The 60948-nt window shown below is 44.9% G+C and overlaps 2 protein-coding genes across 2 annotated transcripts; both read right to left on the bottom strand.

Annotated features, from left to right (window-relative positions):
- Positions 1–3688: 3688 nt before the first annotated feature.
- LOC127218830 (60S ribosomal protein L31-like) lies at positions 3689–4066 on the bottom strand. The gene has a single exon (XM_051179848.1). The coding sequence runs from the start codon at positions 4064–4066 to the stop codon at positions 3689–3691; it is 378 nt and encodes a 125-aa protein (XP_051035805.1).
- An 8246-nt stretch (positions 4067–12312) lies between these two features.
- Ccnq (cyclin Q) lies at positions 12313–13506 on the bottom strand. The gene has a single exon (XM_051179847.1). It carries the CDS (start codon positions 13448–13450, stop codon positions 12698–12700), a length of 753 nt encoding a protein of 250 aa, XP_051035804.1. The 5' UTR covers positions 13451–13506; the 3' UTR covers positions 12313–12697.
- Positions 13507–60948: the final 47442 nt, after the last annotated feature.

Genomic DNA, 60948 nt, shown 5'->3' with positions numbered 1-60948 from the left:
TCTCCAAAGACTCAGGATTTGGCTGTTGCTGGCAGAGCATCTTAATGTGGCTCAGTGTTTTCATTTCTGTCATTTTGTTGTACCTGCCCCCCGAGGCAGCTGAAGCAGAAAGATCTTCTTGAAAATGAAAATAAGCTGTGAGGAAGCCCCCTTGTTTTTCTCCGTGCTCAGGCTGGTTTTCAGGGTGTCTTTTAAGCAGGGAAGCCTTGGAATCCAGGGGATCAGAGCACAGGTGTGACCTCTGGAGGTGACAGGTTGGGTGGGTTGGGGTCAGTAGGTGAAGAGGACAGCCAGCGGCCAGAACAACAGTGCCTTGAGCAAGCAGTAGTTTTTTAAAATCACACAACAGCAAGAAGATTGCCCATCAATTAGAGCCACAGATATTCAGAAGCTAACTTAGCAAACGCTAAAGATTATTTTTAACTGTGCATACCAGACAGCCGGGCTGACTCCTCTGGCAGCTCTGTCAATCTCAGCAAATCTGAACTAGAGTCATGGAAGGTGACAGCAGGGGAAACCGCACATCAGGACAACTCTTTCCTGGGTGTGCAGACAACTAAGGAAAAACTTTCCAATGAAGCTGACCACTCAGGAGGGACCCATCACCGTGGCAGGAAGTGCCGTTCTGCTTGAGGCACTTGTCCAGGCATCCTTCCGGACCGCCCTTCACTGAGGGAACAGTCCTTGGCCTTTCTCATTTGTGGATATTGTCACTTGCTCTCAGTTCTGCTTTGGGGAATTAAGGCAACCTTCAGCATCTCTCCTTTGACCTTTGCTGGTTTCAAAGCTAATCTTAAGATAACGACGTCCCCTTTCCCTACTCTTGGCATTTAGGGATAATATTCATCTTCTTAGGGTTGGGTATGGAAGGAGATGCTTAGACTCTGGTATCTCTTTTAGACAGGGATAGGGGATGGTTGGGAAAGGTATGGTTTAGATGGGATATGGGTAGATTAGCCTATCTTCTTGTGAATTATTTTAGTAATAGTAGATATTAGTATTATACAGCTTATAGATTCTTATATGTGGTAACCTATGTAAAATTAAGTTTTTATTCCCTTCCCAAAATTGTACATAAATTGTATATTTTGTCATATTGTGAAAATCTCTCCAGTTATGATGGTTTTTGCACAAAATCCTTACCATATTCTATGTATGTATATTTTTACTTATGTTCAAGACATTTTTGTATATTGATACAATTCAGGATATTTTTACCATGCTGCACTTCATAGTTCTACCTCTGGTCTAGACATTTCTACTCTACCTCTGTTTTAGGGATTTATATGTATACATACACATACATAGTTATATTGCTTAGGTATCTGTCCCTGCTTTACTCAGGGAAGTTTCAGTTAGTGTTATAGCTAGGTTCCTGAATATTACAGATTATCTTCACCCATGTTTCCTATACCTATGAGATTAGTCAGACATAGATGCTTAATCTTCAAACACTTCATAAACCTGCAGAACATGGAATTTAAACATTTTAATATCAATACTCCGTTGACATGAGACACTATTGCTCCTGACAGCACCATGCACTTTCCCGAAAATACGTTGGACACTGTTGTCGCTCCTTTTAGAGTCTATCCTTGCTTCAGCTATGGCCCCCACCTTGACCACTGATTTGGATGTGTGGTTCTATGTGCTTGCAGGAGACAAACATAGAAGACTTAAGCTTTCCAGCTTAGGACAATTCTATTGTAAACCCCGTTTCAACTTCACTCTAGGGTTAGATAGTTAGGTCTTAAGTTAGTATGTTCTCGATTTTCCTTTTCTTAGAGCACACTTGTTAGTCACTGTTTTGTATATAGCCTTGTATCAAACCTAAATCTTTCCTTTAGACTAAAAGGGAAATTGTAGTGAGATATTCACTATGTCCGCATCTGTGGCACAGACCATGCCCATTGGGGGTGGAGTCAGGGCCAGACTGGGTGAACTAAGTTTGAGGAGGGGGCTCTGAGAGCTCTCTGGCTTGCAGCACGGGTACAGGAGAACATCCTGAGGCATCCTTGGGACCAGGAACCTGATGGTGTTCATCTGTCTATGTTGTAAGTTATTTCTCCCTGAATAAACATCTATTCAGCCTATTTGTTTCTCCTGGTCCTTATTAAACATCAATAGGCCTGTGTCTCACAGTCTGTGTGCTCTGGTTAACACCCTATTTGGCTAGAGGGTCATCACACATAGGTCTTGCATCATCTGTCTTCCCAGCGAGGCACACTGGTCAGCTTCCTTGGTCTCCTTCCTCTTTCTTTCTGAGTCTAACTGAGAAAGACTGGAGTGAAGCCTGAGCATCTAAATTTGCGAAGGTGGGACAGGTGCTCCCATACATGTAATCCAGCTTCTTAAGCCATAGGGCTAGGCTGCATATGAGGTCACATGACTAAATATGGGGTTAAAATTTGGTAACAGTAAAAGTGAATGCACAACCACCAAAATGTAATTCAAAATTGAACCAGTGATGAAGCTGAGGTGTTTCTGGCAGTACTTACCTGTGTTTCACTGTTTGCCTTCCCTGAAGCCTTGCTTCTGGATGCACAGCATCTGTACTTCGCACTGTGCATGCCTCACCCCACATTACACCAGAGAGACTGGCTCAAACACCTCAGCTCAGATCTGACACTTGTGGATGCAAGGAACCGTAGTATTTTTACTGTATATGTGAGGATTTCTGCTTTTACAGAAATATGAAGGTTTAATTAAAGAGTTTTCCTTCCATCATTCTTTGGCATATAAGCATCAAGTTAGTGTAACTTTAGATTGAATTGTGTCAGAATATATAGTTTTAAAAATGGTTGCCCAGCAATGATGGTTTGTCCAAACTTTTAAACCCAGCACTTGGGAGACAGAGGCAGGCAGATCTCAGTGAGTTTGAGGTCAGCCTGGTCTACAAGCAAGTTCCAGGACAGCCAGGGCTGTTACACAGAGAAATCCTGTATTGAAAAAAACAAAACAAAACATCAGCAACAAAAAGTTGTTGCTTGTAGGCTGATGAGATGGTTTAGCTGGTAACCATGCTCCTGCCAAGTCTGACAAAGTTCACCCAGTGAAAGGCAAAAACCAACTCCTGCAAGTTGTCCTCTGACCTCTACATGCACACACACACACACACACACAAAATGTAATAAGACCTTTTAGATTGCTCCTTGAATTGCTGACTTCACATTCATTTAAAGAATTGTTAAAAGGGTTTGGAATTGCAATTAAGGACAGAATTCTCAACAATTTCTGAAATGGCCCTAAGCAAAGTTTTTGATATTTTGTGCCATGTGTTTTTGAAGAGCAGTGTTCTCAGCATTGACAATGATAAAATCAAAGCATCTGTCAACTCTGAAATACATTGAAGATGCTCTGTGTCCTGCAGCATCAAGTACTCAGCCAAGATTCAATTCTGATGTAAAAATAAACAAGCATATTCATCTCATTAGTACGTGTTCATCTTTAATAAGTGCTTAAATTATGTGAATACCAAATAATTGTTTTAAAATAGATTTCTTTATGATTAATTTCAGCAAATGTTTTGTCTATATATTGTTGGTATGTGTGAGCCCACATGCTCATATGGGGAAGGGAAGGTCAGAAGTCAATGTCAGGTAGCTTCTTCAGTCACTCCATACCTTATTTATTAATTTACTTACTTACTTTGAAGGCAATTCTGCAGTTTTATTTGACATTCAGCAAGTTAGTTCTCATCTATGTTGACTGTCTGTAGATTTTTGAATGTGGTAACAGGGATGTATGTTACCAATGTGTAGAGCTTGTTAGATGAGCCCTCATCCTCATTACGTTTTTCTGGACAAACATAGTGGATATGATAAGGAGCATTCCTTATTCCTTTGATGCAGATGTCCTTATTGAGCCTAATATTGATGCCCACACATCTGGAGGCCCCATCTCCTTCATGACAAATCCGTGTTTCTTTGAATTCCTGAGGAGCACGCTTCTTGAAGCCCATTCTGTGGATGCACTTGTGAATGTTGATGGTATATTTTCGGATCATCATATAATTGCTGGCAGAACAGCTCTTTTTCTTCTCACCACCCTGCTTTGTGGGAACCATTCTGCCAGGCCCCTTTTGGAATTGTGGGAAAAGAAAGCTGCAAGTATTACCTGACTTATTCCTTAACAGAATCTATCCCTGAAGTGGGAGATTAATGATTCAGCTAGACTGTCCGGCCAGTAAGCTCCAGAGATCCTCCAATTTCCCCTTCCCTAGTCCTGAGGTCGCAGGTAGCAAGGTCATGCCTGGCATTTTAAGTCAATGCCGAGGTTGGAAATCAGGGTCTTTTGCTTGAATAGCAAGCATTTTGTCAATGGGACAGTTTCCTTACTCAGCCTCTGTAAACGTAGATACCAATATACCCAAGGTGATGTTTCCTGGGTTAAAAAAAAAAAGAGGACTGAAAGTTTAAGAAGCCCTGGTCTCAGGCCATGATCTACCAATCGTGCTGCAGATGCCATTTCACTGGTTCTACAAAAGTCCCCTTCGGTATTTCTATTACTTCTCCAAGGGCACTTTCTTCTTTTGTCGTGGCATTTAAGGTCATGCAGAAGATAAATATAGTTTTCAGAGATTAATGAAATGTGTTGTCCTTGTGAAGCTCAGAGGCCACACAAGAAGAAATCTGATATCTCAAGTTCATTTATGAAGATACTTATTTAGTATTACTATTTGTATTATTATATTAGTGTGTGTGTCTGTGTGTATGCGTGTGTGCATGTCACAAGGTCACGTGCAGCAATCAGAGGACAAACTTATGATATCAGATCTCTCCTTCCACCTTTATCTGAGAACCAGGGATCAAACCTAGGTCCTCAGGCTTGCACAGCAAACTCCTTTTCCAAATGAGCCATCTAATCCGCCCCTTTTCTGTTTTAAACAGCTGAACTTCAGGATAATTTCTTAGACAATAATAGCTAATACAGCATCCTTGCTGTGTGGATTTTTGGTATCCTTTGCTTCCTTGGCCTACTCCAAGGGCCCAATCAGCCTTGGTGATGAATAAAACTGGGAAGCTGGGGCCATTAAGGGTATAATGGAGTTGGAGGAGAGTGCCTGGGGTAGCAGGAAGTACCTCTGTGATGACCTCATTGCTCAGAGAACAGCAGTAGTGGAACACAGGGCTGGAGAATAAAGCCTCTCTGTCACACAAGGCCAGCTGGCCTGAGCAAATTCTCAATGATACACATGGGCTGAAAGGCTGTGGACCTCCCTTTGCCAGAGACGGGAGCTTCTAGCATGTTATAAGGGACAGGATGAGAGTCAAGATGGAATCAGGGCAGCCACCCTAATACAAGAAGCTGCTATTAGAATCCAGGGACCTGTAATCTTGAACAACTTGTTTTACTTTCTAGATAGTATCCACTTTGTAGTCATATCTCCTTTGATGGTGTTATTTTGGTTTTTGTTCTTAGTTTTTGTTTGTTTGTTTTGTTTTGTTTTTGAGACAGGGTTTCTCTGTGGCTTTGGAAGTCCTGGAACTAGCTCTCTTATACCAGGCTGGTCTCAAACTCACAGAGAGCCAACTGCCTCTGCCTCCTGAGTGCTGGGACTAAAGGTATGTACCACCACGCCGGGCCAATGGTGTTATTTTGAAGATGCATTCAATAATGTAGGTCAAGCTCTTTACAGAATGCACATGGAAGATTAATTTTGCCATTACTCCTGGAAGAGGGCCAAGTTGAGGGTCTGTCTGGATGCTTGCACCAGGATCTGGGTGCGCTGGGATCTGGGTGAGCAGAAAAGGAAAGTCCTCCAAAGCAGGGTGGTGAAGACCAATGTGACAGGCCTCTCTCCAAAATAAAAGACCAATGAATATTCCAGAAACCACCTCCAAATGGAATTGGAACCACAGAGAAATTGTCTGCAAAAGCCCCATTTTCTATTGAACATGAAGTAAGCCTTCAGAGAGCGCTTATTCCATTTTGATATATGAGCTGCTGAGATGAGACTATACAGCTCAAGCCTCATTTGACACAAAGGCCCTCTTACAGATGGCTTATTCCAAGAAGTCAGTGAACGAAAATAGACCAGTGTTTCTCATCTAGAAGTCATGACTCATTGTTCTCCAGAGAAATCACACAGGAGCAAAACTCAGGAGGGTGGAGCCACACCCCATGGATGTCAGCAATTTCACACTGAGGAAAATGCATCAGTCTAATGAGTTGGAAAATCAGATGATATCAGATGAGAAGTGACACTTTAGATATGATACATAAGTTTCGTAGAAATCATAGAAAATCCTTGATTTTAAAGGGAAAGTATAAAGGGTCACAGATAAGCAGAAAGATTTTAAAATCTGGGTGTGGGTGTGGACACCACTCAGGAGGCAGAGGCAGTCAGATCTCTGAATTTGAAGTCAGCCTAATCTACAGAGTGAGTTCAAACACATCCAGGGGAAAAAAAAAAAAAAAAAAAAAAAAAAAAAAAAGCACTTTCGACACTTCTTGAAGCTGGAGTTTGGAGCTGGAGAGATGGCTCAGTGGTTAACAGCACTCATTGCTCTTGCAAGGGACCCAGGTTCCTAGTGTCCACATGGTGATTCACAATCATCCCTAACTCCAATTCCAGGGGTTCTACACCCTCTTCTGAACTCTGTGGGCCTCTGTGGGCACTAGGCACAAACATGGTGCACTGATTTACATATATGCAAAAGACTCATACACATAAATTTTAAAAGTTTTTTTTAAAGTTCTAAAATCTCGCTGGGCAGTGGTGGCACACACTTTAATCCCAGCACTCCGGAGGTAGAGCAGGCAGATCTCTGTGAGTTTCGAGGCCAGCCTGATCTACAGAGTGAGATACAGGACAGCCTCCAAAGCTACTGAGAAACCCTGTCTCCAAATAAAAACAAAATAAATAAAAACAAAAACAGCTTTAAAATCTCAAAATATTCTTTTTATTATCCAAATGTAAAACACCGTACTTATTGTTCTTAAAGGAAATGGTGACATCTTTACTAAAATAATCACAGATTTTGATACTGTAAATTGTGACTCTGCAAAGTAGCTTTTACTGAACACATACCAACAGATTATAAAAACTACTTGGGATGTCCATTAAACATATAGATTCTAGTCTAGCACAATGGCACACACCTGTAATCCTAGTATTTAGGAGACAGAGGCAGAAGGATTGGCATAAATTTTAGGGCAGCCTGGGTTACACAGTGAGTTCCAGGTTAGCCAGACCTGGAATTTCAAGAATTAACAAAAACAAATGAATAAACAAACAGTACTGTTCCTAGGCCCTTTCCTGGGAATTGTTTCCACTGGGCCTAGGGTAGAGCCCTGGAACCTGTACATAGAGCAGCCTCCTGTCCCCTTACAGTCACTGGTTTCTTTGATGAACAATTTTGTGAAATGGTGCTTTATATGTGGTTTATGTTAAATAACCTTTACAATAGCCCTCCAAAGCATCTAGGGAGGTGGCACCTGAGTTTGATCCCTGGACCTACATGGTGGAAGGAGAGAATTGACTTCTGCAAGCTCTCTCTCTCATACACACACACACACACACACACACACACACACACACACACAAATAAGTGAATGCATTGAAAGGAAATAAAATAGAAAAGAAAATCCTCTAAAGCAGGAGCCATTATCTTCTGTATTTTCCACGTGAGGAAACCAGTTGACAAACACAGGAGTCGCTGGCACTAGCCAGAGCTGTCTGTCCCAAGTGAGGTGCACAATCACCATACTGAACTAAGGGTGGGGGGTATGGTTGGAACTCAGCTCTTCATGGCAAGGTGGCCACCTTCACACTGGGTGAGAGGTTGACTGGGAGGTGAGCCAGGAAGAGGAAGCATAAGGCCTGAAGATCACTTTGATGACTCTGGGATCTCTGGATTTGAGGAGTCATTCTTTGGGCCCTGGGAGACAAAAATGTGACACAGAGTATGTGATCTAAGCTCTGGATGGTAGAGGCATTCAGAGTTCTGGAAGCCAGGGCTTTCAGATCACCATAGATCATCAAGGAGCACCCAAAGATTTCCCTCCGGTGCTTTCAGGGCCAGATAGGGTCCCTGGAACTGATGACAAGAACATGAGCAATGTTGTGTGGTGGTCATTTTTTATAGGCATATAAGACATTACAATGACCATTGCTTCAAGTAATGAGGGGATGCCTTCAGAAGAGACAATGAGGTCAGCTGGGGATCCAAGCCATTGTCACAGACTGGCTAGGACCTTGACACATAGGTGACATAATTAGGTTTTCAATGTGTCTAATCCTCCTTAAATTCCCTGAGAAAGGATGCTGAAGTGCATTGTTCATCCCAGGGGGTGTGAACCAGTAAAGGTCATTGTTTTCAACAGAGAAGTTTTGAACACCACTCCCCACCACACCCCCTTTCACTCACTGTTCCTCAGTTTCCCCATCCTTTCCCCTTTTTAGCTCAGTTTTATTTCTGACAAGGTGAAGATCTGTAAGTCCTCACTTCTCTTCTTACCTCACTCATCTCATTTATTGCTCAGGAAGTAGGTGGGGTGGCTGGGATGATAACTCATAGAGCGATTTGTAGGTGTTGCAGTGCCTAAGTACTCTGCATGAACACATGTGTGTGGACACATGTACCCTTGCACGTACATACACTTGTCATACTCTTGTTTTATTTCACCCTTGCCTTGACTTTGTGAAGATAAGGAAAAGAACACTTCATTCTTGAGAGTCTAATTCTTTAGAACTTACATATACTGGACATTAGCCATTTACAGCAAAATGAAAACCAACTAAGAAGATGGAACTAAAATTTTGAGAACTCCTCGCCTACCTGCAGCGTCACTGAAAGTGACCAAGGAGCATCACTGGCAAGATTGTAATTATAAAGCAAAAACCAAGTACACATACACACACACACACACACACACACACACACAGAGAGAGAGAGAGAGAGAGAGAGAGAGAGAGAGAGAGAGAGAGATTAGCTGCTATCCTCAATTTCTAGATTTTCCTGCTTCTGCCCCCAGAATCTGGGATTACAGGCATGTATCACCTTTCCTCAAACAACTGTTTTCTTTCTATTCTTTGGCAGGGAGATGGAGAGGAAAGAAGGCATGTGGTTGGTCTACTAGTATGGCAAAATAATCACAAAGAACTTGGCAGTACCAAAACATTGAAGAGAATGGAGGAGATTAACAAAGATGTTTGCTTTCCCATGGCAAGGATGGTGAGGGCTGAAAGACACCTTAGACAGATCATGGCTGAGATCAACCAAGCAGGTCACAGGCTCTCTTTGCAGCCTTAAGAATCAAGGCTTTTCGGCTAATTGGTGGTGACACATACTTCTAATCCTAGCACATGGAAGGCAAACCCAGGTGGCTCTCTATCTTCAAGGCCAGCCTGGTCTACAGAGAGAGTTCCAGGACACCCAGGGCTACACAGAGAAACAAACAAACAAACAAAAAAGGTAAGGCTTTCTTTCAGAGAGTGGGAAGAGTCAGGCCACAGGATAGAAACACATTTCTGGAGCCAACATTACAATGTGGTCTGCCTTTGGCCTCCTGAATTTTATTTTCTGATTCCTCTGCTCTGGGAAATGGATCATCAGTGTGCCAAAAGCCAGGTTCTTGGATTTCCCAGGCCATGAGTAGACTTGGGACTATGGTGACATGACAAAGAGAGATCTCTCAGGGAAGACACTTGGGTCTTCCCTACAGATGGCCTGCTAATCTCTGGGGCCAGATCATACTTTCATGTCAGAGAGTGTGGTTCCTTGTGGGTTTTTTTGTTTGTTTGTTTGTTTGTTTTTGCTGTGAAACTAACTCAGAGATTAATAACACATAGTGAAAATCACTCCAGCAAAATCCTCTATTTCTCCTGTCCCCAAACCCCATGTGTTATCTACTACTCCCTGATCTTCCTCTTAACTCCATCCTAGTTGGTCCTAGCAATGACAGGTGGGCAGTTTACCCCAGGGAAATCCTATTCTGGGCCAGAGATGTCAATGACATTTTGGGAGTCATTGAGCTTTGACTTTTGTCACCTTCAGTGGCTTATCTCACCCTAAGGCCCAGGACCTGTAGCTATCTGTCTCTGGGGTCCCAGCTGCATCCCCAAGAGTGGAGTAGAGATCCCTCTACTATTCCGGTGTTTTACAAGGTATGTCTTGTTGCATTAGAAGGAGGTAAGTGTGAGAAGCTAAATTTCCACTGTCACACAGGCTCACTCTCATTCAGGGGAGAGCACTATTTGAACAGCCTGAGTCAGGACTCTGAAGGCCCATTGGAAACAGTGGTCTGGTTCCAGGAACATAGGCTCCAAAGTCAGGCTGAGCTTTTCTGAGCAATGCTGTGACGTGAGGCTTTTCTATCTCTATCCCATTTCCTCCTCCAAGTCCCTATATGCCAGGAAAAGAGAGTAACCTGGAGATCATCTTGTAAGTGGTGGGGTATGGGCAAAACCCACATTTACCTGATGCTTTCTGTACTCTGGAATGGAAGTCCCTGGAGAGTGGGTCAGGGTGTTTTAAGTTGCATGCTGCTTCTACACAATGCAAGCTTGCCAACCACCTGATGGGCCTGGGAACAAATCTGGAAAACAAGCCCTTCATGTTACTGTCCCTTTCATTTCACCATGGGCTTCAAGCACTGCTGAAGGATCTTTACAGGGGTTGCCACCCCAGACCAACCAGGACAATTCCTGTTCCCCAGCTCTCCCTTTCCTCTCTTTCGAGATGCTGGATGACTTGATTTCTAGACCATTTTCTAGCCCATAACACATTGCCTCAATTATGCGTTTCTTTCTTTCTTTTTTTTTTTTTAACCTCAGCTTCCTTCCTTCCTTTCTCTCTCTCCCTCTCTCTCTCTCTCTCTCTTTGTCTCTCTTTCTTTCTTTCAAGACAGTCTCCTGTCCACCTGACTGCTGGGATTACAGGCATGCATGTACCACCATGCCTGTTTGGGGCTTTTTTGTTATTTTGTTTTTTTAAAATTTACTTAACTTTATTTTATATGTTGGTGTAAAGGTATCAGATGCCCTGGAACTGAAGTTACAGACAGTTGTGAGGTGCCATGTGGGTGCTAGGAATTGAACCCAGGTCCTCTGGAAGAACACCCAGTGCTCTAACTGCTGAGCCATCTCTCCAGCCCCCCATGCCTGGTTTATGTAATGCAGGGGATCAAACCCAGGATCTTGTGCATGCTAGGCAAACATTCTACTACTTGAGCTATATATCTAACCTCTTCCTATCTTTCATGTGATCAGCAGGCACTTCTAGGGTGACTAAGCTTTTGGTGTGATTTTATTCATGTAGTTCCCCAGCCCAGAGTTGTGCCTGACACATGGTAAGGATATGGAGAAGTCTGTTGTGAGGATGGATAAATGGCTCTTCAAGAGACTCATGGGGCCCTGGTTCTGTTCCCTTACTTTTGTTAAGTTTTTGTTTTTTGTTTTGCTTTTTGTTATTTTGAGACAGGGTTTTATGTGTAGCCCTGGCTGTCCTGGAACTCTGTAAACCAGGCCAGCCCTAAAATGTGCTTGCCTCTGCCTTCAGAGTGCTTAAGTTAAAGGCATGAACCACCACCACCTGGCCTGTTTGCTAACTTTTTTTTTTTTTTTTTTTTGAGATAGGGTCTCACTCTGCAGCTTAGGTTGGCCAGGAACTCAGGATCCTCCTGCCTTCAGGATGCTCATCAGCCAGGACAAACAAGGCAGCTCTAACACATTTGTCTTATGATTAAGGGAAGTCCATTGTATGGAAACTCATAGGGATAATAAACTATGATTGTGGTTCTTTTTTTTTTTTTGAGGCAGGGTTTCTCTGTATTGCTTTGGAGCCTGTCCTGAAACTAGCTCTGTAAGACCAGGCTGGCCTGGAACTCAGGAACTCAGAGAGATCTACCTGCCTCTGCCTCTCTGAGTGCAGGGATTAAAGGTGTGCGCCACCAATGCCCAGCTGGTGGTTCTTTTAAATAGACATCTGTGAAGAAAGATAAGCAAGACCTCACCATAAAGGCAGGGCCCAGGGAAAACTGTTGAGAATACAAACAAAACTGTTGAGAATGATTTAACAAGACAGAAATTCTTAGTCATTATTATGCATTTAAAACCGAGCTAATACTTTGTGCATCTTTGTATATTTCTTTTTTGTAGAGATTATGGTTCATCTATGTTTTTGAATCCTGCTTTTATTCTAATGTGGACATTTCCCCATACTATCATAAACCCTTTATAGGTTGTAATGGTTGAATAATACTCCATTTTATGGATATACCATGCACCATCAACCACTTCCCCAATACTGATTAGTTTCCCATATCTCCCCTATTGTAAAGTAATACCACAAGACAGCCTTTTGTGCATTAATCTTTTCCCATATTTTATTTGCATAATTTTATTAAACAAAATAAGATTTTATATTATTCATACTTCCCCAAATCCAGTTTTTAAAAAAAACACCTAAGGGTGCAGTCCTATCTATTTCTTTAATTTTCCTGTTGGTGACCTCACACCTCAAATGCAATGGTCCATGCCTCAAATGAAGCATCTTCTCACATGGCAAAAGCTGATAATGCTGCCACTTCTAGGAAGCTGAGTATTTCCTGCTCACATGGAAGCTCTTGGTATTATTTGGACAAGGGCTGCTGGCAACAAAACGACAGCTGAGACCTGCCATCACAGCAACTTGGTGGCACCATACCCAGGCTGCCAATCATCCTGGTCTTTGGTCAGGCCTCAGCCAGGGCCTCAAGGAATCTCTGTATCCATAGTATAAATCTGAATGAGATCAGACACAATATTGTCAATGATTGGCTTGGTAAGGTCGTCACTAAACACTTGCCACCAAGGCTTCTCGGCCTCACCCTCTGCAGGCACCTCGACTCCATAGACCTGTAAGGCCAGGTACAGCACAGCCACGGCTAGGTGCTGAGCCTGGAAGCGCAGGCACAGTCCCCCATGGTAGCTATCTCGTAGCAGGGCCCAGGCTGTAACAGAGATGGGGGTTCGCTGCCAGCTGTAACGATTCAGCCAGTTCTTGAGGGAAATCAAATAGTGCAGCAGGTACTTGTGTGGGTGCTGGAAAGAGACCTGGAAGCGCAGAACTCGCAGCATAAGAAGCTCACATTGCACAATGCTGTCTCGCAACTCCCAGAAACGGGAATCCAGCTCCAACGGCTCGCTGCCCGGGTTAAAGTACCTGTGCGACACGTTGATGATGTCACGAGTACGCAAATGTTGTTCCTCCACTTTCCCGGCCAAGTAAATGGAAGACATGGCGACCAGGTAGAGGTCATAAGCGTCCAGGTTGATCTCGCAGAAGAACTTATGGTAAATGGTGCACGCGGTGGCGATGGGAATAGACTGCATGCCTAGCTTGACGCCTGCCTCCATGATAAACCGGGTTACTCGGAAGTGCACCCTCGCCTCGGGCGCCGGTCTCTCTTCAGCTCGCGGCGCCACAGTCCCGCTCTCGCCACTGTCTGGCCGAACAACCTCCATGAGGCCCAGCAGGCCGCCCCGGAAGGAGAAGCGCTCCGGCGCAACGAGGCCGGCTCCGGGGGTCCTCGCGGAGGGGGCGTGGTCGATGGACGGCACGCCCCCGCCCCGCCCCGCCGCCGCATCCACCCTGCTCTGCTTCTTCCCCTGGATTAAAAATGCGACCTCCGGAGATGCTTGCTGGAGTCGAGGGAGTGCTATTTTTAAGACATTTGAGAAGATACCATTTCTAATTTAGGAGATTTTCTCACTGTTCTTGGGAATATTCAGGCTCTGGATAGGATAAGGACTAATCCTCGCCCTAGCATTCGCCTCTGTGACCTTGGTTGACCTCTATGTCTCAGTTCCTTAGGTGCAAATTGGGGTAGTTGGCTGTCTTGTGAAAAATGAACAAGTGATGTAGGCAAATCAAGTGTGCTCTGTAAATGTGACTTTGCTTTATTTTGAGGCAGGATTCCTACGATTAGTCCAGGCTGGCCTTGTACTTTTGAACCTCTTACCCTGGCCTCCTCTGTAATGGAATTTCAGGTGTCCATCACCATACTCAGCTCATAAACTTAACGTTTTTTGTTTTTTTGTTTTAATCTTCGACACAGTTTCTCTGTAGCTTTGGAGCTTGCTCTGAAACTATCTCTGTAGAGTAGGCTGGCCTCGAACTCACAGAGATTCTCCTACCTATGCCTTCCGAGTGCTGGGATTAAAGGTGTGCGCCACCACTGCCTGTTCATAAACTTATTTTTAAAATTAGAGACAGGGTTTCTCTGTGTAGCCCTGTCTGTCCTGGAACACACCATGTAGACCAGGCTGGCCTGGAAACCACAGAGATATTTCTGGCTCTGCCTCCCAAGTGCTAGGATTAAAGAGGTTGTGTGCTACCACTGCCCTGCTTCAGCTCATAAACTTTAGCTATTACTAATTTGTGTATCTTTGGTTAGCAACAAAGATGGACCTTTTCCACTAACATTTGTGTCTTTATATGTCTGTATGAATTAAGACATTATTTTACTTTACTTTTACTTTTTTTTTTTTTTTTTTTTTTTTTTTTTTTTTGGTATTTGGTATATGACTCTCTAGTGCTGGGATTAAAGGCGTGATCACCACCACCTAGACAAAACATTATTTTAAAGTGGAAAAAAAAAAAAAAACAAATTTAGCTGGGTGTTGGTGGTACATGCCTTTAATCCCAGCACTTGGGAGGCAGAAGCAGACAGATCTCTGTGAGTTCGAGGCTATCCTGGTCTACAGAGCAAGTTCCAGGACAGGCTCCAAAACAACACAGAGGAACCCTGTCTTGGAAAACAAAACACCTAAGCCATAAGGGACTCAAAAGAGACTATATTCCTGAGGGTTTCTGTGTGTTTGTTTGTTTGTTTTGAGACAGAATCTCACTATATAGTAGCCCAAGCAGGCCTGGAACCTGCTACATAGAGCAGGCTGGCCACAAACACAAAGAGATTTACCTGCCTCTGCCTGATAAGTGCTGGGATTAAAGGTGAGGACTATCACTTGCTACAGAAAACTCTATGCTGTTGTTAGTACCGGGGATAGAACCCAGCACTTTACCCATGAGCGAAATGCCCAGCCTCTTCAGTATTTTGATGATGATGATGTCAAAGGATCCTCTTGAAACACTTCAGCAGTGATGGACTAACTTTAGAAGGAACAATGGATTGTTTCCAGAGCTCTGTAGTACCCTGACCTCTGTAGAAGCCCATTGTCTGGTACAGTGAGAATGTCCTTCCTCAGTCTTGGTGGCTGCATTTAGCCCTTTAGGTAGGAGGGCAGAGCAGCCAGTGCCTGCTGCAGCTCCCTCTCCCTCTGAGAGCAGCTGTAAATCCATTTCCTGTCTTGTAATTATGTCCCATGTAGTAATTAGCCTCTTCATATCAATGAAGCTGAATTTCCATGGGTAATGAAGTGAAGCCCCAGTGTGTGAGACAAATTGAAATACAGCTTGGGCAGGTGATGGCCTCCAGATTTCCTTGGGGACAGAGGCTATTTAACCCTTCATATTCAAAGGCCACCGTGTGCCAGGCCTGATGCTGGGTGCCCTTCTTTCTGATCCTTGCTCCCCAGAGTCTGCATCTTTGTCTCCTGGGCTCAGGCCACCTTCTGTCATCAAGCCTTCACTCCCCACAGTTCTGTTCCTCAGGACCCACTTCCTCCATTGTTTCCTAGATACTGTCCTTCAAAGGCAAACAGAATTCTCTGAGTTCAAGACCAGGCTGGTCCACATAGGGAATTAATGGACAGTCAGGACTACACACTGTCAAAAAAAAAAAAAAAAAACAAGTCCTGAGGGCACAAAGGCCTTTCAAGGTCTTAAAGCCATGAAGGCAGTACAGAGCCATCTCTGCAAAAACATTTGGGCTTTCCCTGTACTCTTAGGTAGAGTGAGTGAGGTTGGGCGTATACAATGCAACCTCAGCCTCTGACCTTATGGAAGAACTCAGTTTGAGCAACCCCGACCCTGTCTTTAGCTTCTATCTTTTTTCTTTTTTTCTTTCTTTCTTTTCTTTTCTTTTCTTTTTTTCTTTTTTTTTTTTTTTTCCTGTTCTTTTTGAGACAGTCTCACTAAGTAGCCCAGCATTGGCTAGCCTGGAACTCCATATGTAGACAAGCCAGGCTTTGAACTCATAAAGATCTGCCTGCCTCTGTCTACCAAGTGCTGGGATTAAAGGTGTGCACCACCATGTCTGTCCTCCTTCTTTCTTTCTTGTCCTTATCCTTTCCAGGTTTCTCCCCATTATCGGGCTATTTTAGGGATACCCATTATCCTTTGGTTTTTGTAGAGAATGAAGTGCAGCATACAGAATGCACCTAATCTGTTAGGAAAATTAAGAAAGAGGAAGGACAAGGCATTATCCTTAACCCCCATTTCATTTTTTCTTTCTTTCTTTCTTCTTCTTTTTTTTTTTTTTTTTTTTTTTTTTTTTTTTTTTTTTGTTTTTTGTTTTGTTTTTTGAGATAAGGTTTTTCGGTGTAGTCCTGGCAGTCCTGGAACTTGTTCTGAAGACTAGGCTGGCCTCAAACTCAGAGAGCTGCCTGTCCCAGCCTCCTGCGTGCTAGGATTAAAGGTGTGGACCACCACCATCCGGCTTCTTTCTTTTTTAGACAAATCTTGTGTAGTTCATGCTGGCCTTGAACTCCCTATCTTCTTCCTCTTGCCTCCTATGTGCTGGAATTCCAGGAGTGAACTATCACGTTCAGCTGAACTTTCCTTCCTTTCTTCCTTCCTTCCTTCCTTCCTCTCTCCCTCCCTCCCTCCCTTCCTTTCTCTTTTTCTTTTTTAACGTTTACAGATACTACTTTTAATTATGTGTAGGTTTGTGTGTCTGCATATGGTTTTGTGCATATGAGTGTGGCTGCCAGCAGAGGCCAGAGGCATCAGATCTCCTAGATGGAGCAGGAGAAACAACAGACAGTTGTAAGCTGCCTGGCATGGGTGCTGGGAATTAAACCCAGGAACTCTGGAAGAGCTGTAAGTAGTCTTTACTGCAGATCCATCTCTCTAGGCCCCAGCCTTTCCTTCTAAGATGGTCTCACTGTGTAGTTGGCTCTTGACTCCTCCTGCTTCATCCTCCCAAGTACTGGGCATGCATGATCTAGCCTTGAATCCTTGAACAAGCTACTCAGCTGCTGATTAAGTCCCTTAGACCCCTGATCTCTAAAATGAGGATAAGGATTACTGTCATGCATGTCTCATTGGGCCAAGGAAGAGGTAGGGAGTTTCTGGCTTTCCTGGGGCATGTCTAGGAAAACATATCCATATGTTGGTGTGCATTCCCTACTTGGCACACAGGTGGTCAACTAAATGGAACATGTCCTTTTATCCCTTAGAAATGTAAAACTACTAAACAGGATGATAAATACTACATAAAAATGTCATAATGAAATCCATTATTTTAAATGCTAAGGTTTAGTTAATTGAGGGGGGAAAAGTAGTAACAAGGGTCCTAAAGAATTAGAAATTCTCCAGGAATTTCCAGGCTATGTAGAAAACAGCCTCAGAACTCTAGAGCCAGAGGAGAAGTATCGCCAAGCAGGAGATTTATCTCACGTTCCAATAGCTTACCTCAGAGCTAAATCTACATGTGCATATTTCCTGGCTTCTGTTTCATCCTTTCTATAAACTGCAATGCTGCTACTGGCAGGGCTGAGAGACGCTAAGAATTTCTCTCTCCCCAGTCTGTCCAAAACTATAAACCAATTCTTTTCTTTCCCAATTCCTGACTCCCAGTTTTTTGTTTTTTGTTTTTGTTTTTGTTGTTTTTGTTTTTGTTTTTTTTTTTGGTAAAATAGCAATTAAGAGTGATGAGGGCTCAAGAATATGGGTACTTTCTTATTAGCTGTCTAGACCTTGCACATTTGTTCTCTTGCCTAACCCCAGACATTCTATGAAGGATGTGTCATCTATCTCACATATAAATATGAAAATTGTGGGTCTGAAGACATGGCTCAGGGGTTAAGAGCACTGGCTGTTCTTCCAGAGTATCTGGGTTTGATTCCCAGCACCCATATGGTAGTTTACAACCATCTGTAATTCCAGTTCCTGGGGGTTTGATGCCTTCTGGCATCCATGGGCATCAGACATACACATGGTGCACAGACATACATGTATGCACTTGTACATATAAACAATAAGATAATTTGTAAAAAAGGAGTAAGGAGGTCACCCATGGTCTAATGAATATTACATCCTTTCTTAAGACCAGCATTAATGATTATACTCTCTGTGTGTGTTACATGCATGTATAAGAATGAATGTATGCATGTAAATTAAAGCCAGAGGTTGATATCATGTATCTTCCTTCTTATTTTTTGAGACAGAGTCACTCATTGAACCTAGAATTCATCAGTTTATAAAGCAAGCACTCGACCAACTGTGATTAGTTTTAAATGTGATGGTGGCCCAATCTAGAATCACCTGAAAGAGAGTCTCAATGGGAGTGTTTAGTCTATATTGGCTGTCCCACAAGGTGTGTGTACCGTATTGACTGTATTAGTTGATGTGGGGAGACCCAGGCCACCTTGAGTGGCACCATTCCCTAGGTTTGAGTTGGTGAGTTGGATAGCAGACATGCATACATTCCTTCTCTCTTTTCTCTTGCCTGTGGATGTAACGAGTGCCTCAAGTCCCTCTGACTTCACTTTCACCGAATGATGAAGCATAATCTGGAATTATAATCAAAATGACCCTTTCCTAAATTGCTTTTTGGGTGAGGGGTCAGAATATTTTATCACAGCAAAGAAATAAAATTTATGATACTAAGAATCTCCCCAGCGTTGGGTAAGCTGTTTCTAAGAATTGGGCTTCTGTTTACATCATAGACATATAATCTTAAATTCATACACAAACACCGATTTTCCCAGTTTAGTGGTATCCTGGTTTCATTTCAGTTTCAACAGAAAGTGGCCTAGTGCTTGCAATGAGTAAGCTATGACTTTCAGCTCTGCAGGGCTCCAGTGGGTTTCTTAAGCTGCCCTCTCAATACCAAGCAGAGAGAGCCTTAGTCTAGTCTGTAGTCTTAGAATGGGGTGCCAGGGCTCCTTCCCTAGCAGAACACTTGTAGCTTTACTGGGGGAGGGCAGAGCTAATAATACCTATCTCGTAAGATTATTGCTGGTATTAGAATAAATATTTGCACATAAAGGACAGTGCTAGTGGCTGGGAGTGTAATTCAGCTGTATATGTGTATACTTGTCCATACACACCACGTACCTATTATGCAATGAGCCCTGGGTGCCATTGCTAGTACCATATGAAGCTGGTCATGATGGCATATGACAGACATCCCTTGGAGGATGAATTTGGAGCCAGCCTGGGCTACAAGAGACCTTGTCTCAAACAAAGCATATTAAGGGCTCTGGTAGCTGTCATTTTTACCATATACTCCCAGTCAGATATTTCATGAAGTGCCTTTTATGCACACAATTCTCATTTAGATGGCATGAAAATCCTCCCTGCACAGTGCATGGCAGCCTGGGCTGCTGGTAAGTTTGAGGGTAGCTTGCCCTGCACATTTAGACCTCCTCTCAACAAATAAACACACAAAAAGGTCCTTGTACTCTTATGCATCTTTTTCATCCCGTTGCGGGCCTTCTTCAGGGAAAGCTCTGAAGTCTGAGGGTGGCAGTAATTGGTTTGGATACTTGATGAGAAGTCAGATGGGGTGGCGCTGGGTAACCTTGTGGTGAACTGGATGAGCCCTGTGGTCTCTGGCATTGTCTTCAACTAAGGGTGAGGATATTGTCCTTTAAATGACTTGTAAAGGGTCTCTTTTTGGGGTGTTTGGAAAAGTCAGGTTGAGTTCTGAAGAGTTTTAAGGAGTGAGAACAGTCAGGGTAAAAATAAACATTCATATTAATCCATTATCCTAATGATCATCCTAAAGATAAGCTTGATCAGATATGAGCATGGCTGAGATTGATTTGCCTAAAATAAGAAGCTCATTTGCATTTTTCTGATTTTCCTCTACTTCATTTAGCTACATTAAGGGACAGCTGCAGCTCTTGTCAAGGACAAACATTTGAAATATATGGATATTGCCTGTGTGTATTTATGGGCCTCAGTGTCCTCCCCACCCACCTGTGGGTATTGTAATCTAGAGGAGCAGGGGGACAGCTGAGGGAAGTTCAAGGTGACAGCTCTGACTTGATAATGCAGAGTGAGCTTTTGAAACTTCCATTTGATCACATTTTAAAATTTATACATTGGTGGAATCAAAGAGTATGTCTGGTTCAAAGGGCTTGGAGACGATCCTAGTCTGCAGTCTCCTATGAGGTCATTAACACATCTCCTTTCATTAATCATTCATTATCAACCTAAAGAGACAAGTAGGAGAGATACTTTGCATTCCTATTTACAGATGAGAGAACTGCGGTCCAGTGACGTTAAAGTATATGATTTGGGCCTTGTCCACAGTGTCTAAGATTCCCCAGACCTGGGTCTTAGTGCCTTCCAGGTCAAAATTCCCTGAGCTGGGCCTCAGATGCGTAGAACAGCTCTGAGAACACATTTCTCCTAAAGGAAGGTAGCGTTTTAATGATGCTCGTGACCTCACTTTTATCTATTTCTCCTCAAGACAAGAATATATCTGTGAGCCGCCAAAAAACATTTGTAAGTCGAGTGTGATAGCCCATGCCTTTAATCCCAGCACTTGGGAAGCAGAGGCAGATGGATCTCTGTGAGTTGAGGTCAGTGTGGTGTACAAAGCAAGTTCCTGGCAGCCAGGGCTGTTACACAGAGAAACCCTGTTTCAAAAAACCAAAATAGAAAAACAAAACAAAGAAACATTTGTGTGTGCTTCTTAGCACAAATGATTGTGGGTGATGAAGGCCCTGGAAGCCATAGCCTGAGTGTCAGGGACTCCACGGGCCCTATTCCTACCTTCAACTCCTGGCCTTGCTCCTCTATAACTAGCTGCTCTTCAATGTGATTTTGTGATTCACTTGAGGGAAAGAACCCAAGCTGTGGAATCAGATAGTCGTGAGTGGAGGCTTTGCCTTGGGTGAATGTCAGCTGGTATTTCTGGGGTACTTTCCATGTAGAATTAAACTTATTACCTATGCTGGCTAGTTTTATGTCAACATGACACAAGCTAAAGTCATGGGGGGGGGGGTGGGAAGAGCCTCAATTGAGAATATGCCTCCTTAGGATCAGGCTATAGCTGGGCGGTGGTGGCACATGCCTCTAGTCCTAGCACTTAGGAGGCAGAGGCAGGCAGATATCTGTAGGTTTGAGACCAGCCTGATCTTAGTTCCAGGAAAGGCTCCAAAGCTACAGAGAAACCCTGTCTCAAACCAAAAGGAAAAAAAAAGAAAAAAAAAACAAAAAAAAACAAAAAAAAACAAAAAAAGAAACCAGGCTATAAGCAAGCCTATAGGACATTTTCTTAATTAGAGATTTCTGTGAGAGGGCCCAGCCTGTTATGGGTTTTGGGTTCTGGTAAGCAACATGGAGCAAGCTAACAAGCAACCCCTTCCATGGCCTGTGCATCAGCTCCTGCCAGCAGGTTCCTGCCTTCAGGTCCCTGCTTCCAGATTCTTGTCCTGGCTTCCTTCTATGATGAAAAGTGATGTAGAAATTTAAACTAAGTAAAACTTTTCTTGTCCAAATTGCTTTTCATCATATCAATGGTAACCCTAAACTGGGATATTGTCCTATTTAATTAAGATGCCATTGAACTCCTGATCCTCCTGCTTCTACCTTCCAAGTGCTAGAATTACAGGTGTGTTACAAAACTTCCTTCCCTAGGAGAGATGTAAACAATGTCTACCTATCCTCCTAAGTTCTCAAAGACAAACTGAATTCCACCAGACTTTTCCAGCTGTCACACTCTAGCCCCCTCCTTGGGGCTACAGGCAATTAGGAAAGAATTGCACACAACTTGTTGGGAGGGGTGAGCCCTTGGGTGAAGACCCTGCCCAGCCCTCCTATGAAGGAATGTCACTTCATAGTCAACAAACTAACTGTGAGGATCTTTGCAAGCCAGCACAATAAACTCAAGAAAATGGTGGCAGTTTGGCTGAGAGGATAGTCCTGTATAAGGTGTGTGCCACGCATCATGCCAGGCTAAGTTAACTTGTAAAACTCTGATAATATATTCCTTCAAGAAAAAATAAAACCAAAACACTAGCTGGGCACAGTGGTGCTTGCTGTGCTCTCAGAAGCTAGAAGGCTGAGGCAGGAGAGCAGAGAATGCAGTGGTCAGGGTTAGTAGCAAGACCCATCCATCTTGAGACTGGAGAGATTGTGCAACAGTTCAGAGTGCTTGCTGCTCTATGGTGAGAATCAGAGAAGTCCAGTATACACTTTGGGTGGTTCACAAATGCCTGTCATTCTGGTTCCAAGGGATCTGACTCCCTCTTCTGGCTTCTGTGAGCACTTGCACACACACGTATACACACACACGCACACACACACACACACACACACACACACACACACACACACACCCCACACACACACAAAATAAATTTTTAAAAAGTTAGCGGGAAGAAAATGGGGGGCTGTGGGTGGTGGTGGCACATGCCTTTATCCCAGCACTCAGGAGGCAGAGGCAGATGGATCTCTGTGAGTTCAAGACCAGTCTGGCCTACAAAGTGAGTCCAAGACAGTCAGAGCTGCTATGCAGAGAAACCCTGTCTTGAAAAACAAAACAAACAAAACCCAAATTTAGAAGGCCCTATCTTACAAAGAGAGAAGGTAGGGAAGAAAATGGTCAAGTGTCCTTGCCAGTCCATTTTTCTGCCCTGGGTCTACTTTCCTGGACTCGATTTTGGCAGCTGCATGTACCCTCAGAGACTGGGTAGAAGTACAAGCAAACAGACAGATGTGCCATTCAACTCTGTGTGAGGGGTGAAGAGTTAAGGAGTTGGAAATCCCATGCATAAGACCACAGTCCAGTGTCGACGTTTGTGATATGAACATGCGGGCTGGTTTTAGGCAAACATGCTATATTCCTCTGCTTTACCTGGTTTTATTTCAGCTACCAGACACCCTTGGGATGTAGCATCAACTGTCTCCTCTAGAGGATGCTCCTTCCACTGCCCCTCTCCCCACTAAAGGCTAATCATTTGCTTCTTTGCCCTTCCATACCTCTCACTAGTTATTACTGCTGCTATGGTCATGAATTCTTGTCGTAGGTCTTTGTGGTGCTGGGGATCAAGCTTGGAGCCTTCTAAATGCTAGGCAAGGAATGTTATTGGGTGGGAATCAAGATTCACTAGACTCAGTACAAGTTAAGTGAACTTTCTTCAGGGAGAAGTCACTTACGCAAGAAGCAGGTGACTGCCGCAAGTTCCCTCTCCAAGGATCCACCCAGACTGTCCTCTGTGACCAGACTGGAAGCAAAAGAGAGCCACCTGTCCCGACCCCAGACCTAAAACCCATTCTCCCTCACGTCCACACCTGTGACCACACCCAAGTGCAGGCAGGGTACATATCTCACTACAGGATGTGCCATTCAGCCTCCACTCCATATACAAACTACCCATATTCCACATAGTTACAAAGGTCCCAGGAGAATATCCCTCTATTCTCCTCTCCCTGACTGTCCACTGATCACCAGTTTGAATAAACAAAACAAAAAAATAGCCAAGCCAGGACCAGCATGCTCTTGAACGATTCCTTTGCTTTTCTATCACCTAACAATGCTCTTGGAGTTGTTTCATAGCACAGCATAAAGAAACCCTTTATTCTCTTTCCTATGGCAGAGTGCTCTTTGTGTGGGTACACTATCATTCCCGGAGCCAGCCTCCTGTTGGTAGACATTTAGGTCATTCCCAACCTTTTGCCATTGCAGACAATGCCGTATTGAATAGCATTGTCAGTGCGTCATTGTGCCCATGTGGGTGTGTATTTGCGAGATAAATCCTTGCAAGTGGGATTTCTGGGTGAAAGGATGTGTGTATTCATGATTTCAGGTATCATTGCTGGGCCGTTTGTCTTCAGCGCTGCACCTGCTATTGTCACTTTCTCGCCATCCATGAAGGATGGAGTCTCTCTGTCCCAGTCTTAGACTCGGTCCTTCCAACTCCCCTTCCCTGCAATGTCCTGTCTCATGAGTCTACCTGGTGCTATTATTTTTTAAATGTTAGCCCAAAAACCCTATCACAGCACACATACTCTGGCCCCTCATTGCTGACTCATCTCTGCTCCGCTGGTTACCGAAGTCCTTAGGGTACAAAGTACCCAATAGGTCACTGATGTGAAGTACTTCACATAGGTGCTCAAGCACTGAGCAGTCAAAGCTTATTGTCTCTGGGAGTTTAGGTATCTTTTTGCAGTTTTCTTGGGTGTGCAGTTTTTATGGAGTCTGTAGCCCAGGCTGGACTCAAAAGTTCTCTGGAGCCAATGGTGACCTTGAACTTCAAATCCTTTTGTACAAGTACAAGGGTAACCGGCATATGCTACCACATCTGGTTTATGTGGTATTAGGGGTGCAATCAGGAACTCCTGAATGCTAGGCAATCACTCTGCCAACTAAGCTCCAGCTCCAGCCTCCACTCACTTTTGGAACTCTGGGTCCCTCAACTATTGGAGCCCAGCTAAAAGCTCAGTGTCACACTACCCCAGAGATGACCGAAGCAGATGGCAGGGTGTCTCTGAGGCTGTGGGTTCTGATCATCCTAAGCCCCCTCCCCTGAGGAGTCTCATCTTTCAGGCTCTTTCCCTTTTGTCTGAGCTGGAAGACTAAGCCTCATCTTGTGTAAAAACCTATGCTGCCCCCACTCCACAAATGAAACTGTCACCCTCCAGATTATTGCTGTCTGGAAGGGCAGGAGCAGAATCTGGCCCCAGGCAAGCAAGTGCAGCGAGTCAGGTGGGAGTAATCCCCAGTGCCTGACGTGGGGGAGGGGGCAGCAGATGGCTCCCTAGGCAAGCCTTGAAAGCCAGGATTAAAAAGTAATTTTCAGAGCGCTAGAAGCGGGACTGCAGATTTGGGTCACCACACTTAACTCTTTCCTGACCTCAGAGCTGACAGGAGGTGTCCTACCTAGGGGTGGGGCCTGATTAAAACTTCATAGTGCCCGACTTGAGGCCTCAGGGACAACACCTGGCAATTACAGGGGCTCTAAGTCAAGCCTTGAGGGGACAAACTCAGGAGCCTGTCCCCTTGGGTCATATAAAAGCCCTTAAGTGACACCTTGTCCTGTTATCTAAGGTATTGCAGGTAGTTTTGTGCCAGAGGGAAGTTATTGTCCCCTCCATTCCTGCCCTGCTGTTTTTCCTCCAGATAAGACCTTTACTACCTGGTTTTGTTCCCCTTCTCCAGCTCACCCCTATCCCACCCCGTAAGTATTTATCCAAATGCCAGTGTACTGAACTAGGAAAGATTTTTCACAAGGAAAGGTTGTCCTCCCATACCGCTGAACTATGAGACTTTGACAGTTTCCCCTTTTCTCTTTGGTTGCCAGGAAACCCAAAGCCAAGTTCCCCAATGAATCCCATAATCTCCATGAATGCATTTTCTTTTTCTACACATCTTGCTAATCTATTCTAATTTATGTTTTCCCTTGGTCCTGGTTGTACTTTTTTGTTTGTTTATATTCTGCTGTATTGTTGAAGGGATGTCCTGTATGTTGTACCAAATCCTTTGTGTAACCAGATGAAATAAGTCAATGCAGAAAGATTTCATTTGTAGTTTTCATTTCAACTTTTAAGATCAATATCTATTACAAATCCTGTAGGGGATTAGAGGCTGACGCAGGTAAAATTTACTTAAACATTTTTTAACCTATTATGTGCTGGATATTATTCTGTCATCTCTTCCAATGATTTTCTGACATATATAATTAAATGGGACCCCACAAAGCATTTAGTGCTGCCCTAGCTATTCTTTTTGGAGGGAGCGTGCTGAGAACAGGATGTTGGTGTAGCCAGGCTATCCCTGAACTGGGAATCCTCCTGACTCCACCTCTAGAGTGCTGGGATAGAAGGCCTACACCACCACCTCCAGAAAAGGCCGCTATCGGCAGATGATACTAATGTGTATATGTGTGTACCTTTGCAAGTTATGTACACCACATCCACATGCATGAGGAGGAGGCCAGAGGAGAGTGTTTTTATCCCCTGACCCAGGCAGTTGTGAGCTGCCTGGTGAACCCCACACAGGTAAGTACTTTTTTTTTTTAAGATTTATTTATTATGTATACAGTGTTTCTGCCTGCATGTACAAGAGGGCACCAGGTCTTATGACAGATGGTTGTAAACCAACATGTGGTTGCTGGGAATTGAACTCAGGACCTTTGAAAGAGTAGGCACTGCTTTTAACCACTGAGCCATCTCTCCAGCCCCATTAAGTACTCTTCACCACTGAGCCAGATCATCCATCCAGGCCTTCATCTGTGCAAGGTTAATGGATGACAAAACAAAAGCAGAACTGAGAGCCTGGCACAGGTAGGTGGAGCATGCATTCCTTGCTTCATTCAGTAACTACCTCTTTATCTCTCAATGGGAAGCCACTCCCAGTACATCTGTGCTCCCTTTGCTCTGGGCCAGGCCTTACCCTGTGTGCAAGTGACCCAGATAGGGCCATTAGTGCTCTGTATTCACCCCTGGAATTGGCTCAGCATGTAACATGTGGCCCACGTGGGTCCAAAGTGAAGCCTGGGGTCTGTGTGGGTGCTATTGGGAGGAGTGTTGCTTTCCTTACTGCAAAGTGGGAGTCTGGCCATATGCATGACTGAAGTTTGGGCAGCCATCCTCCCACCCTGAGCAGATGCCCATCTGACAGGGGGCCAACATAGAGGAAGTGGAGTCTAGAGGCAAAGAGAGGAGTGATGACACATCCTGAGGACTTTATTTATTGCCTAGATGCAGCCATACTAGAAGCCAGCAAGATCTGTCCCAGGATAGATGGTTCAGTTCTAAGCCAGCAAATTCTCCCTCTCCCTCCCCCTCCCCCTCCCCGCTCCCCTCCCCCTTCCCCTTCCCCTCCCCTCCCCCTGCCCCTCCCTCTCCCTCTCCTTCTCCCCCCCCTCACTGCAGATACAATGTGACCTTCTACATCATGCTTCTGCCACCATACCTCTCCCACTATGACGGACTGTACCCTCAATTTCTGAGCCAAGAACCCTTTCTTCCTTAAGTTGCTTTTGTCTTGTCAGCTCTTTTGTAACAATCATGAGAAAAGTAACTACTATAGCTTCTAATCACTTATAACAACAACCAAACAGCCAGGCGTTGGTGACCCATGCCCTTAGTCCCAGCACTCTGGAGGCAGAGGCCAGCAAATCTCTGTGAGTTCCAGGCCAGCCTGGTCTACAGAGCTCCAATGCAATACAGAGAAACCCTGTCTCAAAAAACAAAAAAACAAAACAAAACAAAAACCCAAACACACAAACACCCTGACTTATATACAATTCTCAATAAATTTTCATTTCCACTAAATGGACCTGCTCAATATTGAAGCTAATGAGTGGCGGCATTCATAGTTGAAGCCAACGTCGGCTACAAGCCTGTGCACATCATGTTCGTAGAGACTCGCAGTTGGGGTGCCAGACAGAAACAAATGAAACAGGTGGATCCAGAATTACCAAGGATGGCCAGCCATGCCATAAGAGCTGGGGCACCTTCTCTCTGCCCTCCTCAAACCTGTGTGAGGCATGGGAAAAGCTGATTCACAGACATGCCAACTCCCTTCCTCCTGGACCAGGAGCTCCGACCTCTGCTCTAATAAAGGAGAAAGGTACTTTGAGGACACCCTGGGAGGTGTCTTCTGTGGCAGAGGTTGTAAAATGTCCTGCAAAAGCTTGTGTGTTTGAATACTTGGTTCCCAGCTGGCTGAACTTGGGAAGAAGCTTGTGGAACTTTGCAGAGGTGAAACCACACTGGAGGAATTGGGTCGCTGGAGACAAGCTTTGAGGTTTTGTAGGCCACAGCCATATTCGATTTGCTCTGTTTCCTGAGTGTGACTGCAGTGTGACCACACGCCATTCTTTTCCTCCTCTGATGGAGTATTCCCCTCTCTGAAACCATAAGCCAAAGTAAACGTTCTTTCCTAATGTTGCCTCTGTCAGGTATTTTGTCACAGTCCTGAAAAAAGTAACCAGTACAGTCACCCAGAGATTGTCTCTGTGTGGCCTGCCAGCCCAGTGCAGCTGTCCCGCATGTAGTTAATATATAAGTACTCAGAAGCTAGGGTTTAGGTTAGGGCCTGACCTGAAGCCATGGTCCCAGAGGGTACAACTACAGCTTGAGCTGGAGCAGATCTTCCCTGTGGTCATGGAAACATCATCCATGTGATGCTGGTTTGGTTGGCGGACAGATTGCAAGAGTTTCAGCGTCACAGAGGATTCCACTAGGATTTCAAAGGAAAGACCTAGGAAGCCAGGCAGTGTATGGCAGAGCCCAAGTCCCTGCAGGCTGCTCCTGAGAGATCAGTACAGGATGCTGTGAAGGTCAAGCCGTGGGTGCAATAAAGAGCCCAGTATTTTCGTGGAACCCGCAGAGAAAGAGCATGGCGATCATAAGACAGAGGTCATATGGACAGCAACCAGAAATTCTGGATGCGCCAGGCTGCCTAAGCTTACTGGAGGTCATAGCAGGACACCATGTACCCCAGATGCCAGGCATAGAGCTACAGCATTTGGAGCCTTCCCTGCTGTGTTTTCATCTTGCTTTGATATCATCCCTCCTTCCTAGGCCCCTGTTTCTTCCTTCAGGGCTAAGAATCTGTACTCTTTGTCACCATATATTAGAAGCACGACTCACTATTTTCCAGGTGCTCACAGAAAATAATTTTGCTTGAGTTTCAGAGGAGACTTTGAACTTGAATCTTTAAATAGTATTAGAACTGTTTAGAGCACAGGAGCTCTTGAAGATAAACTGATTATATTTTGCATTATGAAGTAAGTGACCTTGAGTCCTTTGAGGACCTAGGTGGAAAGTTATGATTAAGAAGACATGTTTGGGTGTTGGGGTCATGGGGCAGACTTGTGATGGTTGATACTGATTGACAACCTGGTTAGGCTGAGAACCACCAAAATCAGGAAAGCATGCATCTGGGTGTGTCTGTAAGGATGTCACTAGAGAGAACTTACTAAGTGGAGAGACCCACCCTGATTGTGGGTAGCGCAAAGTTTGAGTGTACAGATGGGAAGCAAGGAGAAAATCTGTTAGCAACAGGCTTTCTCTCTCTCTGTCTGTTCCTGGTCCCCATAGTGTGAACTGCTCTACTCTGCCATGTTCTCCCTAGTATGACCGACTGAACCCCTCAAAACTGTGATTCAAAAATAACCTCTTCCTCCCTTATATTATTTCTCTGGGGCATTTATCATAGAGACAAAAAGTCTAGCACACAGCATATGGCTGATCTCTTTGGCTGAGTCATTGTCCTTCCCAAGATGAGCATCTCCATTGTAAAAGGAAGATGACGTTTGACAAATGAGGTACCGATGGGCTCTCGTACATCACCAGAGCAGCCGGCTGCTGCAGGACAGCCGTTTCTGGACAGCTGCAGGCCTGGGTCTCCTTCTCTGGCACATCAGGGAGTTTGCCAGGGTGTCTGTGAATGGGTCCAGTCTCTGTGGCTCTGGAAAGACCCTGCTCCCCGAATGAGAGACTCTGCATTGCCTACACTGTCACCAGAGGCCACCTCTGGGCTGCCCCTCTGAATGCTTTACCACTCCCCCGACTCCTGGTGAGGAGGGGAAACCTTTGTCATGCCTGATTTTTGTGCCATGGTAACCTTGTAAGAAAAGAGAACACAGTGAGTATTGGGAAGAGTGGGTCTCTAGGTCTGCAGTACTGCCTACAGCGCATCTCTTTACCTAGGAAAGTACACCAAGTTACCTGGCAGAAGGGAACAGTCAGAAGCCCTCTTAAGGACATTTGTAACAAGTGTTACAGGAAACACATTCAAAAGAAAACTGCCCATTGGGACAGAATTCTGTAAAAGAGTTACTTGACTAGTTGTGCTCGCTCTGGGCAAGACTCAGCCCAAATAAATCTTCAGCCAGACTCCCCTGTTCAGAATCTAAAAAGCAAAGGGATGGTGAGGGCAATATTTAAAAACTAGCCTTAAAGACTCAGGAGATGCCTTGGTGGGTAAAGTACCTACTGAATAAGCATGAGGACCTGAGTTCAAATCCCTGGGACCCACATTACCACATTAAAAAAACAGACATGGGCCGGTCGTTGGTGGCACACACCTTTAATCCCAGCACTTGTGAGGCAGAGGCAGGCAGATCTTTTGTGAGTTTGACGCCAGCCTGGTCCAAAGGGCAAGTTCCAGGATAGGATCCAAAGCTCACAGAGAAAACCTGTCTCAAAAGACAAACAAAACAAAACAAAACACAAGCAAACATGTTGTTTGCTCTGAAGGAGTAGACAGGAGGATCCCAAGGGCTTACTGACCAGCCAGCCAAGCAGAAAACTCTGGGTTCAGTGACAGAGCTTGCTTCAAATAAATAAATAACTTGGAGAGCAGTAGAAGATACATGAAGTTGACCTCTGGTGTACCCACAATCATACACAGACACACAGGGACACATACACACATACATACAAAGAGGGGTCAAGTATACATACAGAAATAAAAATTAGCAATTTAAAAAGTGCTTTAAAACGCTAGCTTAGAATAACATAAAATGCTATGTATATGTCTATATACATATAAGTACTTGCTATTGACTAAATATTTGTGCCTCTTTGCCAGTTATTACACTGAGCCCTACATCTCCGTATCACTGTACTCTGAGGCTTAAGAAAAATAATTAAGGTTATATGTGGCCATAAGGATGAAGCCCTGATCCAACAGAATTAGTGACTGCATAAGGAAAGACACTAGGAAGAAAAGGCTATGTGAGGACATAGAGAGGCGGTGGCCTCCCCCCATCAAGCCAAGAAGAATGGTTTTACTAGAATTAACATTACCAAATTAAGTAGAACCTGATCTTGAAGTTTGTAGCTTCTAAAATTAAGTAATTTTCTGCTGTTTAAGGTTCTCAATCTATGGTATTTTGTCATGGTGAGCTGAGCTTATGAATATATATGTATGCACATCTACAAAGAGAAAGAAAATTATAGGGGCTGGAAAGACGAGTCAGGAGTCAGTGGATAAGAGTACATGCTGCCCTTCCAAAAGACAAAGGTTCATTTCCCAGTATTGGGCAATTCACAACTGGGTCTAACTGCAGCTCCAGGGCCTTCATGAGTACCTGCATCCATGTGCATATACCTGCATGTAGCCAAAACACACACACATGCACATATTTAAAAATAAAAACAAAAAGTTAAAGCATACAGGTTTTTTATGCAATTTTTCGTTTGTTTTTGGGGGGTTGGGTTTTGTTGTTGTTGTTGTTGTTTTGTTTTTTGGTTTTTCGAGACAGGGTTTCTCTGTGGTTTTGGAGGCTGTCCTGGAACTAGCTCTTGTAGACAAGGCTGGTCTCCAACTCACAGAGATCCACCTGCCTCTGTCTCCCAAGTACTGAGATTAAAGGTGTGTGCCACCACTGCCCGGAAAGTATACAGTTTTTTAAAGAAAGAAATAAAATTACATTATTTAATTGTAAATTCCATGTTGCCAATTGAATCTTACAAGTTTTTTAAAGAAAGAAATAAAATTACATTATTTAATTGTAAATTCCATGTTGCCAATTGAATCTTACAGTACTTCTCTCTTGCCTGTTGCAAAACTATTAGAACTAAACTGGTTTTAATTCAATCATAATTGGACAAAAATCACACACACACACACACACACACACACACACGCACGCACGCACGCACGCACGCACGCTCGCACGCTCGCATGCACGCACACACAAATCTGGGCCAATTGGCAAAGAAGGTGCTCGTGCCATGGATGAGTGAGTCAAATTCCAGAATGTTCAGTAGTAGAGTGCTTATTCAGCATTTAAGAAGCTGGAGTTCAAGCCTTAGTACTGAAAAAAGAAGGAGGAGGAGAAGGAGAAGGAGAAGGAGGAGGAGAAGAAGCAGTGTTTATAACAATTAACCAGTTTGTGGCAACACTTGGGAGGCAGAGGCAGGGGGATGATGAGTTCCAGCTAATTTGACCTATATATCCTGACCCTGTCTCAAAGAGCAAAACAAATTGCACCACCAATAAAACAGCTTGCAAATTTTCTGAAAATTTAGCAGCTGGCTCTTGTGAGCTAGTAGAAGCAGTTCACTGTCAAAGATCTTTACACTGAGCTCCACCTTTCAAAGCAAACTAGATCAATTGGCCAGCATGCTAATAACAGTGGAAGAGCAGCTCCACTTTCATAAGTGACATCATTAGCGATGTGGCTGAGTTATTTGGCTTAGAGTGGATTCCCTAGGCCAATGACTCTTAAAATGTCATCCCTGTACCAGCAGACTCAACATCACCTTAAACTCTACAAATGCAACTCTGGCCCACTGCAGACTACTGAGTCTGGGCCTCTGGGGACATGGCCCTGCAACACATCTCTGATGCTTCTGGTGATGTTCAAGGTGTCGCTGATGCATCCTCAAGTTTGATGTTCTTTTCAGAAGAGGGCAGTTTGAATTGTTCTGCCCTTTGGTGACCCATGCATTGTTCTTGCCCCCTGCTGTAGGTGATGAGTGTCAGCTTTAATATTCAGAACCCTTGTTACTACTCCAGGCCAGCTCACACAGCAGTGGTTAGGAAAAGAGTTCTCATCAATCGGTCCTGTGCCAGGCTTCACCTCCATCCAATAGGCTTTGCAAAAACAGTGCTGGAGTAGAGAGCTGCTGGCAGTCTCTCTGCCCCCAGGGCTTATGCTTGTGTCTGTGTTCCTCTGCACTGTGAACACAGCAGGGGCTGTTTAAATTGTTGGCAGTCTGCAGAGGGGCTTCCTGCTTGGATTCAGAACTCATCCCAGATGCCCCACTTATTCTGCCCTGTGACCCGGACTCTGTTCTGTAGTGGAGCATTCTTCTTTTGCTACAAATGAGCTGAAATCAGAGAAATCCTGGGTCAAACCAGCTTAAATAAGTCGTCCTATTATTTTCCATGAATACCCCACACGCACATAGTTTTTTTTTTTTTTTTATTGCAATGCTGTTTATCAAAACCAAGACTTGGACATGCTAGGCAAGCAACCTACCACTGGACTATTCCATGAGCTGTTATTAGTTTTCATAACTTAAGAGCATGGGCTCCAAGTTCTTTGAAAAGTTTATTTATTTTGTGAGGGCCACATCATAGTGTTCGTGGGGGAGCAAGAGAACAACTCCTGGAAGTGATTTTCTCATTCTAGCATGGCGGGCCTGGAGATGAAACTCGGATTGTTAGGCTTGGTGGCAGGGTCTTTACACTCATCCTGTTTCCAGAGGATGGTATGCTGTGTTGAATCTTAGAGACTGAACAGGATTTAGAATGAACAGCCAGGAGAAAGAACGTTGGAAAATTGCCCTAGGATGCTGGAAATATTGCAAAGGCCAGAGATGTGAAAGAACAGGGTGTACATGTTCTAGGAGGTTCGATTTGTCAGGAGAGAGTGATGAGAAGCTGGGTGGTGACCTGTGGCACCATCATGAAGTGCCTGGAGTCCTAATATTGGTGTTAGCTTTTTATCTAGGTGCATGGTGCATGCCTATAATCCCAGCATTCTGGAGGCTCAGACAGGAGGATTAGGAGCTTCAGGCCTGTCTTGCTAGTTCATGTATCCAAACAAATAAACGAATAAATAAATAAATAAAACCAGAAGTATAAAAACGACAACAGAGCATAGCCTAAACTGAATATGATGGTACACACCTGTAATCCCATCATCAGGAGGTAGAGGGAAGAAGATCAGAAGTTTGAGGTGGTCATCAGCTGCAGGGTGAGTGTTCAAGGCCAGCCTGAGCCAAATGAGACCACCTCAAAAACAAAAAGTAAGTAAGTAAATTGATGAATAAACAAATGTACTCTATCCTGATGATCAGAGGGGTTTTAAGCCCAGTGCTGATGTGATCCCATTCATGCTATTGTGTAGCGGACAGATAGGCAGAGGAAGACTGGTAGGAGGAAGGCACTTCTGAGCCCATTAAGCAAGGGGTGGTAGTCTAAACTGAGGTGATAACAGGGACTGGAGAAGAGAAAATGGCCTTGATAGAGCCTGTGGGACAAGGCACAATGTAGCTCAGTCCCAGGAACGTGTCACAGAATCAGATGGGTCAGAGCTGGACTGGCAGGGATAGGACTGAGAGGACTCCAGTCCTTGCTGGCCTTTCCTTTCTGTGCTCTTAACCCCTCTCCCCACCTCTACACACATACCAGGGTATTCCGAAGCATTTCCAGGCTTTGTGTCCCCCCTCCCAAATTTCAAGCCTCCCCAGCTTCCCCCAGGAAACATAAAGCTGAAGCTAAAAGCTCCAAGCTCTTGGCAGAAATAAGATGTGATGAAAAATGAACAGCAGCTTTCAATGTAATTTTTGATTAATTGCTCCAAAGATGTCACACACACACACACACACACACACACACACATACACACAACCCCAATAAAACCACTCACTCTGTCTCTTAGTGCACCAGGAAAAGGAAGATTTTCAGAAAAAATTGAATGTTGATATTGGGGCCTTTTGAATACGTGTGAAGGAGTGAGGTATAGGAGCACATTTCTTTAATCCCCAGCACTGGAGAGGCAGGGGAGGGCAAACCTCTGAGTTCAAGGCCAACCTGGTCTATAAGTTCCATGGCAGTCAGAGCTACACAGAGAAACTCTTTCTTAACAAAAACAACCCAAAAAGAAGTGTAGAAGTATTAGGGAAGTGACACCTTGCAAGGAGGTGCTAAAACCTCATTGTGGTTTCATTTTGTTTTCTGGTGTGTGTGTTTGTGTGTGTGTGGTGTTGTTGTTGCTGTTCATAGAGTGAAATCAGACCCAAAAGAGCATTCAACAAATTTGCAAAGGGTTTGTGAACCAACACCTTGCAGAGTGCATGATCAAGCCAGTAAAAGCCTGGAACTTCAGCCTGGGAAGATACATGGCTAATTTCTTTGCCCTCTGGTTATTATGCTGGACCCCTGCACAACTGAAGAGAATAGCATTGCCCAAGGGGGCTGGAAATTGTTTGCCAGGTAACCTATTCCAGGGTGGGTGAAGGCCAGAAAGACAAGAACCATTGGTGCCAGTGTTAATAATCAATCATGCAAAATGGGGCTCTTTCCTAGGGACTGTTTCTCTGATCCCTCCCAGTCTGGCTTTTTCTTTGTTCTTGACTCCTCTTAGCTGCTTACATATGCCCATATACCCAGGTATCTCAACAAAGTGTACATATAATGTGAACCCACTCAGCCAAATCTAAAACTGGTCATTGTTAGTTTGTTTATGTAAGTATTCATTCATATTGCTGTTTTTTATTTTGTTTTTGTGGTAGTGGGGGAATTAAAACAATAATTTGTTTGTTTTTTGTTTTTTGAGACAGGGTTTCTCTGCATAGCTTAGCAGTCCACCCTGGAACTCACTCTATAGACCAGGATGACCTTGAACTCACAGAGATCTGCCTGCCTCTGCCTCCTGAGTGCTGGGATTAAAGGCATGCACCACCATGTCTGGCAACACTTGGGACTTAATTTTTTTAAATGTTTATTTATTTTGTGTATATAAGCATTCCTGCCAAGGTGAGTGTGAGTCAGGGGATGACTTGTGGAAATCATATATTCCTTGACCATGTTGGGCTGGGAGTAGAACCTGGGTCTCCAGGGTTGGCAGTAAGAGCTCTTAGCTACTGTAAAGTCTGTTTAAGTTCAGGTTGGTCTTATATTGGCAATACTAGTCTCATTCTGCCTGTGCCTCCTGAGCACTGGGGTTACAGGCATGCAACACCATCCCATTGTTTCAGACCCAAGCAGGCACACACATACGTGTTAGCTATGGACAACATTAGCCTGGGTCCTTTACAAAGAAGATGCCTGGCCTGAGAGAGCACATGCCACAAGGTATTACAAAGCTTCATTATTTCACAGGTCCCTACAACCTGACTTGGCCTCTCATATGTATTCCTTTTTTTTTTTTTTTTTTTTTTTTTTAAATCGCTCATTTAGGCCTTTGTGTTGGACAAACTGCTCCCGTTGTGCTGGCTCTGTTTGCTGTAATGACAGGCAAAGGCTGGTACCTCTCACATGACTTTGGCTGTTGTGTTGGGGGTGGAGATGGCGGTGGGTGCTGCTGCTGCTGCTTTAGGTGCCATTTGAGTGGGTGCAGTGGTGTTGGGTTCGGTGGACTCTTTCCCGAACGCCATGCACTTGTGAAGGCGGTTTGTGCTGAGAGCCATTTGTTTCTTCACCTTGCAAGCTGCCAGATGCCGCGTCTCTCTGCAAAGCTGACTCCCAAGCATGTAACACTGCTAAACACCGCCTTAGGTACCTGTCTTCCAACCCAAGCCTGTCTCATAAGGCTCTCACCCTCTCAGTTCAGTGTGTCTTGTCTAGCCGGAAGCAGTCGGGCAGGGCAGACTGCTGTGTCTTCTTTGATAGGGCTGCCACAAGTCAGGGAGGCAGGAAGTGTCTGAAGGCAGAAGTTCATCAGCTCAGTATTGGGTAGGCAGCTGGCTCCAGGGACCAGGAGGGTAACCAGGGGGTGCCTCCAGGAAACTCTTCTTCAAGGGCCCAGGCCATTTGAGCTTCTGGCCTTGGTGGAACCACCTACAGAGTGGGTGGTGGAGGTGGTAAGGGAGGCTGGTAATCTGAGGAGAGTGGAGACACCAAATGTGTGCAGACCATTGCTGCTTTTGGAACCGAAATGGCCACTGTCTCAGGTCAAGCAGCCCCAGAAGCCTGCCCATCTTACTGCCTGCAGTTTATAAAAGGGCCTGGGGTTAAATAAACCCAAGAAACACTGAGTTAAATAAAGCATCACCTATTTATGCAAGTGACAGATCTCAAGCTCATACTTCACTGAAGAGCACTGTAAATCTTTAAACAGGGATGCGGGGGTATCTAACCTTTTGACACTGAGACTTGATGGTATCATCTACAAAGTTCACACTTTGAAAGTGGTACAATCCAGTTACCAAAAAAGTAATAATAATTAAGTCTCAAGCAGAGTGTGGAGGCATTTGTTTTTAATAACTTGAGAGGCATAGACAGTTGAGTTAAAGGCCACACTGGTCCTACACAGCAAGCTCCAGGCCATCCAGGGCTACATAGTGAGACTGTGACTGGAAACAGCAACAACAAATCTAATGTTGTAAGTAAGGATGATTTTATGTTGGCTTGTATCCACACCTGTATGTTTCTCACTCATTGGACTGTGTAAGCCTTTCTTGATATAACATCTCTCAGAAGGAGTATTCCACGGGACACATTTTGTGAAACAATGTTCCAAGCTTCCCTTATATTCCAAATGTATACAACAAGCCAGGGTACTCAGATATTGGTGCCAAGATGTTTGATTTTGAACCCAACTGTGCATGGTCTTCCTCTAGGCAGAGAGTAAATAAGGACTATGAATTAACTTAAAATGTAAGAGCTAGTTAGTATTAAGCCTGAGCTATTGGCAGAGCATTTATAATTAATAGAAGGCTTGGTGTGTTTATTTGAGAGCGGCTGTGGGACAGGAAAACTCTACCTACAGTCTTGTAATTCCAGGTAGTGAGTGTGCCACAGACAATCCTGTAGGAACCCAGACTTGCTGATATTTGAATATGACCTCAGGGCTACCAAGATGGCTCAGAGGGTAAAAGCTCTTGCTGCCAAGCTTGATAGTGCTGAGTTCAATCCCCAGGATCCACATGGTGGAAAGAGAGATGGATACAGAAGGCAGATGGACAGGTGGATATATCTCTGTGGTCTGATGTGTGTCCCTCACTTCCAAGTTCACATGTTGGAATCTTACTCCTCAAGGTGATGATATCAGGAGGTGGGTCTTTGGTAGGCCATAAGGTCATGGTGAAGAAAGCTTCATGAATGAGTCCTTAAAAAGAGGCTTGAGAAAGCCTTCAACCCTCTCTCCACATGAAGACACAGTGAGATAAGAACCAAGAGATATATTAAGACTCTAGAACTGTGAGAAGTAAAATTCTGTTTATAAGATACCTAAAGATGTACAGATTAAGATATACAGGATGACGATAAATATGGGTTATATATTTTATTCTGGGAGAAGTCTCTTACACAAAAAGCCAATGACCTGAAAGTTCCTGCTCCAAGGATCCACACCCAGGGTGCTCTCCATGACCCAGCAGGAACCAAGAGAGAGCAAGCCTGTCCTGGACCCAAGACCAAATACCACATGCTCACCTACGCACCTGTGACCATGCCCAAATAGGTGTGGTCAGTGCCGTAGGTTCAGCTGGATGGATTCTCACTATACCTAGTCTCTGGCATGTTGTTATAGCAATCCCAACTGTCTAATAAGACAATGGAGTTATCTTGTTGTGTATTGGATGTGTACATTGAAGGGAGCGAGAGGCATTGTATAGAATACATTTTCTTTTGTGACCTTGGATTTGCTTTCAGCAGTCAATGGCCTGAAGGGAGAAAACCACTTAGATGCAGCAAACCATGACCTTCATTTACTTCCTGGAATCTAGACTTGTTGATATGTCAGGTGGTTCTGCAACTGAGCTCTGGGTTGGGGAGGGATTCCAACCATCATACAATCTAGAATGGATATGTCAGAGGGTGAGGAAAGGCCACTGCAGTTTGAGATGACTAGAACCCAGTGAGCTGAGCAATTCACCCTCTGGCTCTACAGTCTTACTCTTCCTAATGGGAGGAGGGGCCTTAGTAGGCCAGGCATAAGCAAGTTGAAGAAATGCTCTAAGAGACTCAGGTGAGGCCTGAAGGTGATGAAGCAGCTTGTACCAATAGACATAGTGGGCAAGAGGCCAGCTGATGAGCTATGAGGACACATCTGGCCAGTTTCAAAGAGCACTGGCAGCAAACAGACTGTGAAGTGTGGTTCCAGAGCTCTGCAAAGGTTCTTCCAGGGTGTGAAGCATGTGGGACACAGACCATGTTGATCTCAAGCCAGAAATAGTACCAATGGCCAAGTTCCAATACCATAAGCTTTCCTGTGTTCGAATTCACTGAATTCTCCCAACCCTTCATCTATTCAGTGAGGGGGTCTTCTCTTTATCTCTACTTTGACAATGGGGAAACCCAGCCAAGAACAGGTTAACTTATTTGTTAGAGGTCTTGGTAGTGCTAAGAAGCAGGATCTGAATTCAGAATAATGTCACTCCAGTGTCACAGAGATGCTCAATTCCAGTGCTACTTTGGGACTTGGCAAAAGTGGAGCTTAGTGGTAGACAAGGTCAAATGTGGTGGCTAGGAATGTGAGCTTCTTGGCTTCTGGGCCTGAGCTCAGGCTATGGTGGGGAGCAGGCTTTGGCTCAGGGATAAGTTTGGGCCTGTATTAGATGTCTGAAGTTCAATGTCCTGTAAACAGACGTGAAGTGACATTAGCTGGGTAGGGATGGGAGCAGCTTGGGCTGCTAAGGCAGGAGGATCATGAGTTTTAGGCCAAGCCTTGTCTCCAAAACAAAACAGTAGGAAGAGGAGGAGGAGTGGGAGGAAGAGGAGGAGTGATGTGTGTGTGGAGAAACAGAGTAGATCACTATCTCCTTTTCTTCCATTCACTCAGCACTGGCTGAGCATCTCTGACCTCTAAACCTGTTTCACTCACAGGCTGCTTATTCAGCCTCATTAATAAATGACACACTTATCAGCTATGTGGCTTTGGTCAAGCCACCTAACTTCTCTAGACCTTAGGTTCTACAGCAGTCTCCAGGCTTAGAAGACATAGCAGGCACACAATGAATATCTCATCTTTCTTCTTTACCTGCTCCTATCCAAATGTTTGCAGAGGGAGGTAGGCAGGACTGGAGTGGAGCAGCCAGCACTCAATTTTGTGTGACTCTGGGGAGATTGTTTTTGTTTGTTTGTCTGGTTTTGGTATTTTGAGACAGGGTTTCTCTGCGTAGCTTAGGAGTCCACCCTGGAACTCACTCTGTAGACCAGGATGGCCTCAAACTCACAGAGATCTGCCTGCCTCTGCCTCTAGAGTGCTGGAATTAAAGGCATGCACCACCACTACCCCGCCAAGATTGTTCTTTTAAAACATTATTTAAATTAAGTGTATTTATGTATTTACTGTGTTCGTGCATATTCCACAGCATACATCTAGGGGTTAGAGAACAGCTTTGTTGGGGTCATCTGTCTCCTTCCGCCACGTGGGGGTCAAGCGGTTGAAGTAAGGTCAACAATCTTGGTGCAAGCACCTTCCCCCACTGAGCCATCTCAAGGTTGTTTTTGGAATTCTGGGACTTCAAAGTCAGGTGAGCTGTTCCCTGAGGGCAGTGTTTAAAACACAGAGAAGAGGTGGAGCAGGACGACCTGGCATGATGGGGATGTCCTACTGCTAGGAAAAAGGCTCAAATATCCCTCTGCTGTATTCTAGTATGCTTCTAGGGACCTATGAAACTACATTGGAGGTAGGGGTGGAGCTAGAAGCTAGGGGATGGGGAACTAATTGGGTTGGAAGTCAATGGCACTGATTTTGGTACCAGGTGAAGCTTTGGGCCTTTTCCCAGCATCCTGCCCTACCCAAAAGGGGATGACCATTTCTACATAGCAAGAAGGGATCAGCTGGTTTCCTCTTGTGTTTGTGTAGGCTGGGAACAAGTCCACACCCTACATAAATAGAAGTCCCCCCCACACACACACATGCCATCCCACCCATCCCTACAAACTTAATAAAAAATGACAGTGCCTTTGAAATGAATCTTTAAAAAAGCAATTCTCCGGGAGAAAGCAGAATGTAATCTATGGAAATACACATGAGCTGGCTCCAGAGAAACAAGAAAGGAATCTGCCTGCTCCACCCCCACTGAATGAGGCAGAGATTAATCCCCTGAAATCAAGGGCATAAATTATACATGGATGGGAACCGGCTGGGGAATGAGGTGTCTGATAGGGTGCTGATGGAGATGAAAATGAGGCTTGAAAGATCAATTCTACTTTTGAATCCGATCCAAGTCCCACTGAAGGCTCTGGGCCCCACTGGCAGAAACACTCTGACTTGTCACATTGGAACATACCTCCCCAAGCCCTTCAAACATGCACTTTCCAAAGTAATCACTAATGTTTTGAATGATATTTCTGTGTGTCACTGGGAATAATAAAAAGAAATAAAAGTTTGAAGGCCCATATTTTTGCTGTCTGATGGCTGATGTAAATCATCTTATGAGACAGGTAAGCTTTATGGCGTAGCTTCTTGCCTGCCAAGGTAAGAGATGGGTGGGCCTAAGTCTGGCGATTGTCATCCATTGCAATGTGGTGGTTGCTGTATGTTCCTTAGCCTGTCCTTTAACCACCCTGAACTGCTTACTGCTTTTCTATTTATCCACCCACTTAAAACTTAACCACGTATTTGGTACTAAAAAAAAAAAAACACCTATACAAAGATGAATCTAACAAGAGCTTTTGAGTCAGAGAAGTCAGAGAAACACAGCAGATGCCCTGCAATGCAGTGTCACCCAGTAAGTGTTTAAGCAACACAGGGCTGAAGGTTTGAAGGAAATCTGACAAAGAGCCACAATGGTCTAGCTAGAGCCTCACAGGGCATCCTAGGAGCACCTTTAGGATATCCTCTGCTGAGAAAGATGCAGGAGCTTCAACTGCAGGCTGAAGCCATGGGGGCAAGATGGACCAGTGAGAGAGTGATGGCTGAAGTAGCTCTACAAGGTCATAGGCCTTTGTGTCCCCCCCCCCCCCCCGGGGTTTCACAGAGCCTGGCTCATAGAAGGCATGCCGCACACTTTAACAGAGGAATGCACAGATACTGCCTGATCTGCTGAGACTTCAGGATAGAAAAGACTGCACTGCCAAGTTCAGACTTCAGTAAAAGCCTGACAGGGACATGTGACCCTTCTTTGCCTTGGATGCTGACCATTGTACTCATCTGGGCTGAATGGCTGGCTCTTTTCGTTGTGCTCCTCGTGTGTGTGTGTGTGTGTGTGTGTGTGTGTGTGTGTGTGTGTGTGTGTGTGTGTGTGTTGGTTATCATTCCTTACCTTCTATCTTGTTTGACAGGATCTCTTGTTAGACCCTGTATATGATGCTGGGCACTGCCTTCCCTTCTCATTGTAGGACACTGGGATCACAGATACATGCTACCATGTCCAGCTTTACATGGATTCTGAGTATCCAAATTCGGTTTCTCACCCATATGAGACAAGGGCCTTTCCCACTAAACCATCGAGCAAGATCTTCACTCCTTTTCTAAAACAGTATGATTGAGCTGGGGTATAGCTCAGAGGGTAGAGAGCACACCTAGAATGCACTTGGGTATTATACTCCATGTAGCATATTGTGGTGAGATAGAGAGCATCCAGAAGAGTTGACAGCAGAAAGCAAAAGAAGCAGACCAGACATGACAAGGGCTAGTGAAGCAGGGCATGGCAAAAATGGATGAGTTGCTGGGGGAGGGAAGCCTGTGAACTGGAGCAGCCTCCTCAGAGTTTAGGGTAGAGTAGGAGGTGAGAAGGGCCTAGATGCTGCTGTGGGCTTTGAGATGCATAACAAGTACCTGTTATGGTAGTGGAGCAGTCTTCATGCTTGCTAGCATTTGGTGTGCACCGGGTCCCAGGTGCCTCATCTGCCAGAGGAACAGGAGATAGAGACATGGCTCTTCCTGGCAGACAGGGTTTCACAGGTTCCTGAGGAATGCAGAAAGTATCTAACAGTGGGAGCTAAGCCAAGACTGTCCTTTTGGACCAAGGCGGTGGGCTTGCCCTTTTATGGGTACTTGGAGTTTTCCTTCAGACCTAACCATGACCAGTGGGGAACTTCATAGCTTCTCCCACTGGGAGCTGGAAGTACAGTCAAGAGGTAGGGACTTCAGATTCCTTTGTAATTCAAACTCAGTGCTCAGTGGGGAGTTGGGGACCCTATAGGCTCAGTGTTATTATCCAGGCTGCACCATGACTCCTGTGAATAGGGTTAGCTGTTCAAAACCTCGGGCTGGGAAGCTGCAGAAGAATAGAGGTGCTGGCTGAAGGTGTAGGGGGTGCCTAGTAGATGCCTAGTGTATGCTGAGGCTATTTTGGCTCCTGCTGATAATAGGAATTCTTTCTCATAAGCTATGAGGAGTATCTAGTGTTGGGGGCCTGGGCTATCCTGCCTCGCCTTTCTGTTCCCTAGGCTTAGTGGCTGCTGCTGCTTCCCAGCCTCCTCCCTGACAGTGCTAATGACATCCAATTAATTCAGTTCATGCCAAGCCCTTGAGTTGTTGAAAGTGTTTCCCAGAGTGCAGAGAGGTCCTCTTGGACGTTCTCAAATGCACTCAGTGTCTAGAAGAGGGGGCTGAGTACTACATTGTGGCCAGTGGATTCCAGGGAGCTATGGGGACTCAAACACACCCCAGACTGTGCTCACCCCAGCAAAGTATAGACTTCCTGGCGCCCCCACATCTCTGGTTAAAAATACAGTGGAAACTCGGGCATGGCAGGGAATATCAGGCCATTCTGGGGGAGCCCATTCTGCAGCTAGTGGGCCCCACCTGGATGACCCTGAGAGTCCCAGTTCATTCTGTGATGGCAGGGGAGCCCCAGTGTGACTGGTAAGGTCCTCCCTTTTGGCTCTTTAGTCAGGAAGAGAAATTGTAAATGAAGTACAGCCTGGCCAAGTAGGTGGGGTCATGGGAGCTGGCTGGCTCTGGGGGGGGAGGATTGACATGAAGAATCTAGGCTTCTAGAGTCAGGGAGGCCAGAACCAGATTCAGCCTTCCACCCTACAATAGTGGTCTTTGGGCTCTGAATTATCTTTGATAAAGAGGAAGGCAGCAATCTTCCCTCTGGGTGATGGGGGCTATGGATGTGAAGGTTAAGAGGATAAGCCTAGTGGACAGCTTGGGATGCAGTTCTGGCCCCTTATACCTCAGTTTCCCCAGGTTGCCCATATGTGCCTCACAGGGGTGTTGTGGGGGATTTGATGAGCAGAGAGTTGTGGGAATTTGATGTAACAGAGCCAAAGACTTTAATAGGCCCTGAGATCTTAGCACAACTGACTCTATAATGGAAGTACCATTCAGGCAGCACCACCTGCCAAAACTAAAACAAAGACCTAATCCATCAAAGTCCATAGTTCTGGGAAAGTCTCTAAATATACTAACCTTGCTTTTTGGCTTTTGTAGTTCTGCTTTCTGGCTAATTGTTCTTGTTAACCAACATATGTCAATCCAGGATGGTTTTTGTGGTTGGAAAGGCTCAGGGCTACATTGGAATCCCAAACACTCAGCTCAGTCGCCCACTGACTAATACTTTCTATTGACTTAAACCCAAGTCCAAGCAGTCTTCTCTGGTGGACGCCTCACAGCAGAAGGCCCTCCCACAGCAGCTGAGGTTCTTTCATTTCTGGACAAGATCTCATGCAACCAGACTGGTCTCCTCAAGCTTTCTATGTAGACCAGGATGACCTAGAACTTTTGTCTCCTTGACTCTACCTCCCAAGTGTTGGGATTACAGTTATATAGGCACTCTACTAATTCAGTCCCACATAACTAACATTTCCATTATTAATTATGTACAGCATCTATCTGGGACATCAAGAAAAGTCTGAGATGGCCAGGTGGTGGTGGCGTCCACCTTTAATCCCAGAACTCAGGAGGCAGAGGCAGGTGGATCTCTGTGAGTTCGAGACCAGCCTGGTCTATAAGAGTTAGTTCCAGGACAGCCTCCAAAGCCACAGAAAAGCCCTGTCTTGAACACCCCTCCCAAAAAAAAGAAGAAAGAAAGAAAAGTCTGAGATGCTTTCACCCCAGTGACTTAGAATCCTTATTTATTTGTTTGTTTGTTTATTCAAGATAAATTCTCTCTAAGTAGCCACGGCTGTCTTGAAACTCTGTAGATCAGGCTGGCACAAAACCTCTGCCTCCTGAGTGCACTGGGATTAAATGTGGGTGTGCACCACCATACCCATCAGGTGAGCCCTTGTTTATATAGGATATCAGCAGGTGCAACAGGACACACCAGCAATCTCGGTTATCCCAGAGTTAGAGGCAGGAGGGTTGTGTGAGTCTGGGAGCACGAGGTCAGCCTCCGTAACATAGCAAAACCTTATCTCAAAGCTCCAAACAATGATTTGCGAGCACTCTCCTGGACTGATCTCAAGGACACAGACTGCCATTCTGACCCTCCGGCATAAAGTGGACCATCCTGTGCTGGGGAGATCCCTCTGTAACCCTGTGCCCTATGTCTCACCTGAAGCCAGGTGTAAGGACACTCAGTGAGGATCCATGGATGAGCTAGGGAGAGCCCAGGACTATGCAAGCTGTGGGGTGGTAGTGGATGACACACATTTCAGAGTGTGTGACAAAGTGCCTAAATAACAACTTTGTGGAGGGGATCCCCAAGATTTCCACCACACAGAACTGCAGGCTGCCTCTGATGCCAAAGGGACACATCAGAGAAGAGGGCTGACTGGAGAGGGGAGACATGACCTTGTCCCTGCTCCTCCCTCATCCCTCTGCCTGGCCCTGGATCCTTAGTTAATCACCAAGTCTGCAGTGTTAAAATCCCTAAAGAGCTGTTTCAAACCCCAAGTGTCTAGGCACTCACTACCCAGATCAATGAAATCAGAAATCCCTACCCATGGGACCCAAGCATGCATGTTTTCTTTTAGAACCCCTAGGTGAGGTTAAAAATACCAGATCACCAAGGAAGGTATTATTGCCCAGTCTTGGGAATGACAAGTTTGAGGGGCTGTATCCAGGCAGACCTTTTTGAGTCACACACTTCCTGAATTGCTGCTTCAGAGGATTGGTGTTTTACTGGGCCTTCACTATTTACAAAGCCTTCAGCTGGGTGCTGATGAGACAGAGCTATAACCCTTTCCAAAGACAATAAAAATAACATTTTCCATATGCCTGTTGTATGCTAATCCTTATGCAAACTTATTAACTGGTTCCCCTGATTTATAAATGTATAAACTATGCATAGAGACCCATGCCTTTGATCTTAGCACTTGGGAGACAGGCAAGCAGATCTCTGTGAGTTTAAGGCCAGTCTGGTCTACATAGTGAGTCCCAGGACAGCTAGAGCTACATACACAGTGAGACCCAGTCTCAAAAAAGGAAGGAAGACATGGAGGACACCAGTGTTCTTCTCATGGTGCCCTCATAACACTTAAAGCTGCAGGCATTGGGGAATTTAAGGGGGATTTTTGTCGTTATTTCAGGTCTAGGGAACATGTTAGGACCACTCTCAGAAGCAATTAGAGGGCTGGAATATAGCTCAATTGGCAGTGTTTGCCTGTGTCTGAAGCCTTGTGTTTGATCCCCAGCACAGCATAAATTGGGCATGGTGTATCCTTGTAATCTTAGCACTCTGGGAGATAGAGACAGGGGATTCAAAGTCCTCTTTGGATTTATAGCAACTTTGGGGCCAGCCTGGGCTACATAAGAAGAAAAAGAAAGGGAAGGGGAAGAGGAGAAGAAAGAAAAGAAGAGGCAGCTGGAAATGCAGCAAAGATTGTCCAGTTATGGATAAAGACTCTAAGGTGTCATCTCTGCCTGGACAGCTCTGTGTTCTAAACCACCAGTCTCAGATTTGGCTGGTCATGAGGACCCCCCATACACAGTCCACCACCACCCCAGAGACATAAAAAGAATCCAGATGCCAGGCTACCTCTCCAACTAAATTCCCACCCTTGGCTGGATTTGGGTGTGCACAGACCTTACATGCCCAGGTGTTGCAGTGTTCAGCCTGGCCAACACTGCTGCTCCCAAAGCCACTGCGCGGCACGTTGCAGCTAACAAGGCCTGTGGGGGTTCTCTCTTTTCCTTATTTCTCCACTGGAAACTGGATGTCTTCTTAGTCGGTGTTCTATTGCTGGAGAGATGCCACAATGATGGTAACTCATAACAAAGAGCATTTAATTGGGGTTTGCTTACAGTTTCAGAGGTCTAGCCCATTATCCTGATGGTGGTGAGCTGGGATCCTTCGTACTAAGCAAATGAGAGGGTTTTTTCAGTGAAGGCATGAGGCTATTGCCAAGCTAGAGCAAAGGCCCAGAGATGAGTCCAGGGCAGAGTGGATCAGGTTCAATGTGGGCTGGGGCTGAGGTTAGCTAGAGCTACGTAGGCTAGAGGAGAAAGGTGGGGCGGAGGACCCTAAAGATCGGAAAGTGACCTAGCCCTCCACACTGGCACTGTTTCCAAGGCGTGGCTGGGTAAGAGTTACACAGTCTGGAATCTTACCCAGACCATGGGGGCAAGGAAGCACCACCCAAACCTGAGTCTAGCGTTGTGAGAGGGACAGGGGGACAAAGACAGGCCACTGTCAAGTCCTGTTCTCTGTCAAGCTACATAAGCCTTATTACAGCCCAAGAAGCCGAGCCTGTTGGTACCACATCTCTGCTGTGCTCTGGTTTAAAAGTTCTCCCCTCAAATGTCAGACAGATCAATCTCTTTTCCCCACTACTGAGAAAGCTTCTGAAATACCACATCCCCAGAGAAGCCCTCCTGGGCTTCCTTCCCTCATCCCCTCCCTAAAAGTCTCTCCTATGACCTCATTTTCTGACCTTACTGCACACAATATATCTATAACTCGCCTTAGGTCTATTTCTTGTATCCTCCCTTATCTTGTCAATCTCCTTCTAGACTATGTGGTTGGAGGAGCTTTCTGTCTGTTCTGGGTATGTCTGTCCCGCAGCTCCTAAGACAGATAATAACTGGACTGGGCAGGCCCACAGAGCCATGTAGGACTGGGTCTGTGTGAGCACTGTGAGCTGGAGAGTGGGGCTCAGTAATCAGGCTGATCTAATGAGCTGCTCTGCACAGGAACCAATCAATACAGACAGTGCCATACCATAAATGGCTTCACAGCTGCTCAAGGTCAAGTGTGATGCTCTTAGCCTGCTCCCACTCCCCACCGCCTTCCCAGGAAGCCCACACATCCCGCACATGTGCACCCCACATCGCTGCTCTGACTGCCTCTTCCTCCTCCTCATCTCACACACTAGAATGTCCTTTCCCTCCGCATTTTATTTATGGACCCAAGGTTTGAGGTGGTCACGCTCACTCTGACATTTAAAGGCTCAGTCTAGAAATCAATCATCATGCTCTGTCCTTCAGCACTTGTAGGATCTCCATGGCAGAGCCAGGGCCCTTCTGGCTCGCAAGCCATTGATTTGTAATACAAGCTGTGTGTGCTAAGGTGACACAAGTGTCTCAAGAAACACAAGGGACTATGGAGCAGAATGGTCAGGAGTCTCAGGAGCCAGAATAGCCAGACTGGAATACTAGCTTCTGTCTTTTGCTGTCTGGGTGACCTGGGCCACTTATCTACATTTCTGAGTCTCATTTAATGGACAATGATTGTAATATCTACACCATGGAAGTCATGGTGACAGAAGAAGGAGCCAATGACCTTAGACATGGAGAATATCATCTGCTCCATTCTGTCTATCCATGGTCATTGTTGCTGCACTCTGCAGGACAGGGATAGGGACAGCACTCACTTCCCAAGACTGTCAGCATGAAATGAGGCTGCTCATAGATAATCCACTTAGTGTATTGTGCATACTCTAGAGAGACCAGCTCAGCTCCACAGTAGAAGGGGACACTGTCTGAGACTGTAAACAGGAGATAAAGAGTCTCTGAAATGACATGCATGATTGGGGTAAGAAGATTTGATCCATGCATTCGTGTACTTCCCAACTTTCCCAGGGATCATTCCCCTGGGGAGCAGACAAAGCCTGTAACTGGGAGTCAGGCAGTGTGCCCCAGCTTCATCCAGTCTGCAGGGAGACACAAGACCATCTGGGCTGGGGTCACGGGACCTCATGTGACTCTGCAGACCTGATTAGTGTTTGTGGGAGGTAGAAATCCGACCCATGGAGCTCTGGGCTCAGATACAATGTCCTTTTCATATCCACCCTGTGACTGGGGCCAGGACCCGATCATATGCCTATGTGGATTGAGGGCAGAGGGGATGGAAACCCTGAGGAGAGAGGGGATTAAGAGTCACCCCAGGTCCAGAACTGTGACCGGAGATAACCCCGAGGCCTGGAATTTGAAAAGAGCTGAGACTGCTTGTTGCCTGGCAGGAGGGAAGGGAGCCTGCTGTAACTGAGCTCTGAGCTGAGAGGGCCATAAATATTTGGGGCACAGAAATGATGCTCCTCAACTCTGAAGCCTTAGCATTAATAAGAGGAGATTTGAACTGGGATTTGAACTGGGGTTCATAGATTCCTGAGTCTAATACACTGATGCTGTAGGTAGCTACCCCAGTAGAGAAGGGGCAAGAGGGAAAACTCACACAATTGAAGCCACCTCCACAAGAGCAGGCCTTGGGCTAAAGAGGCTGAGAGAGCCTCACATTCTGAGAGATGAGTGCAGTCCTGATGTGGGCATTGAATGTCTAGGGTTCTCCACTGTTCCTTAGGCTTCTGTTCTTTCCCATATTCACATTGGATGTAGTTTCCCAGGGACTTGTCAGCAGGTGGTAAGACTCACAGACTATGTGGCTGTGGTGAAAGAAGAGTTTGGCTTTTCCAGTTAGCTTTTCTGTATTCATGAGCTGTCCTATTCTTCCGTTTCTAAGCTTTGTACCTTCCTCTGCAAGACAGGATTTAATAACACCCCCCAAAGGGGCTAGTGCAATTCTTTTGAGTATATAAGTACCAGGTGCACAGCAAGGCTCAACAACAGCAACAGCTAGATTTTTTTTTTTTTTTAAATGCAGAGTCTTGGTAGCCCAAGATACCCTGGAACCCAAGATCTTCCTCTGCCTCCCAAGTACTGGGATTACAGGCATGCACCACCATGCCTGGTTTTATGATTAGATGTTTTAAACATACTGCTGTAGAAAGCTTGTCAACCAGTTAAGGTTTTTTTTTTTGTTTGTTTGTTTGTTTTTGTGTGTGTGTGTGTGTGAGAGAGAGAGAGAGAGAGAGAGAGAGAGAGAGAGAGAGAGGAGAGGGAGAGAGAGAGGAAGGAGAGAGGAAGAGAAAGAAGAGAGGGAGAGAGAGGAAGGAGAGAAAGATGAAGAGAGGGAGAGAGAAAAGAGAGAGAGGGAAAGAGAAAGGAGAGAGGGAGAGAGGGAGGAAGAGAGAGAGAGTTGATTGCACAGCACTGGGTAATAAGGGTCAAAGTAAGAATTCTACCAGGTTCTTGAAATCTTGGCTCAAAAAACCTCTGATGCTTTTGAAACAACCAAGCAAGGGCTAGGCTCACCCCTGTGGAAGTATGGATTGGTATACTCCACTAAGGTGGTCAGAGATTCTGGGCACTGGATAGTTACCTGAAGGGGCTGGAGGTAGCCTGAATGGGAAATGAGAACAGAGGAGTATTTGAAGAGATCTGGGAGCCAGGAGGCTTTGAGAAGACCCTGAAAACTAACCAGGAGGAGGCAGGAGGTCCAGGAAACTCAGGAATTTGGGAAACCATAAGCCACCAGGTAGCCCACTCCCTGCCAACCACTTGCTTGAACAAGCATAGTTCCAGGAGAGCCTCAAAACAGATTCCTGGACCCTGCCCTGAAAATTCTCATCAAGTAGATATGAGCACAGAGCTATAGTTTTAAAACATTCTCAGAGAGGTGACTATAGCTCAGCGGGTAGAATGCTTGCTCAGCACATGCAAATCCCAGGATTCCAGCCCCAACATGGAATAAAGTAGGCACGGTGGTGTATACTGGTAATCCTAATGCTTAGGAGATGGATCAGTAGTTTAGACCTGCCTGAACTATGAAAAACATTCTCTGTGAAAGAACATCATGCATTTATGCTTCTATTTAATATCTGTAGAAACACACATAAACATATATACATATCATAGACTGAATTACACAAATTTTCTAACTATTGCCTATGGGGAGAACTAAGCTTCACCTAAAAGAGAAGTCTCTATCTGTGGGACTGGGACTTTCTTTTTCATCTGTATTGTATTGAAATAAGTATACTAACACAATTAAATTTTTTTTGGTTGTTTTTTCTTTTTTTCCTTTTTTTTTTTTTTGAGACAGGGTTTCTCTGTATTGCTTTGGAGCCTGTCCTGGAACTAGCTCTATAGACCAGGCTGGCCTTGAACTCCAGAGTGCTTGGGATTAAAGGTGTGCACCAAAATGCCCAGCAACAATTTGCATTTTTATTTTACATTTGTACTTATTTTATGTCCATGTGTGTCATGATACTTGTAAGGAAGTCAAAGGGGAGTAGGTTCTCTCCTTCCATTATGTGAGTCCTGGGTTTTGAGCTCAGGTTGTCAGGCATGGCAGCAGGTGCCTTTACCTTTTGAGCCATCTTGCTGGCCCTAATTAATATAATTTTAAAGATAATGAATTAGGTAGAATTTACATCATAAAATTAACCTTAATTTTTTTTTTTTTTTTTTTTTTATCCAGGCATGGCTCATGCCTCCTTTAGTCCCAGTACTTGGGAACAGAGGCAGAGGAATATCTTTGAGTTTGAGGCCAGCCTGGTCTACATAGTGAGTTCCAGAATAGCCAGAGCCCCCCCCCCAAATAAAAAAAAAAAAACTACACACACAAACACTTTTTTTTTTTTTTGCATTGGGGATACTCTGCAAGTTCTTTACCACTGAACCACACTCCTAGCCCAAAAGGCATGTTAAAGTGAATGATTCCACAGTGTGTCCTATATATCACGTTGTACAACTGCCACTCCTATTAGTTCCCAAGCACTTCCAGGATTTCAAAATAAAGCCCCGTACTCAGTATGAAACTTTCCTTTACTCCCTACCTCCAGCCCCTGGCAACTGTCAATCAGCATTCTGTGCATATGGATTAGCCTATCCTGGATATTTCATGTAAAAAGAATCACACCACATATATATATATATAACCTTCATGTCTGACTACTCTCTATCATCTCTACAAGGTGCACGCATGTGGTAGCAGGTACCGATACATTCTTCATTTGTATGGCTGAATAACATTCCAGGGCATCGCTGTACTGCAATTGTTTATCCATTCTTATACTGATGACCATTTTGGCTTGTGGATAATCTGTAAAAAATGTCCCTGTGCATGGCCTGGCTTGAGATTGGTTTCCAGTTTTGGGGGGACTAAGTAGTGTAATTGTGTTATACAGTCATTCTGTGTACATGTAGGTGCATGATCATGTGTGTGCAAATATGAGCACGGGTGTGAAGGTCAGGCAGAAGCTTCAGAGTCAGTCCTCACCTTCCAGCTTATGTAAGGAAGAGTCTCTCTGTTCAGTGCAGTGTACATCTGGCTTGCTGGCCCTTCAGTTTGGGGGATTTCTCTTGTCTCTGCCTCCCGTCTCCTTGCAGGAGCACTGTGCCTGGCTTTGAACCCAGGTTCTTGTACTCACATGGCAAATATTCTACCAGCTGAGCTATCTCCCCAGTCAATCCACAACAACAATCATCTTGTATTTTATGTTTTAGGAATAATGATTCATTGAGCGCCCTGAGAGAGAACAGTGGGGCAGTCACCATTTGCCACAACACTGCCTGACTCTACCCAGTTTCATTACTCAGAGATCACAGGAAGATTTTCATGGGTATAAGAACAAAAAGGGGCATAGGGGAAGGGTGGGGGTGAATTGGTGAATCAGACTGAGGCTCATTTTAGCGTTCCACGACCTTCCAGATTCTGGTGCTCCTCGCAATTATATTCATCAATAAAATTGCTATTTCCATAATGAAGGAATCCTTTTTTTAAATGTATATTAATTTTACAGTGTAATGGGCCTCATTATGGCATTTCCACACATGCATATAATATACCTTGATCATATTCACCTTAAAAATTTTAAAAGTTCAAAAGGCTTTGTACACAAAGGGGGCATACAGGCTCTTGCATTTTTTTTTTCTAAATTGAAAAACTTTCATCATTTCCCTAAAATCTAAGCAGGGTCTTAGCCCAAAATCCATCTGTCTGGCCCTGTGGTCTCTGCTGGCCGCCCCCCCCCCACTCCGGGCCCACCTCTGTCCTTGCCCTTCACACATAGTCACTTGTAACTTATTGTTACTGACTTTGAATAGAAGCTTTCAGCTGTCCCATTCTTCCTCTGTTTGCTGATGGCCTGTCAATGGGATGGGAATTACAACCCTGGCTGCTCTTATCTGTATCTGTCGTCTGGCTGGCTGGCTTGTTACTGACTGCATGTCCTGGGAATTAATCCCCTAAGTGTGGATACGGAAGGATGAAAGCCTGGCACATCAATAAGGTGGAAGGCTGTGCTTTACTGACAAACTCGAGAGCCACGGTCTTGTCCCTGCTCTGCACACTCGAGGCCCCTAAGCTCTAGGCCATTCATCTGCAGGAGACAGCCAGGCTCCACTCAATTCATTCTTCAGTGAACATTCAGGGGTCTGAGCCCCTGCTTTATATTACAATGGTTTGTCCTTATTGTTATTGCTGGTGCTGTTGTTAATTTATTTATTCTTTCACAGATTCATAAATATGAAATATAGTTTGATTATATCCCCCCATCACTTGATCTCAAATGTTTTTACATTTATTTATTTAGTGTGTGTGTGTGTGTGTGTGTGTGTGTGTGGCATACATGTAGAGGTGAAGACTATGACCTTTAGGCATTGGTTCCCTTTCTAACCACATGGGTCCTGGAGATCGAACTCAGGTTGCCAGATTTGGTGGCAAGCAACCTAACTCACTGAACTATCTCTCCGGCCTCCCCATGACCTTCTCTTACCCTTTCCCCTCCCACAACAAATCTCCTCGTATGTTTACATCTCTTTTTTATGGATGGCCTGCTGTGTTTAGTTAAAGTTGCTTACATGAGCATGGGTTGGGGGTTATTTGCTTGAGCAAGGGCAACTTAGCAGTGGTGCTAACACTGAGTGTGACCCTCCCTCAGCAACCATTAACTGCCTGTTTTTCTCCAGGAAGAGGTGGGGGCTCATGAGTCTTGTGGTTCCTCTCCCTACTCCCTGTCCTGCCATGCAAGATGCAATATTGATATAATCTTATGCTGGTCACTGTTGCTATGAGTTCATGAACGCAGAGGCCATGACATCCAGAAGACAGTATTTCACAGGGCTTCTCCCCATCCACTGGTTATTATATTCTTTCTGGGCCTTTCCCCACAATGTTGCCTAAGCTGTGGTGTTTTTGAGACAGGGTCTCTCTCTATGTAACCCAGGCTGTCCTCACACTCCTAGTAATCCTTCTGCCTCAAGCTCTCAAGTACTGAGATTGCAGAAGTACACTTAAACTACAGTGTTCTAGATTTGTGGGTTTGAGTAGTGCTAGGAATCAAACCCAGGGCCTTAGGAATCCTAGGCAGGTGTTCTATCACTGAGCTACAGCTCTTGCCCATTCTAGATGCTTGTGTATGAGTTATTGTGTAAGACTCATAAGAGTCGTATGATAGGAAGATATTGTCCTTGATGCAAAGCGAGAAAATGGAGATTCAGAGGACTGAAGGAATTTCCTCAAAAGATACATAGCTTAGAAAGTGGAACTGGGAATTGGAGCTGGTGTTCCTGGAACTTGCACAGACTCTGCTTTCTCTTTTTCTCCATCTGCCCACCCTTCCTTCCTCCCTCCTTCCTTCCCTTCTCTCCCCTCCCCCCATCACCTCACTCCTGTGCTTCTGTATGACATGCTGAGCACTTACAGGAGGCACTGAGCTACCTGAGTGAACAGGGCAGCAGGTAGGAACTCTTCTTGATGCTCTTCCATTGAGTCCTGGACATTGTCTCTGACCTGTTCAATTCCTTCTTCTTAAATGTTCTTTCACATAATCCCAAAGACCACACAGATCAAAGAGCTGGGACAGGTCAGAAGATAATTTGGCAAGTAAAGCACTTGTTGAGTAAGTATGAAGATCAGAGTTCAGATCTTTGCCACCCACATAAATGCTGGGTGGAGTCACAATGATCCATCTGCAATACCAATGCTCTGGGGGAGGTGGAGTTAGAGGATCCCAGAAGCAAAGAGACTAACTAGACTAGCCAAATTGGTAAGCTTCAGGTTTAGGAAGAGACTCTACTTCAGTATATAAAATAGAGAGTAGTCAAGGTCTGGCCTCCACATAAACATGTGAATATGAACACACACACACACACACACACACACACACACACACACACACACACACGATGATGTTGAAAATTAATTAAATTCAAAACCAGATGTGGTGGCACTTAATGTCTTAGTTTGGGTTTCTATTGCTGTGAAAAGATATCACGGCCACAACAACTGTAATAAAGTAAAACATTTAATTGGGGTTGTAATTGGATGTTTCCTGTTTCTACCATCTGTTCCCAAATAACTGACTCAGAGGCTGAATATGATTTTTAAATGTTTGGCTAATAGCTCAGGCTTGTTACTAGCTAACTATTACACTTAAATTAACCCATATCTCTATTTATGCTTTGCCACCTGGCTCATGTTTATTAACTCATTTTTTACACATCCTGCTTGCTTGGTGACTGGCTGGTGTCTCCTTCACTCTCCTGACTCCACCTTCCTCCCATCATTCTCTCTGCTTCAGGCTATCTTACCCAATTTCTTTTTGCCCTGCTATCAACCAATTGATTTTTTATTACCAATAAGCATAGTCTACAGCATGGGGTGGCTTGCTTACAGTTCAGAGGTTTAGTCCATTATCATCATGGTGGGACATGGTGGCATGCAGGCAGATGTGGTGCTAGAGAAGTACCTGAGAGTCCTATAACTTGCAGGCAACAGGAAATGATCTGTGACATTGAGCAAAGCTTAAGCAAAACAGTCCTCAAAGCCTGCCCCCACAGTGACACACTTCCTACAACAAGGTCACACCTACTTCAACAAGGCCACACTTCCTAATAGTGACGCTCCCTATGAATTTATGGGGGTTAATTACATTCAAACTACCATACTCACCTTTAATCCCAGAACTGGGGAGGTAGGTAGAGGTGACCAAAAAAAAAAAAAAAGGTCAACTCAGAATTCTCAGGAAGTCCCTGAAACTTAACAGATACACAAGTTTCATTTTTCCCCTAAGTTATATTAGTAGTAAGGACTTCTGAGGAGACTGAATACCACCAAGCTGCTTAGAAAAGTCTGAGATCAGCTTCCTGAGTATTGTTTTGTTTTTTGTTTTTCAAGACAGGGCTTCTCTGGCTGTCTTGGAACTGGCTGTCCTAGAATTCCCTCTGTAGACAAGGCTCACCTCAAATTCAGAGATTCACCTGTTTCTGTCTCCCAAGTGCTAGGATTAATGGCAGGTTGGCCACCACCACTCAAAAACTTCCTCACTCAATAAGATTCTCTTTTAAATTTTGAGCCTCTTAAGAAAGGGTCCGTTAGAGTCTCCTACATCTTTAAGAAGAACTTGATAGGAAATTGCTACACAACACATACCCAGGAGGTGTTGGCAGGAGGCCTCAGATCCTTGAACATACCATTAGGTTTCTGTGTGTCCTCATAACAGAAGCTCCTGTGGTGAACAGTCTGCTAAAGAGGACTAGGAAGAACCTGCAAAGCTCTTCCCAGCCTTTCCTGGAAACCCACATACTGTCAGTTCAAATATATTTTCTCCATTAGAAGCAAGTCTTAGACAGGTGTGGTGATGCACATCTTTAATCCCAGCTCTGGGGATGCAGAGACAGGAGGATCTCTGTGAGTTTGAGGCCAGCCTGGTCTACATAGTGAGTTCCAGGACAGCCAGAGCTATGTAGTGAGACTCTGTCTCAAAAAAAAAAAAAAAAAAAAAAAAAAAAAAAAAAAAGGCAAGTATCTACTGGGGTCAGAGGTACCTACCTGCTGTGCACAAAACTTTTGGGTTCAACCCCAGCCTTTTAGAAAAGAAATAGCTAGACTGGGGCATTGGTGGTGCATGCCTGTGATCCCAGTACTCAGAAGGCAGAGGCAGGCCAGGCCTACAAAGTAAGTTCCAGGACAGCCTCCATTGCTGCATAGAGAAATCCTGTCTCCAAAAAAGAAAAGAAAAGAAACAGAAAAAAAAAAAAAAAAGTGGGGGGGGGGGAGGGACATCAAATGATTTGTGGAATTTTAAATCCACTCCAGCCAATATTACTGATTTATACAGCAAGCCGTTGCACTGAACTCTGTGTTAGCTGGGTTTTTGTCACTGTGACAACTATTTTAGAAGAATAGTTAAATGGAGGGAAGATATCCCTTGGTTCACAGGGTCTAAGGTTTCAGTCCATGCTCAGCTGGATGCATTGTTACCCAAGATAGGAAAAATAAATAACCACTATAACAGGAATGTAAGGCAGAAGAAGCTACCATGAGGTGAGCAGAGAATCAGATGAGACCAGAGACCAGAGCAAGATGCACTCACTCTTCCAAGATGTGTCCCTGGTGATCTAGTTCAGACTCTTATTTCCTTACAGCCCATTCAGTCTGAGCTCACCAATGGGTTAATCCATGGATGACCTTTATGTTCTTATAATCCTGTCATCTCTCCATAATGAGATCCACTAGCTGGGTACCAAGCCTTCAACACATGAGACTTTGAGGGGAGCATTTCATATACAAACCATAATACCCTCCAAAGGAAATTTGTATCTGAAAAATAAATGCACCCTTTGACAATGAATGTACCTCAAATAATAGATCATCTGAACATTTAAGTAAAGCAGCTGTTTCTATATTTGCTTAATTTCGGTCTTGTATTTGAGGCGGGGTCTCCTGTAGTCCCAGCTGGCTTCAAAGTTGCGACGTAGCTGTGGTAATGTATGTGGGAATGGCCCCCACAGGCTCATAGATTTGAATGCTTGGTCCTGAGTTAGTGGAACTGTTTGGGAAGGATTAGGAGGCTTGGCCTTGTTGGAGGAGGCATGTCACTGGGGGGTGAATTTAATTTCAGAAGCCCCCTGCTGTTCCTAGTCCTCTCTTTGCTTTCTGTTTGTGGGCCTGGATGTACATTCTCAGTGCAGCTCCTTCCACTCTTTGCTGGCTGATTTTCTGATGCTATGCTCCCTGCCGTGATGATGGTAATGGACTCCTACCTCTGCAGAGCCATAAGCCCCAACTAGACCTTTCCTTCTATAAGCTGCTTTGGTCATGGTGTTTTATCACAGCAACAGAAAAGTAACGAATAGAGTAGATAAAGACAACCTTAAATTCTGATTATCTTGCCTCTGCCTCCTGAATGTTGGGATCAAAGGCATGCTCCACCCACCACCACATCTGGTTTATGTAGTGCTGGGATCCAAAGCTTTGTAGTGAACTAAGTTTTATGGTTAGTAAGCAAGTACTCTATTAGCCAAGCCTCACCCCCAGCTCTAAAGCAACTGTCTTTTAAACAAAGATTTATTTTACTTTTAATTATGTGTATAGTGCAGGTACCTTCAGAGGCCAGAGGCATTGGATTCTCCCTGGAACTGGAATTGCAGGTGGTTTTGAGCTGGGGATGGGGGCCAGCGCAGGGCAACTGGGAGCTTCCATTTCCATACTACATGCACACATGTGTGTACATTTTTGTTCTTCTCTGCTTGATTCTTCCATCTTCCTAGCTTTGCTCACCAAAACCCAGCCATCTTCGGATTGTATCTCTGGCTCACTGGGTCTTGGTTTTCTGCGTTTGTTAGCATTTCTTGCTTTCTTGTTTCTAGCTCCAAGGGATAGCTCCCCCATCTCCTGTTCATGCCTGGCCAGCCTGCTCCTGCCACAGTACACTGTGGAGGAGACGCTTCCGCAGCCTTCCTGTCCTGTCTCAGTACATGCATCCCTTCCACTCTCTGAGGGCTGATCTTCTGGCCAGGGCTTCACCACCAGACCTAACTGATGGAGCCAATTACTCAGATGAGTCAAACAAGCACTAATCAGCAAGAACAATTCCTTCCTTGAATGACCCAGATAATTGTTTGCTTTCTTTACCTCACTTTGTCTCTCTGGAGCTGGGACTTCTCCATTCCATAACTCCAATTAAAATTTGGTTCCAGTGATCAATAATTCCAGTAATTCTTACCAAAGTGTGTCTTTTGCCAGTCCTCTGGAGTTATTTTCCAAAAAGAGGACCCGTAGGTAGATGGGAATTAATTTCAAACCTGAGAAATAAGAGGATGGAAATGAAGCCATCATGGCAAATGTGCTGCCTTTCACTTTCCTGAAGGGACCCCTTTATTACACCCCCCAGCTCCCAACTTGCACGCACAGTGGCAAGGAGCAAATTACCATTTATTAAACTCTAATTATTACTCCTGCTTTTCAATACCGTTCTCTGTGTGTGTGATCTGCACACACGCCAGCACTCCTCTGCTGTTGAATTATCACCAAATCTTGTTAGCATGACATCATTATTTATGGGCTGGGCTGAATGATGTCAAGTGACACAATGCAGAGTCTTTTAAAAGTCTCTTTTAAGACTTTTAAGTCTTTCATGGGATTTCATACATGTGCAAGTAAAAAACGATGGCTCACTTTTGGAGGGGAGGGGGAGTAGGATTTTTGCCATTGTCATTGTTGTATGTGTGACAAAGTCTCAATGTGGCTCACTCTGGCCTTAAACTCACTATGTATCCAAAGGTTGCCTTGAACTCTTAAAAAAAATTTATTTTATATCTATGTGTGTCTGAGTATATGTGTGTGTGTTCATTCGTGCAGTACCCTCTGAGGTCACAAGAGGACATAGGGTCCCCTGGAACTGGAGTTATAGAAAATTGTGAGTCACTATGTAGTGATGGGACGTGAACCCAGGTCCTCTGAAAGAGCAGTAGTAGCTCTTAATCACCAAGCCATCTTGCCAGCCCCAACCTTGAGTTTTGTTCATCCTTTGCCTTCTGAGAGCTGAGATCATAGGCATGTACTTAGATAGTAGACCTGCCTCTCTCTGGTGCTGGTCATTCTAAGAGGCAGATCTCATGGCTGAAGAAACCAGGCCACACCCTTGCCCCCACACCCTCTGATAGAAAATTAAATTTATGGTCAGAGTCAATACCTGTCTCTGGCATACTCCTTGCCACATCATCCTCAAACTAAATCACATGGTGTGGAATTTTCTGGAAAGATATAAAAGTCAGTTATGTTCCTCTGTGGTGGGATTTCTCTGTGGTCCTTCCCCATCACCTGACTCATGGCTCTGTATCTTTCTTTCCCTTTCTTTTAGCTATCCCTTTTAATGATGCTTCCCTCCAGGCTTCAAAGGGCAGTCTCTCCTTTCCTTCACAACCCGATCATGCCTCTGGTACAAGGCTCTGTCTCCTTTCCAGGCTCTCCCATCAAAGCTTGGTCATGGCCTCATGACTCTTTCTCCTAATAAACTTCATTCCTGAAGGGTAATCTGCTCCTTCAAAACCAACCTGCTGCGCCTCTCCTCTTATATTTAACATGCACCACCACACGTTTATGCCATGCTGGAGATGGACCCTGGTTCACACTTGGTAGACATTCTACCATCTGAACTACTTATCTATCCCCAAAGCCATGCTGTTTTATCTAGATGTCACAAAGACCAGGAAACTGATGGGGGAGAGGAGAAAGGAAACCGACAAAGCCCGGGTTTGCTTTGGACTGCCTCAGAACAACTCACAGGGTATATTACCAATCTGGTTTGGACTGGTTGTAAGTCTGTTGTAATGACCTCCCATGGTAGGTAACCCTCGAGTGGCTGAGAAAGCAATATGCCACGGGCCAAGTCTCATAATTTATCAACAGGGGAAGGTTGGTACTGCAGTTGGCACCCTGACAGCTAGCTTTCATAGACGCAACACATCTGATAGGTCTGGCTCCATAAATTCAGGTCTGTAAAACCCAAAATCTGTACCTTTTCCAGTAATACAGTATTTCTCTCCCTACAAATGCAGGTGCCCACCTCCTCTTTCCTCCCCACAGATCCTTCCCCTGAATTCTCAATTCCCGAGGACCTGGTTCGCCCACAGGGCCCCACTTCTCCTGTCTCACTTGCCCAGTACCGCCCACTGGGGAGGCTATGTGCTGCCGCGGCTGCCCAACAGCCCTTTGGGGCCCTGGAAAAGTTCAAAAGATTGTGACTGGTCCCTGACTAGACCCAGGTTTTCTCTGAATCTTCCACTTCTCACCTCACCCCCAGTAGATTCAGACACTGACATAGCCTGGCCCTGCCCGCCTGTTGGAGATGTTGAGGCAGGGGCTGGAGGTGAAGGGGGTGGAGATGAAGGTGGCG

The sequence above is a fragment of the Phodopus roborovskii genome, unplaced genomic scaffold, assembly GCF_943737965.1.
Source record: "Phodopus roborovskii unplaced genomic scaffold, PHOROB, whole genome shotgun sequence".
Lineage (NCBI taxonomy): Eukaryota > Metazoa > Chordata > Mammalia > Rodentia > Cricetidae > Phodopus > Phodopus roborovskii.
Note: the sequence above shows the minus strand (reverse complement) of the source record. Positions and strands in the feature narration are given on the sequence as shown.

Bases quoted from the DNA above. Each gene is read 5' to 3' on its own strand.
- LOC127218830 (XM_051179848.1), bottom strand. From the start codon at position 4,066: ATGGTTCCCACAAAGCAGGGTGGTGAGAAGAAAAAGAGCTGTTCTGCC.
- Ccnq (XM_051179847.1), bottom strand. From the start codon at position 13,450: ATGGAGGTTGTTCGGCCAGACAGTGGCGAGAGCGGGACTGTGGCGCCG.